The sequence below is a fragment of the Culex pipiens genome, chromosome 2, assembly GCF_016801865.2.
Source record: "Culex pipiens pallens isolate TS chromosome 2, TS_CPP_V2, whole genome shotgun sequence".
NCBI classification, from domain to species: Eukaryota; Metazoa; Arthropoda; class Insecta; order Diptera; family Culicidae; genus Culex; species Culex pipiens.
The window spans coordinates 97,298,574-97,370,662 of record NC_068938.1 but is presented as its reverse complement, the minus strand read 5'-3'; the positions used below and the strand labels follow the sequence as shown (position 1 = coordinate 97,370,662).

General features: G+C 36.3%; 1 protein-coding gene, 1 long non-coding RNA gene and 1 pseudogene across 5 annotated transcripts; 1 reads left to right on the top strand and 2 right to left on the bottom strand.

Annotated features, from left to right (window-relative positions):
* Positions 1–19,155: 19,155 nt before the first annotated feature.
* LOC120416591 (40S ribosomal protein SA-like) lies at positions 19,156–20,810 on the bottom strand (annotated as a pseudogene).
* Positions 20,811–21,772: 962 nt separating this feature from the next.
* Positions 21,773–24,606, top strand: LOC120416611 (uncharacterized). Of its 4 annotated transcripts, XR_008212084.1 has the most exons (5): positions 21,773–21,964; positions 22,672–22,783; positions 22,845–22,995; positions 23,054–23,433; positions 23,800–24,606. It is a non-coding gene; the product is annotated as an uncharacterized LOC120416611 (long non-coding RNA). The 4 variants fall into 4 exon arrangements; XR_005605359.2 differs by having other exon boundaries at positions 21,773–22,783; positions 23,254–23,433; XR_008212083.1 differs by having other exon boundaries at positions 21,773–22,783; positions 23,069–23,433.
* Positions 24,607–45,047: 20,441 nt separating this feature from the next.
* On the bottom strand, positions 45,048–57,751 carry LOC120416610 (uncharacterized). Its single transcript, XM_052706945.1, has 3 exons — positions 57,627–57,751; positions 56,664–57,174; positions 45,048–45,109 (listed from the first exon to the last, which is right to left on the bottom strand). The coding sequence occupies exons 1-3, from the start codon at positions 57,720–57,722 to the stop codon at positions 45,048–45,050; spliced, it is 669 nt and encodes a 222-aa protein (XP_052562905.1). The 5' UTR covers positions 57,723–57,751.
* Positions 57,752–72,089: the final 14,338 nt, after the last annotated feature.

Sequence of the window (72,089 nt, the reverse complement as noted above, 5' to 3'; positions counted from 1 at the left end):
AATACGGTCAAAATTCCAAATTAAGAGTAAGTTTCCCAAAAATCCTTAAAATTACACTTGAAAAAATATTTTTTTAAATGTTTATCAAAGTGCGATAGAAAGCCCTCGCGATTACCTTTCCAACGATATATAAGTTTTTGATGTTTGGTAATGTATTTTGGGAGATATCATTTCTTCAAATTAGGGCATTTTTTCGAAAAAATCCATTGTTCAAAACAAGTTTTTATTTACAGGTGGCTAACGGCTGACATTTTCATTGGTTCGAAGGTTGTTTATATGGTTTTTTGGTGCGCTGAAACGAATGAGAACTTTGCCGTAACGATTTGAGAACATGTGCATCTAGTGGGACGGTTTCAGCGAGAGTTGCTCACCTTCAAACTAGGGTGCTTATTATAAGCACCCAAAATAATGGGTTCTGGTGACAACTAAAGCACTGCACCTTTGATTTTTCGCAAAACATGGTGCCTATGTTCGTTCTCAATATTTTCAAAATTTTCAAATCAAGACTAACATTTCAAACGGGCCAAACATTCAATATTACGCCCATTTGAAATGACAGTCTTGATTTAAAATTTTTGAAAATATTTTTTTCGAAAAGATCGGAAAATTTCACAAATGTTTCATGTTTTAACATTGTAAATCGGACCTATAGTTGCTGAGATATCGATATTAGAAAATGGTGGGTTGTTCGGGTGAGACTTAAAAAACATCAATTTTCCTGTTTTCAAACCTTTGCATGCCAATATCTCAGCAACTAAGGTTCGTATTCGCAAAGTTCAAAAAAGCAAAAAATAGAATATTTTCTCAGATTTTCAAAAATATTTTTTTTTTCAAAAGTGGGCAAACATGTGAACTCATTTAAAAAAATGAAAAACTGCGACTATTTTCAAAAAAGTCACCTAAATATGGCTATAACTTGAAAACGGTGCACTTTATCAAAATTTCACTAAAGTACTTTTTGATTGCAAATTTGATTTTACATCAAAAAATGAAGTTGAAAAAATTTTGCGACCAATATTTAAATTTTTGAAAAAATCAGTATTGATTAAAAATTTATAACTCGGTCAAAGATTTTTTGCACAACCTGGAAATTTCTGAAAAGTTGGCATTATATGTCCTCCAAAACATATCAAAAAATTGAAAAAAATTAAAAATGGTGTTTTTTTGCAAATCAAGTTTTAGTGACAAAAAGATAAATAAAAAATCACAAATTTTTTTACCGTGTAACATTTTTTCCAGTGTAGTCCGTATCCATACCTACAACTTTGCCGAAGACACCAAATCGATCAAAATATTCATCCGGAAGATACAGAGATTTGAATTTTCATACATTTTTATATGGACAGCTGCCAAATTTGTATGGAAAATTGTAGGACAAACTAATGATGTAAAATAGCTTTTTTGGACATACCGAAGGCACCTCAAAAGTTTCAGTCGGATTAAAAAATACAAAAAAAACGAATGACTGAAATCTGAGAGAACTGCTCTTCAGATGGAATGACCCATATAATGTTGCTCAGATATTTTTCCCGAGAGTCTCGACCAAATTTCCCGGGAATTGAGAGGTCCAAAAACAGTCGACACCCTCTAGTTGTGTTGTACTTAGAATGAAAATAAATTTTAGGTAAATTGACTTCATTGAACTTGGTATTACTTTTATAACTAAAGTATAATTTTTAAGGTTAACATCCTTTATATTTTTTCAAAAATCATATTTTCTGGTCCAATTTTTGCTGAAGTTTAATCTTTTAACAATAATGATTTTTTTTTAAATATTGGATATAACTTATAGTCTGTTTTATTTGACTTAATTTATACCAGGGCTGTGGAGTCGGGTCATGTTTCAAACGACTCCGACTCCGACTCCGACTCCGGCTTTCTGAGATTATTCGACTCCGACTCCGACTCCGGCTCCGGCTTTCAGCTCGAACCGACTCCGACTCCGACTTCAACTCCGGCCTACAAACTCTTGCCGACTCCGACTCCGACTCCAGCTTTCAACAAATGGTTAGCTCCGACTCCGACTCCACATATTTTTAAATGTTAAAAAAGTTAGTTAACTCTTATTTTGAAAACATTGATACATAGGATTACTTAAATGCAGTCTAAATGTCCTGTTTTTCTCAAGGAAAATAAGTTCGAATCACAAAACTGAAAAAAAGTTTCAGGGTTACAAGTTTTAAACGTTATTGAAACAGAAATCAAAAATATCTCCAGTATTGAAGGCATTTTCAGAAGAACAATTCTAGAGTTTTTTTTAATTAGTTCTATAAACATATCTTGACTTTTTTTTGATAAGGTCCTATAAACAAATGTAAACATTGAGTGTATCCCGCTTACTCCGATGGACTTTGACATAAGGTGTGAAAGGGATACACTCAATGTTTACATTTGTTTATAGGACCTTATCAAAAAAAAGTCAAGATATGAAAGACAATTGTTTATAGGACCTTTTCAAAAAAAAAAAACTCTGGAATTCAGAAGTATGGAACAAAATTTTGCCGACGATTTATGATTTTTTTTGAAATAGTGATTTTTGTAAATTTTTTGACCTCATTTTTATGTAAAATCGAATTTGCAATCGAAAAGTACTTTACACATTCTTTTATAAAGTGCCCCCCTTTTAATAATATAGCCTTTCAAATTTAAATTTTGTCCGAAAAAAATCCGGTTTTTTGATTTTTTTTAAATAGTGTCCTTGATTGTCCATTTCTAAAATATTGTTTTCGAAAAGTTCAAAAAATTTCCTACTAGAAGATTGGACCACTGGTTGCTGAGATTAAACGGATAAAAGAAAAAGAAACAGGAAAATTGTTTTTTAGTCTAACCCAATCAACTCTCCATTTTCTAATGTCGATATATCAGCAATTAGTTGTCCGATTTTCAATATTGAAAAATGAAACATTCGTGAAATTTTCCGATCTTTTCGGAAAAAAATATTTTAATTTTTTTAAATTAATAATGACATTTCAAAAGGGCCAAACATGCAATATTTTAAGAAATGGACAATCATGGACACTATTTAAAAAAAATAAAAAACCGGATTTTTTCGGACAAAATTTAACTTTAAATGGATATATTTTTAAAACGGAATACTTAATCAAAAAATATGTAAAGTACTTTTCGATTCGATTTTACATAAAAAAGGTCAGAAAATGTACAAGATATAAATTTTTACATAAAAAATCATCAAAATTTTGGTACATACTTCAGAATGGCTTAAAAGATGCAAGGTTTTGTCCCCATACAAAGAAAAAAAAATCTGATAAATATATGAAAAAAATGGCGACGCAATGCATGCGACTTAAAAATAACAATTAAAAAATAAGAAGTTTTGTGAACAATAAAAAAAAACATAATTGTTGTTGAATTATAAATAACTCCGACTCCGACTCCGACTCCGGGTTATCAGAAATTTTCGGCTCCGACTCCGTCTGCAGCTCATAAAATTTAGCCGACTCCGACTCCGGATCCTACTCCAGCTGTTCGAGTTTTGACGACTCCGACTCCGACTCCGACTCCAGGTCCCCAAAATGACCCGACTCCGGCTCCGACTCCGACTCCACAGCCCTGATTTATACAGCAAATATCCAAAAAGAATCATCCTTTGACTTCTGACCACTCTTGAGTCACCAAGCTGTGGTGGCCGAGGCATATAAGTAGTTGAATTATAATGTCAAAGGTTCCTGGTTTGATTCCCGGAGAGTTTTTTTCTTTTTATTGTTTTTAAGGATGATCTTTTTTTTGGAAACGAACTCGGTGGCATAATTCTCTCGGCCATTTCGAGCACTATGGCTCGAGGCCATTATCATCCCGGACGATTGCTACTCATTTTTGGGTGTAGAATCTCTGAAAACCCTTATTTCCAACCATAAAATATTGGAATTTAAGAATGTGTCAAAAGGATTTCTGAAACTTATGCAGATTGTCTCTCTGATATTGAGTTAGTTAAATCTCTAAAATGGTTGAAGTTTGAACACACAAAGGAATACATCTCATTCCATTTAAAACTGATGCCATTCAATGCAAGGGTATTTTCAACCAACTGTCCTGAAAAATCTTTAGGTAAAATATTTATTTTGTAGAAGAAGATATAAGAATACATTTTCGATACGACTAGAATTTAACTTTTTGTGACTAGAAGTTTGTAAGGCTGATATGAAAGTCCAAAAACGATCCGATTCCGCTTCTAGATTAACGTATACTATATCCATCATATATGTACCAAAATACCTTTTCAAAGGGTCCAGTCAAACATTTTTGTAACGTGCCAACGGATCAAAATTCCACTTCCTAAAACGTATCGGATTGAGACCGGCTGTCATCAACTCTCATCAACCCATTCGCACACCGTGATGAGGATCCTGGCCAACATTCACAAATCAACGCACGAATACAAATCGCACCCCCACTACATGGAACGTGCCTTCAAGTGACAACCACGTGTGTGTGTGTGTGTGTGTTGTTGGTTGCTTTATAATTTCAGTATTCACAAACATCACATTGGGGTCGCTGGTTTTATAAATGAATTTAATTTGTGTGTAACTGAAATTGAATTCTAGTCGATGTGTAAAAAATAAACTTTTGAAAATATCATTATAAAATAAACTTGGAAAGAAATAATAATAATTACATGATACTTTGGTACATAAAATTATTTTGAATAACTTATTGAAATATCTTGATGTCTGTGCACTTAAATTGCACATTTGTAAACCACACAAACACATGTCCATGAGGGTGTGCCATTGCTGGAAAACGAACGTTGATTAAATGATTGAATTTATCAGGCAACGTTTGATCTTGTCAACAGCATCAGTGATGCCAAATAGAGCAAATAGAATAGGGATGTTTTTCTGGAGTGTAATTCCAAACAAATAATTATATTAAATTAAATATAAAAGTTTGAATTTAAAACAAACACATATACTAGAACAACTCGAATAAATTAATTAAAAGTTACCAGAACATCCCTACCACCACTCAGAATTATCCCCAATGCAGTGCCATTTTGATGATCTCCGAATGTCCTCCCACGGGTTGATTGGTCCTGTTCCCGTGCTCCCAGCTAGAATTACTGTATTCGCTTGACAGAGGAACGCGTAAAATGTTCACAAGGTTCAGCCAGGTGATGTGATTACGCACGAATTCACGCGCACAAATTCCACGGGAAATGTCCCCCTTTTCTACCCCCACCAGCTTCCCAGCGATAATGGAAAATTGAACTTTAGAACGAGCCGGGATTTATTGGAGCTAACATCGTTAATGCATTGACAGAGGTGGGTGGTGGATGGGGTTTTGGGTGACGGGGAGCAGGGGAAGGAAGGGATTAGGGTTTTTAGGGAAATTCTATTTGGAGCTTTTTGCTCCGGGCAGCACGTGACCGATCGGGGGAAGTTGATTGAATTTTGCTGTTTAGATTTGGTTAGCTTAACGGTAAATTGGATCAATGCTATAAATAAGGTTAGATCAATTAAACGTGTGATTTGGGTGTTGGCAATTTTGAATAGATTTTAGTTTATTTTATTGATTAGAAGGTAAATATATTATTTACAATGTATCGCAATTTGAGAGGGTTGTCAGGTCTTCAACATGAAATATCTGGCCTTAAGCCAAGAATTGTAAAAAGACTTAAACTGTTAGCTAATGATATTATTTACGATGTCCGATGTTGATTGTAATGATTGTGTTTAATGTTCCCAGTTGGATCGACAATATAGGCCTTACATTTATTGCTTCAGTATACCTCAATCAACTCTAAATGGTTCAATCATTAATCATGTAACAATAAAATTTTAGTATCTCACCACTTGACGATCAATTTGATGACCACCTTTTTGTATCTGTATCAATTTCCGAGCCACACCACAAGTCTCTTCATTAAGTGCAATTAATTTACCACCTTCAAACTAGCACAACCATTAAACACACCGCACCGAAAAGCTAAACAAAACAAAACGATGAACCGCTTCCGAGAATGAGTCCAATCCCTCGGCAAAACTGTCCCTCCCCCTGCTCACCTAGGGTGATTATTCTTTATCTAGTTCGCTTTATCACCCCCTGGCTTGGTTATAGTTGGTTAGCGTCCCACCCACTCATCCCACCTACTCAAAAATGAACTATTCATGGAGGAAAGCCAACGCCAATGGTTTGGTCAACGGCGAACCAACCCCGTAAACAGAATCGCCAAAGTGCCACTTAAGCAAATTGCTTCCCAAAAAACCTCCCCCGGTCCAGTCGAGGTGGTGGCTGGACTTTTGCTTAGCTGGACAATGCAGTGGCAACAATACTCACAGTGTGGATACAAAGGGCAGTGAATCTCAAAAATAAAAAAAGCAAATAAATAAATAGGAATAAAGGTAATAAGAAAATAATGCTACAAGCTGGATTCAATCGTAAGACAATAGAGATAACAAATAAATACAACAACTAAGCAAAAATGTAAAGACCACTGATCAAATCTCATAGAAAATACTGAAGAACACTCTAAAAAATTACTCGGAGCAACATGAAATCTCGCAAGTGCCATAGAAAAATGATTCAAATATTTCAAATCATGTTCGCGCTCCACTCATGAATGTTTGAATTGACCACACGTGGTCAATTGGATCCAACTTCCAGGAAACACCTTTCCAAAGCCCAACAATAGCCGAATCCGAAAGCATTCCAAAAATCACCATCCTGAGCAATTTTCCACCCACCAGAGGAAAAAGATTAAATTGTGAAATATATGACACCCCACCGATACTTCCGGTGTTGTGTGGTTTCTGCACCTGTCTTTGGTTTGGAACTGTTGGAAGAGACCACACACATTGATCGGTCAGGATATTTATGTGAGGAACGTTTTTATGGGACCATTCACTTCGGAGCGAGGACATTGTGCTCGGTTGCAGTGTCATCACCCCACACACACACATACACACAGATTTGACATCGTTTTCGCTGCGGAATTTGCAGCTGATTGAGTCGGCGAAAATCGATGAAATCGATGGAGCTTTACTGGGTTTAACGAAATTATGTGATGGATTTTCGATAGTTTCCGTACTAAAAGTATGTGTTGGTTTACAATTTATGTAGAAGCACAGAGAACAGATGTATATCATGAAACAAACAGCATTGAAAAACGTGTGTAAAAATTCAAACCAAAATACGTTGAAAAGAGCTAGGGTGTGCACCATCCGCCTAGATAGCGCCACTTCCAAAATCATGATGGCCTACAGTAGCAGAACGTTGGACCATCTAATCACTGCATAAAACATTCCGTACGAACGACATCAGACCAATGTCTGACTGTCCTTCATCAGAGGGTTGCAATTTTACGCGCCAAAGAAGGTAAACAAAACGAAATCGGACATAACATGTGTAAAGGGACTATTTTAAGTTGTCGCTTGAAAAATAATTTTTAAATGAATTTTATGTTATGTTTACGTTAATGTTAATGCATTTTTGCATTACTTTTAGTCAACTGGAATTATACAGAAGTGAATTTTATATTTAAACGAGGTTAACATTTATTTTCTTTCGAAATTATTGAGCCTTTTTCATTGTTAAGTCAAGTATTCTCAGCCGCGACGGTGGCGCCGCCAAGCGTATCCTGCACACTCTAATTTCTTTGATGCAAGATTGTATGCAACGCATTTTTTTAGTGCAACAGTGTTTACACACAAGTTAGAGCCTAGATGTACATCTGTTCTCTGTGGTAGAAGCATGCTTTTAGCAATTCCTTATTGAAACAAACCTACTTTTCCTGACAGTCAATTCTGACGGAATTGATTGCTTATCGTCACCAAAATAACAGTGCTGAAAATATCAATATAGCACCCATTTGACTGCTGAAATGTTTTTTTTAGCATCTGGTTCCGAAAAGTAATACTTTTTGCAATTTCGCTGTGAAACTATTAACTTTTCCTGACCTTCGGAAGCGACGAAACGACCTACGTCTCCATACAAAAAAAAAATGTTATTGAAAGTGTCAAAAATAAGGATTTCATGCCGTTTCAAAAAGTTACTCTTAATTATTAAATTTCGAAATTAATTGTAATGAAAATACCACTAAATTTCACAAAAAAAAACACTTTTAGTCGAACCAATAGTTTCCGAGATATCGCGAGTTAAAAAGTTATGGCTAATTAGATAAAAAGAGCAGGCTAACTAGATAACTCTGAGAAAAAATAAACATTTTTGACAAAATTTAGACAACACAACAACCAGCAGTCCAGCCAACAAAGTCAAAAAGAGCAAATTGTTAGAAAATCTCAGTTTTTCTGAGGGGTTGCTTTTCCTTCATGAAGTAATTCGAATAAAAAAAAAACTGAGAATTTTACGAAAACAAATTCCTCAAAATGTTTTATAACATTTAAAGTAAAACAATTTAAAAATGTTTTAAGTTATTTTCAATTGCAAATTTAATTTTACAGCTAAAAGTGAATTTTAAAATTTAGTTTGACAAAATTTTAGATTTTTTTTCCAAAAAAAAAATTTCGGGGAATTGTAATTCCGGATTTTTTTTCAGGATTTTTCAACATTTTTGAATACTCTAAAACATATTTAAAAAAGTCAAAAAATTGAATTGCATATTTTGGGAATTTATCTTTTTGTGAAAATGGTTGAATAAAAATAACGGGCAATTTTTTTTCCTTGTACCTATTTTTTCTGAAAGGTCCCAATTATAATCTACAACTTTGCCCAAGACACCAAATCGATCTAAAAATCCCTTCTCAAGATACAGATTTTCGAATATGCCCATATTTATGACCATCCTGCAAAATGGTATGGAAAAACTAATGGTGCAAAATGGCTTCTTTTGGTATGGGAAATGCATGGGCAAAGTTTAGAGCGTCCAATTTCCCGTCCCGGGAATTCCCGGGATTTCCAGAAAAAAAAAATTTCCCGTTTTCTGTGAAATTTACAAATTTCCCGAGAACTCCCGAAATGAAGCAATTCTTCTTTAACTTTTTGACACATTTTTTTTATTTACAAATGAAATGAAACAGCTCAATTTTATTTAATTTATTTTAATTAAGTGTTCTTATTGAACTTATCAGCTCGTCTGAAAATTTCATGTCAAGGTTTATTTCAAAGATTATAAATTGCTGAAACATTCACAGCTGGGAATAGATCTTGTTTATTTATGGAGTTTTTTTGAAACGGTCCAACAAACCCAATTTCCAGTTTTTGCTTCTTGGGTGTTTTTGAAACCGCCTTAAATCAGGAGTATTAAAAAACCAAAAAAGCAAAAACTGAAAATATGGTTTATTGAACCTTTTCAAAAAAAAAAAACTCTGGATTTGTTGGGTAACAAAAGTTATCAAAATTGAGTTATTTTAAGTTTCTGTTTACCATGATCAAATTGGATGAAAATTGAATAGCTGGATGGCCCACCTCTTACCCATACACATCTTTTGTAGTATGGAAGGATTATGAGCAGATATCTTTCGATAATTTTGGAGACAATCCTATCATCTTACTCAACTTCCGTGTATGCCCATCCTTGTCTCTCTTTTTCCATCCTCAACACTTATCAGGTTGCTTTAAACATTGGGTACTGGTAAATTAATTCCACACGCATGTCTTATATACGGCCCAACAACGTATTTTTCATTCATTCACTGAGACGTGCACCGATTAAGAGAGCAAACAAACAAACAAACAAACAAACCAATAATCCAAACATTCAAACAATTAAACCATACACTCTCTGTCACAGCCACCCTCAGTCAATGTTCTGCAGTCACTTACAACAGTGGTCTTTGCTTTACAAAAGATTTACAAAACTTTTTAAAATCACGTAGATTGTCAGAGTTTCTTGTTGCTTCAGGTAACATATTAAACAAACGGTATCCTTTGTAAAAAATTGAATTCTGCGTAGACGTCATTTTGAAGTTGAGCAACCTAATTTCTCTCGCCTGTCTAGTAAAATGTTGATGAACATCACTTCCATAAACTATTGTATCCGTCAAGTATTGTGGAGCCATTCCTTTTGTCAGTCTAAAAATAAAAACTAAAGTATTGTATTCTACACGTTGTCTAACTGACATCCATCGTAGGCAGTCAAGCATAAAACTTCTTGGTGTTAGTCTTTCACATCCTAATATCAAACGCATCACCTTGTTCTGAAGAAGTTGCATACGTTTCTGTTGTTGCTGTGTTGCGGTAAACAAAATAGAGGCACAGTAGTCGAAATGGGGAGCAATAAGTGTGTTATAGATCATCAACTTGTTATCAAAAGAAAGGTACTTGTTCAACCTGTACATGATACCCAGTTTCCTAGCGGCTTTCCTAATCGTATAGTTGATGTGCTCATCAAAGTTCAACTTGCTGTCTAACATAACACCCAGATATTTAATCACATCAACCCTTTCGACTACTTCGCCATCTATGTAAACTGTTCCGTCAGTGTCGTCTCTCCGTTGGTTAGTTATCAGCATACACTTGGTTTTCGACACGTTCAACTTGAGCTTCTTCCTTTTTAACCAGTCAGCAAACACAATCAGCTCAGCATTCAGGATTTCACAGCATTCTTCGCGACAGCTTCCAGTGACGTAAATTACAGTATCGTCGGTATCGTAGGTATCATTCATTGTCTCATAGAGGGTTGTGCATGAAAAAACAGGTTAATTTATTTAAATGTGTTCGAGAAATTACAGTTTAAAATTGAAAATTTATAGAGCACAGGAGCACAAAATATAAGAACTCTCAATCATCCTATGAAAATTTGTTAAACCGAAGTCAATTATTGAGCTGAATCATTAAAAAATTACTTCGTATTATAAAAATGATGCCCAAAAAAAAAAACATGCGTAAAAACCCGCTCCAGCTTTGAGTTGTGATTTCATACAGATGGTAGTTCAAGTTAAAACGTTACTTAATCCACCCTTAGGTGGTTGGTGCCTTCCTCACATCCAGCCTCCAAAAAGTGCATAAATAACACTTAAGTGCGTATAACTTTTGATAGGGTTGACAGATCTTCAATCTTTTGAACTCGTTGGAAAGGTCTTTCGATCACCTATCCAACGACAGATCACATGATAGATACGAACAACGTTTTCATCAAATTATCTGAGATCCGGCCTCTAAAAAGTGCATAAATAACACTTAAGTGCTTATAACTTTTGATAGGGTTGTCAGATCTTCAATCTTTTGAACTCGTTGAAAAGGTCTTTTGAATACCTTTCTAAAAATGTATAACATGACGGGGTTTCTTACAAAAACCACCCTTTTTACAATCTTCCGGACTTTTGTTAAAATCGTTTTTTAGCATAACTTTTGAAGAACTTAATTAAATTTCAAAAGCGACTTATGGGACCCCAAGACGGATCGAATGAGACCAAAACAGACAAAATCGGTTGAGCCAGTGCCGAGATAATCCAGTGCAAATTTTTTTGATCAACATCCCACCACACACACAGACATTTGCTCAGAATTTGATTCTGAGTCGATATGTATACATGAAGGTGGGTCTAGGAGGTCAAATTAAGAATTTCGTTTTTCGAGTGATTTTATAGCCTTTCCTCAGTAAGGTGAGGAAGGCAAAACAGATTTTTAAGGTAAATTCATTCAGTAGCGTGACCAGGCTATGATAGAAAGGGGGGGGGGGGGGTGTCCCACGCATGGGATTTTTTGATTGCGGTGTTTGTGAACACAAATCTTAATCAAATTTCTGTCTAAGGGGGACTCAAAGATTTGTTCTGGAAAAAAAAAATGCCAAGAAAATCATATTTTCTGTAATATGTTTTTTTTCGAGGTCACGCATTTTCCAAAAAAAGAATGTTTCAAAAATTGTATCGGTGATTTTATTTCTTTATTGGCTTATGTTTTTTTTACGAATTTTAACTGTCCGGACCTTATAAGTGGACAGGTTTCAAACGTTTAATTCAACGGCAAACTTCGGAAACTTCTCTCCTTCACAACGCGTTTTTTTTTTAATTTTTTTTTTCGTTCAGTCTTTGAAAACATATTCAACTTTTAAGAAAACTATTCTGAAGTTGGATTTTGACAGCCAACGGCCTGAAAGTTCAAATGGGTCCTAAAATCAAGCTTAAATTAGTGAAATTATAGTCCACAACGAAAAATCTTATTTTTCTGAGTACAATGGCCCACAAAGGATTTAAAATGGATTTTTAATTCAATTTTTAAAAATTAAATCGCGAGCCCTTCTTGACAGAAACCATTCTACTTTACAAAAATGGTTTTCAATCGAGTTTTTTTTTATCACTGTACATAAAAAATGAGATAGGACATCAGAACCCTATTCTGTCGATTGGAGCGTGTTCAAAATGACTAGGCTTAGTGATTTTTCATGCTCGAAAATAGCAAATTTCACGTAAACCTTAATTTCAAAACACAAAATTTCACGCAAATTTCGCGGAACGTGAAAAATGTTAAAATAACTCTAAAAATCTTATGTTAAAATCACAAAAAATACTTTTTATGCCTCATTATGTATTATTCTTCAATAAACTAAAAAAAATCACTTAATTTGATCGTGACACAAAAAAAAATCTCTCAATTTTCAAAAAAGTTTCAACCTAGTTTATGGATAGGCTCTTTTTTTTATTTTGAAAAAAAATTTAGGGTATGCGTATTCTCATTTATTGAAATGCTTTTTAAATATTTTAAATAAAGCAAAAAAGTTTTCGCTGATTTGCTTGAAATGAGAAAAATAGTTTGAATTTTCTGCAACGTTTAGCCAATTCAACATAATTTTTAAGGTTTTCATCTCTCTTTTCAAAAACTAAATTTAAAATCAATAGGCAAAAATAATATGATTTGTAACGAAATCGAAATTTTTATTCAAAATTAGAACAGAAAACAAAAAAGGTGGTATTTTTTAACTTTCACGGGAATCATCAACCCAAATAATCAAATATCGATAAAATTAAACTGAACTTCAAAAAGCTGTGAAATGAAATGTTTTTAAAAGGTGATTATTGAAAGATAAAAATATTCTTCATTTTATTTTGAATAAAACAAAGCTTGATTCTTTTAATTTCTTTTTTAAAAAGTAATAAAAGTTTTACTACAGCGAATGAAAATATTACTAAATTTAGTTATTTTCTAAAAAAAACTAAAAATCTGAACAATTCTTCAAATGGTGATATGAGCTTTTCAATTGAAGAATAATATGATCTTATTTGAAGAAAAAAAATATTAGAGGGAAATTGATAAATTTCAAGAATTTCACGAAATCGTCAAAATTCACTAACCTAATACTAGTAATTGAACAAGCTCGCTTAATTCTACAGTAGTTCTTGAGATTATTTTTATTCCTATTTTATTTTGATAAAATATTTTGAGGAAAATCGCTACAGTTTCACAAAAACATAAAATTTCACGGGATTTCGCGGAAAAAGCCAAATTTTGCAGATTTCGCGCTGTCCGCGAAATCGTGAAATTTCACTAACCCTAAAAATGACTTCCATATACCATAATTAACATTAAAAAGTACAAAAATCAAACCAATCGCGCCTAGTTCCGGCAACGTCTAAATATAAATTCAGCTCCGTGAAACTTGTTGAAAGTGCAAAGCAGAACTAACAAGCACCGGACAAATGTTGATTTTCCCCCTCCATGAAACACCACCATAGATTGGCCTATAAAGAGCAGGAACCACCGGAGGATGGTTCCAGGTTCTTGGATGGTGTCCAGCTGTGCAAACAGTTGTCGTCGTCGTCGTCAGCCGTTTGATCTTTTTCTTCCGGGTCGTCGCAGCCACGTATTGCTGCTGAATGGCGAAACGATACCGAGATATCCCATAATGTATTTAGAGCCACGTCTGCTTTTCCGGTTTCGTGGCCAAGAGTGTTGCTTTCACGAATACGGGACATAAATGTGGAAAATTGCCTCTATTGAGAGCAACAGGTTTGGTGGAATGTTGAAGCTGGATCAATTTTATATTTTTACCTAAATAAAAATTGAAGAAAACTTAAAGTTCGAACGATCACAAAAACGAGCAGTCAAATCAATTCCGGCAAAAGTTTGCAACTTCACGTCAACTGCTGGGCCAAAGCCCGCAGGTTCACACCGATTTCAATAACCATGCGGCGGCGACAAAAGTTTTTCAATCAGATTCCGGTCGTATGCAGATGTTTGAAATGAGAGAAGCTCGACGGGAGGGAAAAAACATTCTGGAACTCTCCCTGAGGGAATTTTGCACCGCTTTTCCGGAAACCACGCGGTTGACCGAACAGCGACCGGTGAAGTGACAATTGTAGTTTAGCTTGTTCGACAACTGTTGGAAATTGAAAGTGGGTTGAACTTTTTGCCTTCCTCACTTTACTGAGGAAAGGCTATAAAATCACTCGAAAAACGAACTTTTTAGTTAGACCTCCTAGACCTACCTTCATTTGGACATATCGACTCAGAATCACCAGCTGAGCAAATGTCTGTGTGTTTGGCTGTATGTAGACATGTGTACCAAATCAATGTCACTGGAATATCTTGTCACAGGCTCAACCGATTTTGGCCGGAATGGTTTTAATCGATCCGTCTTAACGTCCCCTAAGTTGCTATTTAAATTCATGCAGTTTTATCATGTATTTAAAAAGTTATGTTAAAAAAACTGTTTCATATTAAATTAAAATTACGGTAAAAAGGGTGGTTTTTTCATGAAACCCTCACATGTTATATATTTTTAGAAAGCATATGAGTAGACCTTTCTTGTGGGTTAAGAATTTTCAAGATCTGACTTCCCTATCTAGAATTACAAGCAGTTTAAAAAATGGTCTGAATTTACATAACCTCAAACGGTCCCGTCTGGTCGCCACGAAAAAGCTTTGTAGAGGGATTCCATTTTCCTGAAAGGCGGTGTCTGTATAATCTTCACAAAAGTCTGTAGGAAGTATGTTTTTTTACTCATGAGCAATTCTCTACCAAAACCGGAAATGGATTTTATTTGTATTTTTTGATTTGGCTCAAACTTTGTGGGGGCCTTCCCTATGACCAAAGAAGCCATTTTGCATCATTAGTTTGTCCATATAAATTTCCATACAAATTTGGCAGCTGTTCATACAAAAATGGTACGTAAATATTCGAAAATCTGTAACTTTTGAAGGAATTTTTTGATCAATTTGGTGTCTTCGGCAAAGTTGTAGGTATTGTTAAGGACTATTTAGAAAAAAATAGGTACACGGAAAAAAAAAATTTCCCGATTTTTTTATTAACTTTTTTTTCACAAAAACTCAAATTCCCAAAATACGTATTTTTTGATTTTCGAGATTTTTTGATATGTTTTAGGGGACAAAAATCCGCAACTTTTGAGCTATAGAGAAACATGGTCAAAAAATCTGCCGCCGAGTTATGATTTTTTGAAAAACTGGTGATTTTTGGAAAAAATCGAAATTTCATACATACAATTTTTTTGACCTCATTTTTTTATGCAAAATTGAATTTGCAATCGAAAATTACTTTACAGATTTTTTGATAAAGGGCCCCGTTTTCAAGATATAGCCACCGAAAGTTTGATTTCAGCGAAATATTTGCAGTTTTGCGATTTTTAAAAATAGTGACCATGAGTGACCATTTCTAAAAATATTTTTTTTGAAAAGTTCAGAAAATTTGCTATAATATTGTCTAAGAGACATTGAAGATTTGACCTCTGGTTGTTGAGATACAGCGGCTTAAAGAAAAAGAAACACGAAAATTGAAGTTTTCTAAGTCTCACCCAAACAGCCCACCATTTTCTAATGACGATATCTCAGCAATTAATGGTTCAATTTTCAATGTTAATACATGAAACATTCGTGAAATTTTCCGATCTTTTCGAAAAAAATATTTTGAAAAAAATTAAATCAAGACTAACATTTTAAAAGGGCCAAACATTGAATATTATGTCCATTTGAAATGTTAGACTTGATTTAATTTTTTTCAAAATATTTTTTTCGAAAAGATCGGAAAATTTCACGAATGTTTCATGTATTAACATTGAAAATTGAACCATTAATTGCTGAGATATCGTCATTAGAAAATGGTGGGCTGTTTGGGTGAGACTTAGAAAACTTCAATTTTCGTGTTTCTTTTTCTTTAAGCCGCTGTATCTCAACAACCAGAGGTCCAATCTTCAATGTCTCTTAGACAATTTTATAGCAAATTTTCTGAACTTTTCAAAAAAAATATTTTCAGAAATGGTCACTCATGGTCACTATTTTTAAAAATCGAAAAACTGCAAATATTTCGCTGAAATCAAACTTTCGGTGGCTATAACTTGAAAACGGGGCCCTTTTTCAAAAAATCTGTAAAGTAATTTTCGATTGCAAATTCAATTTTGCATAAAAAAATGAGGTCAAAAAAATTTTATGTATGAAATTTATATTTTTCCAAAAATCACCAGTTTTTCAAAAAATCATAACTCGGCGGCAGATTTTTTGACCATGTTTCTCTATAGCTCAAAAGTTGCGGATTTTTGTCCCCTAAAACATATCAAAAAATCTCGAAAATCAAAAAATACGTATTTTGGGAATTTGAGTTTTTGTGAAAAAAAAGTTAATAAAAAAATCGGGAATTTTTTTTTTCCGTGTACCTATTTTTTTCTAAATAGTCCTTAACAATACCTACAACTTTGCCGAAGACACCAAATTGATCAAAAAATTCCTTCAAAAGTTACGGATTTTCGAATATTTACGTACCATTTTTGTATGAACAGCTGCCAAATTTGTATGGAAATTTATATGGACAAACTAATGATGCAAAATGGCTTCTTTGGTCATGGGGAAGGCCCCCACAAAGTTTGAGCCAAATAAAAAAATACAAAAAATAAAAATGGTCGAAATCGGCCGGTTTTGTAGAGAATTGCTCTCATCACTTATTTTTATTAGGACCTCTTAGGTGCTGCGATCACGTTAGGGGAGATCCATAAACCATGTGGACACTTTAGGGGATTGTAATCACTCTATAAATGAGAGGAACCCGGATGAACGAGGATGATTTAGTGACCATAAAGAAACATTAAATTACTTTTTGGGAAATGTTGACGATTTGTCAAATTGTTGGTTCGAAAATATGGTGGTGATGTTTTCACAAATAGTTAGTATTTGCAAAATTGTTAATTTAAATTTTAAATGGTGCTAGAATTTGATCATATTCTTGAACATAAATTTATTATTTGACAGATTCTCTTAATTTTTTTTTCGAAAAGAATAAGTTGATGTGTTTTTAAGGGAATTTGAAAAAAAAAACTAGGAATTACATATGTTTAAGAACTTTTATTATCATTTATATATATTTTTGCCTTCCATCTTGAACCTTTTGCGAATATTTCTATACTATTTATGAAATAATTTCTTTCAATTCCTCTATTTTTCAAAAATGCTGTTTTAAGCCTTATTTTTTAATCTACGTGAAGTTTATACATAATTTTAGTTAAATACATAGTTTCATCGCACCCTATCGATACGTACTTTGACAATGTGTTGTTGATTTGAACTAGGTACAAACAATTATTCACGTCTACTTTTGCTTTCAAAAATCGTTCTTCCACAGATGGTGCAATAGGGTGTAATATCAAAATCGATTTTTCAGCACAGCATTATTTTAGTTCCTTTTGGGGTCCTAAACAACTCCCCAAAGTTTGGGAACGATTGGTTTAGTCCTCACATTGCGCAAAGCGATTCAATTTTCCATACAAATTTGTATGGGAAAACTAATTTTTTTGAATTTTGATATTTAAAAAATCCAAGTTTCACGCTGTACTAAAACCGGATTCATATTCGGATGCTCTGGAATGTGCTCTACAACTTTCCCGAAGAGAGTATGATGCTAACTTGCTCCTGAAAGAAGATACAGCGTCCTCAAAACTCGTCTAAAACGGGATTTTCGATCAAAAAACACGTTTTAGACGAGTTTTGAACACGCTGTATCTTTTGATAGGAGCAAGTTAGCACCATACTCTCTTCGGGAAAGTTGTAGAGCACATTCCAGAGCATCCGAATATGAATCCGGTTTTAGTACAGCGTGAAACTTGGATTTTTTAAATATCAAAAATCAAAAAAATGATTTTTCCCTTACAAATTTGTATGGAAAATTGAATCGCTTTGCGCAAAGAGAGGACTAAACCAATCATTCCCAAACTTTGGGGAGTTGTTTAGGACCCCAAAAGGAACTAAAATAATGCTGTGCTAGCTAAATTTGGACAACTTTATTTTTTTCCATACAACCATATTACACCCTAATGGTGCAATTGTGCAAGTTTCAACAGGTCTAAACAAAAAATAATATTTCTCACCGTCACTTAAAATTGTATGAATTCTGCCAAAAAATATTTCAAATTCCTCTTCAATACTAAAAAAACAATCATTATTCGGTCTTTTTTCATTTCGTTTTCCTGACCAAGTTGACTTAAAGAACGGTTTGAAAATAAAGTTATTAAACTTCAATCTGGACAAAACAAAAAATTCTCTAACGTTGTTATATTTGTTAATCACGGATTCGTCAATAACAAATTTTTGAGTTGTAGTTCTAGTATCAATGGAATTGATCAAGTTCACCTTTTTGCAGAATTCTGAAACTTTTGGATCGATGGACAAGTTATCATAATTCCAATACTTCTAACTTACGTAAAATTGTCCGAGGATTCCGAATATGACAAAATTGAGACCAAAAAATGACGCTAAGATGGTCTACAGGGCAAAAACTAACGTTGTAAAATGTTTGTTATAGAAAAATCGAAATACTATGAGAAAAACTGCGATTGGCCAAAAAGTTAATACCGTAGGCTTATAGTTCATGAAATTCCCTAACTTTTGACCTATGGGAGTATGGGTGTTGGAGACTGTTGCAAAAAGTTATTAAGGTTTTAAAAAAATCCATTTTTAACAGTAATTAGCAAAAGCTATGAGAAAAAGTCAAACCAATCCTGGATGTCTATAGCACATTTTGAAGGGCTTCAAAAGACCCTTCGAATGCATCTAAGAGAGTTGGAATTGATGAAGTTTTACGGAAATGCGAGCAATTTTAAGATTTTTCATGTTTTTTGGACCTCAAACTTCAATGCCCGTTTTACCCCACTTCCCTTTGTCGTAGAGGGCTCTTATTTGGCATGAGTTCATCTCATGTATAGACAAACAAACCCTGAAAGTTTCATCCAAATCGGAGCACCTCGATACGACCTGTTTCACATCGGTGAAAAACTCGCTCTTAACAGTTTTATAAAATAAGTTGTTTGAAAAGTGGAAATCATCAAAGTGGATGGAGTTAGGAGCGAGTGTTTAACCTGCCAAACATACGAGAATTTCCCTAACGAGCTATTTATCACTCAATTCCAGTTGAAAAATGATGAGATGTAATTGAATGTCAAAGTGTTGATAAGCCAACATTAGAGGCATTCTGTAGTCAGTCATCGACAAACAGCCGACCAGCTTCGGACATGGCCCTTTGCGCGTAGCAGCACCGTCGTTTCTCCTTGGAATTCACCGAGGCTCCACCCTATAGGGTGATCCGATGGTCTGGGCGTCATCCTCGTTCCAGTCATCGAATTGGATCATCTTCAGGCTAACAGCACCAGTAACGGCCGTAACAGCCGCGGCAGCAGCCAGAGCAGCTTCCTCACCCCAGTTTTCACCCTCCTCCGGATCACATTAGAAAAACAGATCTGGCTTCAGCTCCCACTTGTCGGAGATCTTTCCGCGCAGCTTCAGCTCCTCACGGGCCAACAGCCACCACATCAGACCGACCGAGTGCGACGACTTGGTGTTGCACAGGATGGCAAAGTTGACGAACTTGAGCAGCATAGGACGCCTGATCGGTCAGCGGGCCGGTTTCGATCAGCAGCTGTGGCTCACGGAACGCAGGGTGGAACTGATTCGTGAACTGGCCTGCTATGAGGGTGGCCTCGGTGTAGTGCGCGAACTTGAGCACGGCACGCTGAGTGAACTGGGCGCTGGTAAACATCTCTCCGGAGTACTCGACGTACTGGCGGAACCGGAAGTGTTTGGATCGAGTTGTTGTGCATCGCATCAAAAGCCATCCCCAGCGGAAGCTCTGCACCTCCAGTTGGCGATTTCTAGCTGGATTTGCTCAAACCTGGCTGAACTGCTTGCTCTAAGCCGTGAACCGTTCCCTCATTCGGGGACCGGATTTTCCCGTGACATCGGCCAGGCCACTGAAACAACACACGGCTGTTTTTTTCCTTCTCCTTGAATTCCTTCATAAAGAAGTAAAATTGCCCCTTTGTCGCGAGGTAGTATTTCTTCGGAAAATCTGCAACGGGAAGGGATTAATTTTTATTTTTATTACAGCGTTGTAAGCAACTTACCAATAGCGTGGGAATTCTCTTTCTTATCAAATTATATTGCCAAAAAAAGACACAATGCACAGTGCAGGAAGGATTTTTCACGAACTTGTGTTTTTTTTGAGTCCAACTTCAAAAAAATGCAGATTATCGATTAATAATTATTTTCGACAGGACTCCTCCAACTCCTCGGATACAATCTACACTGTAACTGAAAATCCACATTTTTTTTTGGTAATCAGAGTCGAACAGAAAAAAAATCGTATGAAGAAGTGCGAAAACGAACTCAGCAAAGTGCGATTTTCAGTTACAGTGTATTTTGTGATTCCTACTGTTCTCTTTTGAGAGTGTAAAATTTGTTTACATCCAAGCCATCGAGAGTCGTGGGTGGTGGGTGGTAACGTTGGGAAACGAATCTCCGGGATCTCTCAAAGAGGCCATCCCGAAATGACGTTTTACTTAGCTTGCTAAACTTTAATATCTATAGATCACTATAGTGTTTTTTTATAGTTTCTAAGGGATTCCCTAGGTCAAATAAATCTCTAGAACATTTATTTACAAGCCAAGCAATACAGATTTTTTTTTTGATATTCGGTGTTTAAAATAAGGTTTTCATAGCTACATACAATGTGCATTTAGTAATTATTGATTGTTCGTTTACATGAACGCCAGTTAAAAATCAAACCTACGTCAGCATTTCTATTTTCAAATTAAATTGTATCTAAACGTTATTTATGGACGCCCCCTGCTGTCTTCGCACTCGCAAACGTCAACAATTCAATCGTAGCAGGCAGTTGTTTTTTTCGTCGTCGCGGCCGGCTGTGTGTTTACAAGTGATAACACCGTTTTGTTTTCGTTCGCGGGAGTTTGTTTGTGTTTATTATTACAAATTTTGTATGTGAGAACAATCGTGACCAAGGGTCCTGATTTTCGGTTCAATGAACAGAAACCAATCACTCATCGCCTATCCAGTCGTCGCCTATTCTAACCCGCTAGCATTCATGAGCGAATGAGACTTGCAACCATCCAGCGAGTGGCCCGAACTGTTCACTCAGCGAACAAATACATCGTGAAAACATTTGCCTACTCCGCTGCTCGACGACACTCACACACTAACATGCTCAGCAAAGAGCCACTCTCACAAAATGCCAGCGCGGTAGTCTTTTTGTCTTCACGCCCTCAGTTTGCCATCAATTTGATTTTTTCTTAGTGGAAGTGTCTTTGAATGGTGTCTATAATGTTATGAAATCAAAATAAATGCACAATTTAATTGATAACATTGATTTTAGGCAACCCAAATGAATGAGTATAACGCAGCGCATCAGAGAAAAAATGTTTTCAGTTCAGAGTGATCGGTGACGTTCGGCCAGCCTGAGCCGTTCGGAGACAGAGCCGATCAGAGAGAGAAGGAGAGTAGAAAAGAGAGTGTTCGGGAGCGAATGGTGCGAAAGTGACAAACGGTAGGAATTCATCAGTGCAGTATCGCGTCGCCTGCTATTTGTGCTCGCGAATGGAGTGATTGATTTTGAGCAATCAGGACCCTTGATCGTGACCAAATTGGCCACCGAAGAAGCGAGGACAAAATCTGTCTAGTGTTTTGAGTGGCCTCCGGAAGCAAAACAAGTTAGCAGCAGCTGTTTTTTCCTCCTTTCTGTGGGTGACGGCCTAACAACCTCCGGAAGGCGTTTTTTCGGCAGTCCAACTCCCGGATGTGCAACCTGCGCTTGAATTAGCTGTCAAAAGGTTTGTTTTCATTGATTTTGTCTTTCGCGTTCAGATTTGTTGTGAAAGTTCAATCAAAACCATGCAAATGGCAAAGTGTTAACAAAGAGTCTGTCCTGCTCACGTTAGTTGATTAGTTATTATATTATGAACGAGCAGGATAGATTCTTTGTTTACACTTCGACATTGTGCCATTTACATTGTTTTGCGTAAAAAAGGTCCACATATTTGCAATAGCCGTTAACAGTGAAAACTGGTCGGATTTAGACGTGCGCCAGGAGAACAAATCAAGCAAAACAATGTAAATGGGCAAAAGCCAAAGTGTAAACAAAGAGTCTGTCCTGCTCGTTCCTAACGTAAACATCCATTGAATTAAGCAGGACAGACTGTTTGTTTACACTTTGGCTTTGGCCCATTTACATTATTTTGCCTGAAATATAAGCAAATCACCTGCTGGAGGGTTAAGTTTTGGCTGACGCACGAAGTGATTTGTTTACCTTTTTTTGGTACCCTCCGCAAACGTCAAAGCATACAAAATTGCTGCCAGATCTTTTCCGGGAGAGATCCGGAAAAGTTCCGGCAGCAATTTGTATTGATATGACGTTTGCTGAGGGTGCCCAAAAGTTTAGTTACGTTCAGCCTGCAAATCACTGATTCTGACGGAATAAAGTGATTATTTATCACCCCTTGGGATTTCTTCTCAAACTTTTATCGTTCTCTTTTTCCAGGTAAAAGTAAAAGACGCTTACACAAAAAATGTTTTTTCAAAACGGCTGAGTCGATTCAAGCTGCTTTTCTGTCAGCTGAAAAAATAGTCTTGCCAACCCTACCTTCCCGAAGGTAAGTTTATTTTTCAAAAGAGTTATCAATTAAAATTATAAATGTTTCCTTCTTTTTCCAGAAAGGAGCGGAGGAGGAAGTTGATTCGCCGAAGTCGGAACGTGAGCTGCAAAACCGGCGGAGATTGTGTCGTTCCCATAGGCTAGGTTGGTGAGTTGATTGGTGAACTCGATTCCGTGCAAGCACACATCAGCGGCTTCTTGCTTAAGAAGGTAATTTGAAAAAAATCCTTGAAAAATTATCTTTAAAAAAAAAAGCTTTTAACTCCAGCTTCTAACATTCCAGATCGATCAATTGTTTTCAAGGGCATGGATAGCAACATCATCAAGAAGATTCAACTAACCACGTGCCGTTGATCATAAAAAACATTCTGTGCTGAAGAATATCACCAGCAAAACCACCTTCAGATAAGTGCTTGATTTTTTTCTACAAAAGAATTAGACACTTTGTGATAATTTCCAACATTTTAGGTAGAAACTCAACTTGGACCAAAAGCAACAGAAAAGGCAGCCCTAGTTGAAAAAAAAGAAAGATGTGTGCGTCAGTAAATCAAAAGCGATCTCGGGGTTGGAGTGAACTAAGAGAGCCAGGATCAGCAAATCTTCAGACAAAGATTGACTCCAAAGAATTCGACCGTATTAAAATTTCCGGTAAGTCAAACTAAAAGTTTTCTAAGAATGTATCCCCGATTGCCAAATAAAGCTCCACCACTTTACGCTAGCCCCTTCCCTCACAGAGCGTAAAAGGGGGCTTAACAATAACGGATTTTGATCTTCTCACAATATCAAAAACTGACCTTCCCAAGTTATTTCCGTCTGCTCGGGATGATAACAAGTTGTATTCTGGAGCAACATTTGAAAGGGACGGTACGAAATTGCTCTTACGGCCTTCTTCCCATTTCAACACATGAAAAGAAAGGCCGTAAGAGCGATGTCGTACTGCTCCCTTCAAATGTTGCATGTTTATTTATTACCATTTTTTTTTTTTTTTCATTTAGTTTGTTTTCTTTTTTTCAGGTTGAACTCAAGAACAACAAGATCACCAGATGAACTCTCGGTTATCCGACGTTGCACGACTGCGCCGTTTTCCTTCAGAACAATCTTCAGAACCGGCTGCTGAAGTAACCTCTGGGACCCCTCCATCCGACCAACAATTTCCAAAGAATGACGGAGATGGAGCTGATCGTGGTGTACAGCTTTGGTCAACTCTACCACAGCGGATACCTCCCTGAACTGTGTTTTTTCTTCTGTTTAGTTTATTCTAAAAATTTTTTTGTGTTATTTTCTCTTCAGTTTAATTTGTTGCCAATTTAGAATCCCGCAAACTCTCCATCATGTTTGAATTTAAAATCCATATATCATTAGGACAATTCAGACAAAAATATAATATATATATATCAAATAAAATGAAAAAATAAATAAGCTATTTGACCAAAGCAAAATTAATGTTTTCTAGCTCAAAATTCCGAAAATCCTTGAAAAATTGATGTTCATTCGAATTGTTACAACTGTTCCCCAAAATGTAATGCTCCATGAAAAATCACTGAAATAACTATTTAAAACCATAAAAATACCATTTGAGAAATGGTGAAATCCCTAAAATATATACGCAAAAATGAACTTTCAAAAAGCACTTGACAAAGTGTCGCTAGAAGAAAAAATCAAATAGTGAATATTGCTAACAACATATATGGGGAATAGTTCACTATTTGAGAGACAGTGAGGAATTAAAAAAAATATTTACCAAATAGTTGCTATACAATTTGGTAAAAGGTTGATTGAATATTTAACAAATGATTTTCAAACGGTTTTTTTCTATGCGGGCAACCACCCGCATAAAAAAGTACCATATAAAAACTTTTTTTCATATGGTAATTGAACTTTAAACTATATTGTTACTACCATTTCCAAAAATGTTTGACTACTATTTTAAAAATGGTATTTATATGGTTGGCATGAATTTTTACTATCTCACAAATGGTTTAACCATCTGGCATAAGGGTGGTTAGCAATGGTAACCTTAAAAAACTCAGTACTATTTTCGTCAAAAAACTGTTTGTTGTATGGTAAATAAATGGTTTAAGTACTATTTGGCAAAAAGTAACCTTAAATCAAACAGTTCACAAATAGTTTAATATAGTTAAATTTTAATTTTGGGAAATTGAAAAAACGATTTCACAAATAGTTACCATTTCTCAAAGTGTCATTGTATGATCCAATATGGTAATCAAATGGTAATTTTTTATCCGGGCACCTTAAGGTGGATTAAGTTACGTTTTGCCTTCCTCACTGAGGTAAGGCTATAATCCTGCTCTAAAAATGAACTTTTTATTAAAAGCTCAAAGACCCACCTTCATGTATACATATCGACTCAGAATCGAAAACTGAACAAATGTCTGTGTGTGTGTATGTGTGTGTGTATGTGTGTGTGTATGTGTGTGTATGTATGTATGTGACCAACATTCTCACTGAGTTTTCTCAGCACTGGCTGAACCGATTTTGACCAAACCAGTTGCATTCGACTTGGTTTAGGGTCCCATACATCGCTATTGAATTGTTTGAAGTTTCGATAACTAGTTCAAAAGTTATGTATAAAAATGTGTTTTCACATATATCCGGATCTCTTTTATATGCATGTAAACGATGTCCGGATCCATCATCCGACCCATTGTTGGTTAGGTAATCGAGAGACCTTTCCAACGAGGCCACAACATTGAAGATCTGGCAACCCTGTCTCGAGTTATGACCACTTAAGTGATATTTATGTACTTTTTTGAAGCCGGATCTCACTTAAATGTATGTAAACGTTGTCCGAATCCATCATCCAACCCATCGTTGGTTAGGTAATCGAGAGACCTTTCCAACGAGTCCACAACATTGAAGATCTGGCAACCCTGTCTCGAGTTATGACCACTTAAGTGATATTTATGTACTTTTTTGAAGCCGGATCTCACTTAAATGTATGTAAACGATGTTCGGATCCATCATCCGACCCATCGTTGGTTAGGTAATCGAGAAACCTTTCCAACGAGTCCACAACATTGAAGATCTGGCAACCCTGTCTCGAGTTATGACCACTTAAGTGATATTTATGTACTTTTTTGAAGCCGGATCTCACTTAAATGTATGTAAACGATGTCCGGATCCATCATCCGACCCATCGTTGGTTAGGTAATCGAGAGACCTTTCCAACGAGTCCACAACATTGAAGATCTGGCAACCCTGTCTCGAGTTATGACCACTTGAGTTATATTTATGTACTTTTTTGAAGCCGGATCTCACTTAAATGTATGTAAACGTTGTCCGAATCCATCATCCAACCCATCGTTGGTTAGGTAATCGAGAGACCTTTCCAACGAGTCCCCAACATTGAAGATCTGGCAACCCTGTCTCGAGTTATGACCACTTAAGTGATATTTATGTATTTTTTTGAAGCCGGATCTCACTTAAATGTATGTAAACGATGTCCGGATCCATCATCCGACCCATCGTTGGTTAGGTAATCGAGAGACCTTTCCAACGAGTCCACAACATTGAAGATCTGGCAACCCTGTCTCGAGTTATGGCCACTTAAGTGATATTTATGTACTTTTTTGAAGCCGGATCTCACTTAAATGTATGTAAACGATGTTCGGATCCATCATCCGACCCATCGTTGGTTAGGTAATCGAGAGACCTTTCCAACGAGTCCACAACATTGGAGATCTGGCAACCTTGTCTCGAGTTATGACCACTTGAGTTATATTTATATACTTTTTTGAAGCCGGATCTCATTTATACGCATGTAAACGATGTCCGGATCCATCATCGAATCCATCGCTGGTTAGGTAATCGAGAGACCTTTCCAACGAGTCCACAACATTGAAGATCTGGCAACCCTGTCTCGAGTTATGACCACTTGAGTTATATTTATATACTTTTTTGAAGCCGGATCTCATTTATACGCACGTAAACGATGTCCGGATCCATCATCCGACCCATCGTTGGTTAGGTAATCGAGAGACCTTTCCAACGAGTCCACAACATTGAAGATCTGGCAACCCTGTCTCGAGTTATGACCACTTGAGTTATATTTATATACTTTTTTGAAGCCGGATCTCACTTGAATGTATGTAAACGTTGTCCGAATCCATCATCCAACCCATCGTTGGTTAGGTAATCGAGAAACCTTTCCAACGAGTCCACAACATTGAAGATCTGGCAACCCTGTCTCGAGTTATGACCACTTAAGTGATATTTATGTACTTTTTTGAAGCCGGATCTCACTTAAATGTATGTAAACGATGTTCGGATCCATCATCCGACCCATCGTTGGTTAGGTAATCGAGAAACCTTTCCAACGAGTCCACAACATTGAAGATCTGGCAACCCTGTCTCGAGTTATGACCACTTAAGTGATATTTATGTACTTTTTTGAAGCCGGATCTCACTTAAATGTATGTAAACGATGTCCGGATCCATCATCCGACCCATCGTTGGTTAGGTAATCGAGAGACCTTTCCAACGAGTCCACAACATTGAAGATCTGGCAACCCTGTCTCGAGTTATGACCACTTGAGTTATATTTATGTACTTTTTTGAAGCCGGATCTCACTTAAATGTATGTAAACGTTGTCCGAATCCATCATCCAACCCATCGTTGGTTAGGTAATCGAGAGACCTTTCCAACGAGTCCCCAACATTGAAGATCTGGCAACCCTGTCTCGAGTTATGACCACTTAAGTGATATTTATGTATTTTTTTGAAGCCGGATCTCACTTAAATGTATGTAAACGATGTCCGGATCCATCATCCGACCCATCGTTGGTTAGGTAATCGAGAGACCTTTCCAACGAGTCCACAACATTGTAGATCTGGCAACCCTGTCTCGAGTTATGACCACTTAAGTGATATTTATGTACTTTTTTGAAGCCGGATCTCACTTAAATGTATGTAAACGATGTTCGGATCCATCATCCGACCCATCGTTGGTTAGGTAATCGAGAGACCTTTCCAACGAGTCCACAACATTGGAGATCTGGCAACCTTGTCTCGAGTTATGACCACTTGAGTTATATTTATATACTTTTTTGAAGCCGGATCTCATTTATACGCATGTAAACGATGTCCGGATCCATCATCGAATCCATCGCTGGTTAGGTAATCGAGAGACCTTTCCAACGAGTCCACAACATTGAAGATCTGGCAACCCTATCTCGAGTTATGACCACTCAAGTGATATTGATGTACCCTGTCTCGAGTTATGATCACTTATCTGTGTACTTATTTTTGTGGATCTAAAAAATATCTGAAATATGTGTCCAAACCGCTCATATTATCCATTGTTGGTAAAAAGTGAGGAAGGCATCAACCACATAGGTGGATTAAGTTAGTTTTTTTAGATGAATCCATGGATTTTACGGAATTGGTATAGAAACTATTCCAGAATGGAGTTGGGATTTAAGTTAATAAGTTAATTGAGTTTAATATCAGGAACTGGATAAAATTACAAGATAACTCAAGAACCAAAAAGGTATCTTTTTGTAGCTCTCTGTCTGCTCTTCAAATTCACATTTTCCTGCATAATTTTTGAAATGCTCAAAATTAAGCACATATTTTGATAAATTTCATTCAAATTTCAACCAGTCATCCAATTGGCTGACACACATTTGACAGCACAACATCACCCAGCACGACAAAATTTTCTCTCCAAGAAGCATAGTGCCGCGCTGCTATAGCTATCACCGCCATGCAAATTGGCACAAGTTTGCTGCTCTTGTTTGCCGGAGGTTCGGTTGTGTGTCGAAAAATCTGTCGAGGCACCTGTTGCGAAATTATGCGCCCGAATCCCGCCGGACAGGGTGGCGGGAGAAGCAGGATGGAGGTTTTGGCCCCGGGGGCAGGATTAGCATCATCTTTGCGCTTTCCAGCTCAGCGGGCGGTGTGTCTGGTTTTCAAAAGTTTCGTGCTTCATGATTTTCCGCTGCACATCGACTTTTCCACATCATTGGGTCTATTTTCATCAGCTGAGAAACGGACCTCTCCATCACCAGCACCGCCCCTCCCCGTGGTGTCCCAGTGAATGACAAAAATCTTGCTTCCTGGGAAAATTTACAAAGGAAAATGTACGAGATTGCGGGGAAAGGGGAAAGAGGGGGGAAGTATTCCACACGAGACACCAGAAGAAGAAGAAGTGAGCTATTTCTTTATTACACAGTTCAGTTCGTTTCGTTGCGCACCAAGGGTGATGGGAGGTCGGTGGTCGGAGGCAAGAATGAAGGATGGGAAGGCTCGCGTCCCCGCAGAGTCTGGTCGTCGTGTGTATGTTAAAGAAACATTCATCTTTATATCGATCGACTGGCGGAACGGCAAGCACTGGAGCTTCTTGAAACAACTGAAAGCGAGCAGCAAAAATGGATTTATGGTGATTTGAATTTCGCGATTCGAAAGTCTAAACTAGATATAACTGATTAGTTTTCAAAGCTTCAAACGATTGTATGTAAGGTGGATAAATGTTATTTAAAGCATATTTAAAAATATGTTCAAGGTGAAAATGGCAACACATTTAATTTTAATGATTATTTCATGCTTTTTTTATTAAAGGGTGAAATTAAAAAACTGAAAAGTGTATGGGACCACCCTAACGAAATTCGAAAATTTAAAAAATTGCATGGAACAACATATCGTCAGCTGTGTGCTATCTTGTGACATAGACCATTTTGGTCGAAAATGAGTTAATGATGACGTTTTGCTATACTTAACAAACACTACAAGATGCTTTAACCCGATTTTGGGAACTCGCTCCCGTTTCCCGGATATCGCAATACACACTTGTGACATAGACCAATTTATCATCAAAATGATCGTGCACACTTGTGACACGTCATACATGTTGTTGGAAAATGTGGAATTTTGAAACCATTGATTTGAGCTGATTTTAGTTTGTAGGGGAATTCTGTGCACACTTGTGACACGTATTATAATTTTTCTTTCGAAACACACTTGTGACACGTGCTTTTCAGATTTTTGATCACATAATTTACTGTATCTTTTAACTGGTGTAACCAAATTAGTTGAAACTTGGAGCGTTTGTTAAACGATAGTATACGAACCGATTGGCTCCATCATTCATAGTTTTGAAAATATTTATCATCAAAGTTAAAAATCGATTTTCTCGAAAAGTACTAAATGGTCGTTGTCACAAGATAGCACACAGCTGACGATATAGTTGGACAATTTTTGAATTTCATTAGGGTGGTCCCATACACTTTTCCCTTGAAAATTAGACATTTTCAAATGACGATATCTCGAGTTTAAAGGATTTTTCCAGCGTTTATTATGCTAGATCTCCTCTTTCGAATGCAACCTGGCGCTTAAAATTTGGCCTGTGCCTTTTAGAGTTATTTGAGCATCTCGAATCTCTTTTATCTTAAAATAGCTGTAACTTTTGACCCGTAGGTCCAAATTGACTTGTCAAAAATTAAAAATGTTCGATTTTTAGAGTTCTAAAAGTGCCTCCAACATCACTTTTATCTAAAACTTTACCCTGAATTGCTACGTTCAAAAAACTGCTTTTGAAGGTATGCTCAAGGGGTTTCCAGCATCAAGGATTACTGACCAGTATAAATGGAATTACCAGGATTACTGGAAAAAAGCCACGGATTACTTTGATTTCCCAGAATAACTTGGGATTAACAGAAACCACGCAGAATTGCAAAAATTTATAAAAATAACTTGAATTATTGCCTAGCTTCCAGCATATTGAGAAAAGTCTTTGGAATTGGATCGACTGACAGCTGTCAAATGCTCAAAACCACGTGCTTGGCAATAATGCGTCCATCCCGGTAATTCCCAGCTCCAAATTGCTGGGATTTTTTTTTTCAAAAACCGGGATTTTCCGAATCCCGACAATTTTTATATTTTGAATTCCTGGAATTATACAAAAATCTAATTTTGGCCTGGAATTTACATTAGCATTACAATTTATAAGTTTAAACTTTTCTAAAATTTTACATAAATTGGTAACATTTTATTTGTTGTCATTTTTGTTTTTTAGATATTTTAAACCAATTTTTTAAGCTGTTTTAGTCAGGCCTGCAAAAAGTTTCCAACCCAGCGTACACAAGAAGCAAACCAAAATGTAAGTTCACTGCTAGCATGTGACTGTAAGCCTACTGTGTCTGTTCAACCACTGCCGCCTGACTCGTGCCGGTCGGCTGCTGGAGAATGAGACGTGAAAAAATTAGCTACTCCCACTCAATTCGTGTCATATGACTGACTCGTAAAATCCTCTTTAAACCTCTGAGGTCTTCTGGATTTTTGAACATTGCTTGAATACCAAAACTTGGTATTGCCATAGTTTTAATTTTAGGTATTCCCGCGCCCTTGGAAAGTCATATTTTGGTATTCCTGTGGTCTTCACAAACATATCACAAAAAAAATTAAATCAGCTTTAACATTTTTGGGTTTCAAGTCCTTTTAGCGCAAAATTAATTATCTCGTCAAAAATTTAAAAAAAATCCATAGTTTCAGAGAAAATTGATGAAACCTTTCAATACCAAAATAATACCAAAATGTGGCATCCTGACTTAGAAAATTTTCCACAGTTTCAAGTAATTTCTTTAGAGGGTATATCAAAAATGTTTAAAATCAAGTTTGAAATTTCCGGTTTTCAATGAAAGCATTTGCCTTGATATATCATTTTAGCGCAAAATTAATTATTTTGTCAAAATTGGTCAAAATTTTCCCATAGTTTCAGAGGAATTTGATAAAATACTGTAATACCAAAAGAATACCAAAATGTGGTGTTCGACCATTGACAAATGCTGCAATTTTGCAATATTAAAACAATACCTTAAATTGGTATGATACCATATTTTGCTCTTGCATAATCCTTAAGACAAATTTTAAAGGGTCCAGGAATACCAAAATTTGGTATCGATACCAGAGAATGGTATTATTACGCATTTCCCTTGTTATTTACCCATGCTCGGGACGTCGAATGAGCGTTGGTCGACTACTACCACGTAGTGCAGCTGCTCAGTGATCTAGGGCACTCACGACTGCGACGGGTTTGTTCATGTCACGGTTTTGCGATTCAGTGAATGGAGATGAAAAATTCGTGTCAGCGTCGCCGTTTTTCGCGTCATGACCCCTGATATTTTCAGCACTGGTTTTAGTTATGTCATATAGAAATAAATTTAAAAAAAATATTTATAAGATACTTATTTAATTTGAATTAGAAATGTGGTGCATATAAAATTCAAAGCACAACAGAGAACAACATAATTAGTTCAAGCTATCTAAAAACTGCTATCCTTGTTTAGATTATCCTTGTTTAGATAACTTTAAAACTTGAAAAACATAACAAATATAAAGAAAACATAGATTTTGTGACTTTTTCAAAAACTTTATGGATATAAATATTTTTCCCGTTTTCCGGAAAACTCAAAACCCGGGATTTTGACGTTTGAGTGCTTTTTCATTCGGATATATTTGAATTAGAGAACATCCAAATTAGCGGACATTCCGAATCCATTCTGTACTTCTTACAACCATAAAAGGCATCAAGCAAAATGCATTCTACCGACTTCCCTTTAAAGAATTACTAGTAGTTACTTGAATTAATGGGAAATACACGAATTACTGAGTAACTATGGAATTACACGAATTACTACGGAATTACTAGGTAATTTGAGAATTACAGGAATTACTGCAGAATTGCGGAGTAATACTGGAATTGCTGAATTACCTACTCAAAATCCGAATGATCCCGGACTAGCTATAACTTTGGTTTCTTACATGAAAACTAATAGGCAATAAATAGAATCATAAAAGGTTTATCGAATTCATCTATTTAACATTTATTTTTTATTATTTTTTTTTTCTGAAGTATGTTTTAACAAAAAAGAACCATGGAATTACCAGAATTACTGGGATTACTCTGGAATTACTCAGTAAATCCGGAATTACAGAATTACTTGATCTAGTTCCAAGTAATTCCGGTTTAGTGACCAGTCTGACACGATGCTGGAAACCCCTTGGGTATGCTCAGTTGCTTTCTCTAAATTTGGTCCTAGAAGGCGTAGATTTCGAGATAAAATTTTGGTATCTTGGACAAAGTTGCTTGGATTGGAGAGCCCAACAACTTTCTAGAAGAAAAATCTCAAAAATATTCATTAAAAGTTAGATTTTCAAAAATCCCCTAATCGTGAACCACCCTAATTTTGAACCAAACCAAAAGTTGCCCTTTCCCATTTGCAACAACTCTACTGAAGACACCAAAGCTCCAAAACTTAACAATTCATTGGAAAATCAATTTTCCACTTAATTTTGCGATCTGGACCACTGTGCAGTTGTGTTGGGAATGGCAAATTTAAGTGGAATAAATTGTTAACTTCTTTATTTAACGTACTAACCAAATGATGTCTTGAGAAAAGTTGTTGTACTTGATAAGGGCTATCTTTTAAAGTTATTGAAATACAGGGTGACGACTTTCCAGGGTGTCAACCAAAATCTGCATCTGTTGGATGACGTTTTATGGCTTTGGTGTCTTGGGCAAAGTTGTCGAGGAGCAATTTTTATGAAAGTTTGTCGAAGACGTCAAATTTCTAGCTCTTGATCTACTCGAAATACACGCATTTTTCAAAAATGGTCGAAAAATGCACTTTTTTTGTGAACACTCAAAAGATTAGCACTGTAATGGCCTACTATGTTCTGGAGAGTTGTTTAAAACATAAAATCACACACTTTTGCTGAAGACAGCAAAATGTTTTGAGCCTTTATTGAGGAGTTATACAGTGGCTAAGGATCTTCTCAATATCAATATTGCTCCAGCTGTCAATAAATTTTTCAGTCCCTTCAAATAGATTGCTTTGATTTTTCGTTCTATAATTTGATAACTCCCGCTCTCGACGGTCCCTTCAATATCGACAACGAGAGAGTCCACTGTAACTATTTTTCAGTGATTTTGAACCTATTTTCAAGTTGCTATGTTTTCAAAAAGGCCCAAAATCGAACAATGCACCTGAAAGTACACACTTTCCATTACATTTGCTGAAAATATCTCCATGTCTATCGGTGTCTATTTTTGGTTATCTCAATGAAGGGTTTTTTTAGTCTCCGAAATCAACGGGTTTCCCTAAAAAAGCATCAAATGCTATGAAAGCTTGATGCGCCAGCTCTAGGTACAACGAAACCATGTGGAAAAGTGTTCTCTAGACCAGACTTGACCTAGACCCTTAGGCCTGACCATACCAGAAGTTAGCGCTTGATTTTCGCAGACCTGTAGGTTTGTAGCGTTTGAACAAAAATTCAAAATTTTCCATAGTAATTCACATGTAAACTCTAACCCTGATGCGCGCAGCCAGTTCATAACCAAATGCGCTGATATTTGGTATGAGAGCCCCTATGGGCATACTTAAACTTGATCGGAAAACTTTTTGAAAAACGTACCCACCCTTTGAAAGATATTAAATGAAAAACAAGAAAACTCAAAATTGTCTAATAACACAAATTATTAAAAACAACCTTCGCTGATTAATAAAGTAGAGCAGTTCTCTACGGAATCGGTCTTTTTTCCATAATTTTAATTTTTGTATTTTTTAATCCGGCTGAAACTTTTTTGGTGCCTTCGGTATGCCCAAAGAAGCCATTTTGCATCATTAGTTTGTCCATATAATTTTCCATACAAATTTGGCAGCTGTCCATACAAAAATGATATGTAAAAATTGAAAAATCTGTATCTTTTGAAGGAATTTTTTGATCGATTTGGTGTCTTCGGCAAAGTTGTAGGTATTGATATGGACTACACTGAAAAAAAATGATACACGGTAAAAAAAATTTGGTGATTTTTAATTTAACTTTTTGTCACTAAAACTCGATTTGCAAAAAACACTATTTTTATTTTTTTTTATTTTTTGATATATTTTAGAGGACATAAAATGCCAACTTTTCAGAAATTTCCAGAATGGGCAAAAAATCTTTGACCGAGTTATGATTTTTTGAATCAATGCACATTTTTTCAAAAAATCGAAATATTGGTCGCAAAAATTTTTCAACTTCATTTTTCAATGTAAAATCAAATTTGCAATCAAAAAGTACTTTAGTGAATTTTTGATAAAGTGCACCGTTTTCAAGTTATAACCAATTTTAGGTAACTTTTTTAAAAATAGTCGCAGTTTTTCATTTTTTAAAAATAGTGGCCATGTTTGCCCACTATTTAAAAAAAATATTTTTGAGAAGCTGAGAAAATTCTCTATATTTTGCTTTTATGGACTTTGTTGATACGACCTTTAGTTGCTGAGATATTGCAATGCAAAGGTTTAAAAACAGGAAAATTGATGTTTTCTAAGTCTCACCCAAACAACCCACCATTTTCTAGTGTCGATATCTCAGCAACTATAGGTCCGATTTTCAATGTTAAAACATTAAACATTCGTTAAATTTTCCGATCTTTTCGAAAAAAATATTTTCAAAAATTTTAAATCAAGACTAACATTTCAAATGGGCGTAATATTGAATGTTTGGCCCGTTTGAAATGTTAGTCTTGATTTAAAATTTTTGAAAATATTTTTTTCGAAAAGATCGGAAAATTTCACGAAAATTTCATGTTTTAACATTGAAAATCGGACCATTAGTTGCAGAGATATTGACGATAGAAAATGGTGGGTTGTTTGGGTGAGACTTAGAAAACATCAATTTTCCTGTTTTTTTAACATTTGCATGGCAATATCTCAGCAACTAAGGGTCGTATCAACAAAGTCCAAAAAAAGCAAAATATAGAGAATTTTCTCAGCTTTTCAAAAATGTTTTTTTCAACAGTGGGCAAACATGGGCACTATTTTTAAAAAATTGAAAAACTGCGACTATTTTCAAAAAAATTACATAAATTTGGTTATAACTTGAAAACGGTGCACTTTATCAAAAATTCACTAAAGTACTTTTTGATTGCAAATTTGATTTTGCATTGAAAAATGAAGTTGAAAAATTTTTGCGACCAATATTTCGATTTTTTTAAAAAATGTGCATTGATTCAAAAAATCATAACTCGGTCAAAGATTTTTTGCCCATTCTGGAAATTTCTGAAAAGTTGGCATTTTATGTCCTCTAAAACATATCAAAAAATAAAAAAAATTAAAATTAGTGTTTTTTTGCAAATCAAGTTTTGAGTGACAAAAAGTTAAATTAAAAATCACCAATTTTTTTTTACCGTGTATCATTTTTTTTTCAGTGTAGTCCATATCCATACCTACAACTTTGCCGAAGACACCAAATTGATCAAAAAATTCCTTCAAAAGATACAGATTTTTGAATTTTCACATATCATTTTTGTATGGACAGCTGCCAAATTTGTATGGAAAAATATATGGACAAACTAATGATGCAAAATGGCTTCTTTGGGCATACCGAAGGCACCAAAAAAGTTTCAGTCGGATTAAAAAATACAAAAAAAAATCGAATGACCGAAATCTCAGAGAATTGCTTACTTAACCATCATATTTTTTCAAAACACTCTACTGTAATTCCACCGCATTTCTGGAGTTGGACACCAAGTGAGTCACACGGTAACAAAACTGTTACCCCCGCTTCAGGCCTAAAACAACCCTCAGAACGTCCTTCTTCTTGCCTCCGGCCAAAATCGGTCGAAGATAATTTATTGCCGCGTCGTAAAAGATGGTGCTTCATTGAATTTCTCACCGGCTCATGAAGCATTCGTCGCTTCAACGCGTTCTCTCCCCCCTCAGGGCTGGACGGCGGAATAATGGATGAGGTGTGGGTGGCCAGGACAATCGGGACACATATCACCGGCCGCTGCCATTTTTCGGCCATCGGTCGTCGAGTGTGAAACGAAAAGATATCAATCGGAGGGGTGGAAAAGATGAAGAAAATGACGATGGGAACGACGATGACAACGACGTAGCCGGAAGCGGTCCTTGACAGCCAGCCAGGAAGTGTGGCAATTTCCGGTGCTTGTCGTCACCTGGCATGTGATTCGTAGCCCGAGGGCTCGAGGCGGACGCACAGGCTGGTAAATTCACCATTATTAGCGCTTTGAAGAGGAGAAGTGGCTTCAAGGTGATGATAAGCAGTCTACAAAAAAGATAAGATTTTTAAAATTTGTTGTTAGAAACGTATTCTTCACCGTTTTTTAATTAAGGGAGTTCGTAAAAACGAGAATAGAGTTTAGGCCAACCATAGAGAGAAATTATTTTAAAGAGCGGAAATGATGTATTTACAAATGTCTATACTTAAACGCACTCCCAAAATACAATCCCCATCGATTGACGTTACCTTAACTACTTTCGGATAGCCTACGTTCGGCGCATCAATCATCGGTACGGTATCGCTGCCAAATGGAACTCCCTGACAGAGGCCGAGGGTAATTTTTCATTCAGTTCTTTGAAACATTGTATCGCACCGCCGTGGAGCTGACAACCGCTCGTTACGGCACGATATGGCACCGTAAACGCACCAGAATCGTTGCGTTGAACGACAAGTTCAAACGATTAGTGGACTTTTGTGCGTTTTTCTGAACAAATGTTTGTTTGGGCGGGAAAGTTAAAAAAAAACTTTAAAAAATAATGACTTAAAGATTTAAGAAAATTAGATTTTAGAACATTTTTTATACAATCTAGATAATTTTTCCACTTCTTTTTCATCAACCTTCCATCCATCGCTACATAATGACAATCTATCCTCCAAATTATAGAGCATTATCATTGAACTTGAGGCTTCTATCAACGCTTCGCTCATGTGTGCTCAACTCGTTGACGGAACACCCCGGATAAGCTCTTGAGTACACTTTGCCCGATGACGACGACGATTTTCGGTCGCGAATGAACGTGAAATTTTGGCGCAAAGTTTTCCACGGTAAATCCCACGAGGGCGGAACAACCCGTTGACAAAGTTTACCATTCGGAAGAGTTCGAGTTGAGTGAAAAGAGGTGCTGAGAAGGATGAGAGTGGTTGAGTTGAGGTTATGTTGTAAGTTGGCAGTTGTTGGAGTGGGTTGTTGTACCTGCATTAACCGTGTAAAATTAAGGGAAAACTGAGTACTGTGAATTTAAGTTGGATTTAAAAATTAAAATATTGTTGATTCTTTTTCAACCTTTTTTTTTATTTGATTTTTTTTGTTCGATTAAAAAAACTCATATAAACTCCACCCCAACTTCACCCTACCGAACATTCTCTTCACATGAGCTTCCAAACTCACCAGAGAACCCCTAATGTTCGTGCTTCGGAATGTTTAATAGAGCTCAACATGATTTGGTTCGATTTTCCGGAGCTCACATGATTTCCAAGTTGTAAAATTTTCACATATTGAACACGCGTTTACGTTCGAACGCGTTTGCTCCATGAAATTTGAACTTCGAAAGACAAGCAAACTGTGGAAATTAATGAAATTTTAAAACTCCAACACGGATTGGAAACCAATTTTGCAATCTTTCAAAAGAGCTGTTTGAGTTTCAAAGTGAGAATCGATCCAAATTCGACACGAAATATAATAAAAAGGAAAATATACTTTCTCAAAGAAATTGTGCTACCCCACGTGAAGTTTCGAAGCAACCACAAGAATTGTGCAAGTGATAAGAAAATGACGGCTGCCAGGAGGACGACCGAGTAATGTCGATGTTCTGGAAATGGAGCGCAAATCGTTACTGGAACCTTCTTCAGGGCCTAACGAGACAGACAAACTATACGGTTATGACGGGTGGCATCGTAAGACTGTGTGTGAAACGTGGAAATGATGGTCGGAATCCAATATTGATGATATTGTTATGATTATTTTGGACAATAAATTTCTGATTTGAGCAATTTAGACAAATTTCGGGGTCCTTGAACAGATTGAAGGGAGTTTGGATGACTCAATGCTGTATACCAAATACCTTCACTTTCAGTATTCATTGTTTATTTTTAAGAACATTTCAACAATCTCAATTAATATATTAATTGAAATCGTAAAAGCACTTTTGCAAATAATTTAAAAATAATCGATAGAAAAAAGTCTAAGGAACAGTTCTCTAGGATTTCGGTCATTCGATTTCTTTTGTATTTTTTAATCCGACTGAAACTTTTTTGGTGCCTTCGGTATGCCCAAAGAAGCCATTTTGCATCATTAGTTTGTCCATATAATTTTCCATACAAATTTGGCAGCAGTCCATACAAAAATGATATGTGAAAATTCAAAAATCTGTATCTTTTGAAGGAATTTTTTGATCGATTTGGTGTCTTTCGCAAAGTTGTAGGTATGGATACGGACTACACTGGAAAAAAATGATACACGGTAAAAAAAAATTGGTGATTTTTTTATTTAACTTCTTATCACTAAAACTTGATTTACAAAAAAAACTATTTTTAATTTTTTTATTTTTTGGTATGTTTTAGAGGACATAAAATGTCAACTTTTCAGAAATTTCCAGGTTGTGCAAAAAATCATTGACCGAGTTATGATTTTTTAAATCAATACTGATTTTTTCAAAAAATCGAAATTTTGGTCCCAAAAATTTTTCAACTTTATTTTTTGATGTAAAATTGAATTTGCAATCAAAAAGTACTTTAGTGAAATTTTGATAAAGTGCACCGTTTTCAATTCATAGCCATTTTTATGTAACTTTTTTCAAAATAGTCGCAGTTTTTCATTTTTTTAAATTAGTGCACATGTTTGCCCACTTTAGAAAAAAAATATTTTTGAATAGCTGAGAAAATTCTCTATATTTTGCTTCTTCGGACTTTGTTGATACGACCTTTAGTTGCTGAGATATTGCAATGCAAAGGTTTAAAAACAGGAAAATTGATGTTTTCTAAGTCTCATCCAAACAGCCCACCATTATTCAATGTCGATATCTCAGCAACTAATGGTCCAATTTTCAATGTTAAAATATGAAACATTTGTGAAATTTTCCGATCTTTTCGAAAACAATATTTTAAAAATTTTGAAATCAAGACTAACATTTCATAAAGGCCAAACATTCAATATTACGCCCTAAAACATATCAAAAAATAAAAAAAAAATAAAAATAGTGTTTTTTTGTGAATCAAGTTTTAGTGATTAAAAGTTAAATAAAAAATCACCAAATTTTTTTTACCGTGTATTATTTTTTTACAGTGTAGTCCGTATCCATACCTACAACTTTGCCGAAGACACCAAGTCGATCAAAAAATTCCTTCAAAAGATACAGATTTTTGAATTTTCATACATCATCTTTGTATGGACAGCTGCCAAATTTGTATGGAAAATTATATGGACAAACTAATGATGCAAAATGGCTTCTTTGGGCATACCGAAGGCACCAAAAAAGTTTCAGTCGGATTAAAAAATACAAAAAATAAAATTGAAGAAAAAATACCGATTTCGTAGAGAATTGCTCTAAGCCAAACATCTTTTGATTTTTTCAACCTTGAAAATCTACCAAAAATGAAAAGGCGTGACCCTAGAGAATCAATATCATAACATTAAATTAAAATTTCTACATTTCATGCTTTTTATAAAGAACCCACAAACATATGAAACACAATAGCTTAAAAAAACTCTCTTCAGATGAAGATGAGGAGTTCTCTCAGATTTCGATCATTCGATTTTTTTTTTGTATTTTTTAATTCGACTGAAACTTTTTTGGTACCTTTGGTATGCCCAAAGAAGCCATTTTGCATCATTAGTTTGTCCATATAATTTTCCATACAAATTTGTACGTATTGATAAGGACTACACTGAAAAAAAATGATACACGGTAAAAAACTTTTTGTCACTAAAACTTGATTTGCTAAAAACTAAATTTTTATTTTTTTTTATTTTTTATATGTTTTAGGGGACATAAAATGCCAACTTTTCAGAAATTTCCAGGTCGTGCAATAAATATTTGACCTAGTTATGATTTTTTTTTATCAAAATTCGAAATATTGGTCGCAAAAAAATTTCAACTTCATTTTTCGATGTAAAATCAAATTTGCAATCAAAAAGTACTTTAGTGAAATTTTGATAAAGTGCACCATTTTCAATAAAATCCATTTTTAGGTGACTTTTTTGAAAAAAGTCGCAGTTTTTCATTTTTTTTTTAATTAGTGCATATGTTTGCCCACTATTGGAAAAATATATTTTTGAAAAGCTGAGAAACTTCTCTATATTTTGTTTTTTTGAACTTTGTTGATACGACCCTTAGTTGCTGAGATATTGCCATGCAAGTGTTTAAAAACAGGAAAATTGATGTTTTCTAAGCCTCACCCAAACAACCCACCATTTTCTAATGCCGATATCTCAGCAACTAATGGTCCGATTAACAATAATAAAAAATGAAACATTCGTGAAATTTTCCGATCTTTTCGAAAAAAATATTTTCAAATCAAGACTAACATTTCAAAAGGGCCAAACATTCAATATTACGCCCTTTTAAAATGTTTGTCTTGGTTTAAAAATTTTGAAAATATTTTTTTCGAAAAGATCGGAAAATTTCACGAATGTTTCATGTTTTATTATTGTAAATCGGACCATTAGTTGCTGAGATATCGACATTAGAAAATGGTGGGTTGTTTGGGTGAGACTTAGAAAACATCAATTTTCCTGTTTTTAAACACTTGCATGGCAATATCTCAGCAACTAAGGGTCGTATCAACAAAGTTCAAAAAAGCAAAATATAGAGAATTTTCTCAGCTTTTCAAAAATATTTTTCCAATAGTGGGCAAACATGTGCACTAATTTAAAAAAATGAAAAACTGCGACTATTTTCAAAAAAGTTACTTAAAAATGGATTTAACTTGAAAACGGTGCACTTTATCAAAATTTCACTCGAATACTTTTTGATTGCAAATTTGATTTTACATCGAAAAATGAAGTTGACAAATTTTTGCGACCAATATTTCGATTTTTTGAAAAAATCAGTATTGATTAAAAAAATCATAACTCGGTCAAAGATTTTTTGCACAACCTGGAAATTTCTGAAAAGTTGGCATTTGATGTCCTCTAAAACATATCAAAAAATAAAAATAGTGTTTTTTTGCAAATCAAGTTTTAGTGACAAAAAGTTAAATAAAAAATCTCCAAAAAATTTTTTACCGTGTATCATTTTTTTCCAGTGAAGTCCATATCCATACCTACAACTTTGCCGAAGACACCAAATCGATCAAAAAATTCCTTCAAAAGATACAGATTTTTTATTTTTCATAAATCATTTTTGTATGGACAGCTGCCAAATTTGTATGGAAAATTATATGGACAAACTAATGATGCAAAATGACTTCTTTGGGCATACCGAAGGCACCAAAAAAGTTTCAGTCGGATTAAAAAATACAAAAAAATCGAATGACCGAAATCTGAGAGAACTGCTCAAGCCTGATATGGTGATGGTTTGGATATTTGGTGTAAAAGGGACTTTTATGTAAAATTGGAAGCCCGATTTGATGGCTTTCTCAGAACTCCGTAAAACACGTATTTTTCATCCAATACACTACAAAAATAGTTTCAAAAATTGTGCCATTTTTCGTAACATGATTGTAAACTTATTGGAAATTTAATTTATTTTCCAAATCTGCAATAACCCAGAAGGGTATTTTTTTCATTCAGAACAACATTATTCATTTTAAATTTCGTGATTTTAATAACTTTGCAGGGTAATTTTTTAATTGTATATAAATGTTCTACAAAGTTGTACAGCAGACAATTGCAAAACGAGTTATTGTGATTTTACGAAAAAGAAGTTCAGAAAAAGTAACCATCACCATTTCAGGCTGCTCCGAACTTTTTCTCCTCACAAATCTGGAAGAAAAAAAAAAAACATTTAGCCCATCCAGAACATGCCATTTGTTCATAAATTGAGAGGATTTCGTCTCCATTATGTCAGAGAAATAAACTTCAATTTCTATGAAAATTTTCAAGTGTTGACAGCAAATATTTCAAAAACATATTATAATACATCGTTGATGTCTACAAATCTCGAATGTTACCATCCATTCCTCTTACAACCATTTTTCAAACACAAAACGTGTGACATCATGACTGATATAAGCTCATTACTGAATCCTTTCCCAACACTCTTCCAAAATGATTTGAGACATTCCCCATCCATAAAACAATGTTTACCCCGCATCCATCAGAAAGCCTCTCATCAACCCGAAAAACATCACTCAAAAGCGCTGTAAAAAGGCCCCGGAAATGACACTTTATCTTGCAGATCTAATCTGAATCGTGCCCCGTCAAACTGGTGGTGGGGGGAACGTTCCTCACCTTCAAACCCCCCAACACGTGAGCCGTTCCGGCATCCTCGCTGACAACCCGGTAGTGGGTCTTTGGTGGTTTCGGTTTTTTTTATTCCGCGCCACATTTTCCCACGTGCCCTCAACCGCGATGCGATGACGTGGGGCCGTGACGCGAAAGCCCAGACTTGAAGAGGCTCTTTTTCGCGCCAGCAGACGCGAGAGAGCTTTAGAACGTGTTGGGAATTATTTATGGAGGTGCTGCTGGATCGCACTTGATCTAGGGTGGTGGGTGATGTGGGGTGAACTGGAACATCTGGAGAATGCTTTAGATTAAATTGCTCTCCAAAACTACCCGACTACGACCCCAAAAATGTTGAAAATAAGCCGAATCCAAATTCGACTCCGACTTAAGCTTTTGAAGATTTTGCGACGCCGACTAATACTCCGACTCTGGCTTTTTAGATGCCCCGGGGTAACAGTATAAGTGGCCACTGTTGAAATAGGTAAGAGGTTTTTAATTTTTATCATTATATTTCTGATGGATTGGTTCGGGCAAGGTATCCTGATGTTTGGACTTAAAAATATGAATTTTCTACTAGATTTTTATTAGAAACAAGCCTTACCCGACAAACTTCGTTCTGCCTTTTTTTTTCGTTTGTTGACGTTTTTAGCTCTTTTGCTTATTCAGCCTCCTGTGATCAAAATTTGATTTTACGTAACTTTTCCCATACAATCTGCAGATTTTCCGGAATCGGTTCCAGAGTGGCCAAAGTTGTAACTTTTTGGCGTAAGAACCTTCCTTGGACTTATACGAACCCAACGCAACAAAGAGCACCTCGATCCGACGCTCCGTATTGAACTGATTCGCGTTCGAACAAAACCGTCGAAATTTTTTATATATATTAGGGTGGGTCATTTTTTTTTCGAAAGTGCTCGGATCCGGCTGAAATAAAGACCATATTGTAGAGGGGACCCATAGGGACTCTCATACCAAATTTGAGCTCATTTGGTTGAAAACTGGCTTGTCGCTCGGGGGTTAAAGTTTACATGGAAATTACTATGGGAAATGCGTGATTTTTCTTAAAACGCTCCTACAAGCTAAGCGACAAACTTTAACCCACACTTACACTAGGTAGCCGTGTCGGGGGTGGTCCAAGGAACATTTTTCTCTAAGGGTTCATGGTCATCCGTTCAACCCTGAGCTTGCGCAAAGCCGAAACATCCGGTGACGCCGGAATTCTTCAAAATCTCAGGTTTAACGGTCGACGCATGCTACGAAACTATGATTGACGCATCGGAAACACGACGCCAAACGTCAACACAATTACTCACCAAAATTTACAAACCCCCCGTTGGAGCTTAATCATTGGCTAGTGGCCGCAGTGTTGACCGAGAATACTTCACATCATTGCGTGCATCCACTTCCGGTATACGTTCCGGAACAATTTGGGCTGAGACCAACGGCATGGGAAGTGTTTGTTGCGAGGAATGTCTGTGCGAGATCAGAAGTGGATAATGGCGATTGGACAAGATCCTACAGCCTTGTTCAACCCGGCAGCGGACAGTTGTACTCCTTGCAAATCACATGTCGATGCACTTCCGGCATCGCTGGGGGCAAATGTGCCGTGTGAGAATTGACGAGGAATCGACCACGAATGCCGCCATCCAAAAGGTCAAGCGAGAGCAGATGCAAGTGCTGGGGGAAGTCGAGGAAGATGTTTGAAAGACAATAAAATAAATCTCTTTTATAGAAGGTGCTCAAGAATAAACTGCTTAAGATTTATAATTTATTTCAATCAAAAAATAATAATTACATTCGTAAATTATATTCCATGTGTGACGCGAAAAAATCAAAACCTCCATCACCAGTTCACGATCCCCGTCCAGGAAGTGACTATTATCGATCCACATCCCGCACGGAGATGTTGGTGGCCATCGTTTACATCATGTAAGGCGGTTTGATCAAGTTAACTGCACGGTCCTGGCTACAGCCGGTTTGCCTCCCGGGAACGCCCTTTGAAACGGACTGCCGATGAAGCTTTCCGCGTCGGCATGGTCGCCTTCCTCCCCCTTATGGTATAATCCTCCTCGCAGACTGATCATCGTTTCCGGGAGGTTCGTAGAGTGGTGGTCTCAATAGGTTCAGAGGCCTGTTCCGTAACTGCGAAAATAAAAGTGACGGTTATTTTTAGCTTTTTATGTTTTAGGTGCATTTAATTGAACTTACCGATTGGAGACTTTCTTTTTCGCACTCTGCTTTTCTTTCCCCCAACTTGAAACTTTTTTTCGGTGGTGCTGCTAATGGTGTCTGCGGGTACGCTCTAAGATTTTTCCGTTCTGGCGTTTCTAGCTCGTCAGGTCACTCTCTTTTGCAGCACACTTCCGGACACTAACTTGCGATGTATTTGCAGCGAAATCGACGGCGAACCGTTGCACAGTGGGCGAAATGAAACCCAAAATCGGACTTAATTGAACGCGGCTGGTTCCCTGGTATGAAAAATAGTGTTTCTTATGTAAAAAAATCCGGGGAATCGATTGGCGATGATTTCATCCACCGCACAAAACGGCAAAGGGTCTATTTTGCCCCAATTCCCCATTTTTTTACATTTTTTCTTGATAATCGGTCTGTATTTAAAGTGGAGGCTTTATGCGGCCATCCAAATTTACTTAACTTATGTGAAAATGTCCCAGAAATCCAGTAAAAATAACCACTTGCACCGCAAAAATCATCTAGGGTCCATTTAACCCCAATTCCGCTATAAAAGCATTTTTGGCCGTTTTCAAATGTTAGGTCAGATTTTAAAAATCTGAAAATATTTTTATCGTAAAGATCAGACAATTTTTCATAAGAATGACGATTTGCACTTGATAGTTTTGTACGGTGGATGAAACGTTTTGTACGGTGGATGAAACCATCACCAATCGATTCCCCGGATTTTTTTACATAAGAAACACTATTTTTCATACCAGGGAACCAGCCGCGTTCAATTAAGTCCGATTTTGGGTTTCATTTCGCCCACTGTGCGTTGTTTCGTGCTTCAACTTTAGTATGTTGACGTTTGGCGTCGTGTTTCCGATGCGTCAATCATAGTTTCGTAGCATGCGTCGACCGTTAAACCTGAGATTTTGAAGAATTCCGGCGTCACCGGATGTTTCGGCTTTGCGCAAGCTCAGGGTTGAACGGATGACCATGAACCCTTAGAGAAAAATGTTCCTTGGACCACCCCCGACACGGCTACCTAGTGTAAGTGTGGGTTAAAGTTTGTCGCTTAGCTTGTAGGAGCGTTTTAAGAAAAATCACGCATTTCCCATAGTAATTTCCATGTAAACTTTAACCCCCGAGCGACAAGCCAGTTTTCAACCAAATGAGCTCAAATTTGGTATGAGAGTCCCTATGGGTCCCCTCTACAGTATGGTCTTTATTTCAGCCGGATCCGAGCACTTACGAAAAAAATGACCCACCCTAATATATATAGAAGATTAAAAAAAAAACAAATGGTAAATTCTTTGCATCACTTGATAAAAAGTCCATTTCACCCTGCTGATGCAAGATCCCCTCTCAGTCGCACAGTATCACCGTCAATGGCTCACAGAGGTCATTCCGGAGCCACCACGTGTGAAGTCCTCAGAGGCTGACACTGGATTTAGTTCCACGGTATACGCTACATGAACCAACCAGTAGCAAGTGACTCACCACGTGCAAGAGGACCGTCTTCAGGGGGAGAGGGACCACGTGGCCGTATGAAACCATTTCAATTAAATTAATGCATGAGGGCAATTTGAAAATTTTGGTTTACTACTCGTGAGTGTGTGTGCGCGCTGTGGCATGTGCTCAAATTCTAAACGTTTTATGTTGCTTGAAGGGGTCATAAAACGGTGACTTCCAGCGATGTTACAGCCCTTCCGACTCCCTTGGAGCAGCTTCCTGGCTGCCACCTTTTAAAGTGTATAGTTATTTACACACCAGGTTCTGTGTGAGTGTTTTCACCTGTATATATGACGTACGTGTATCGTAAACAGTCTTATCACCTTTTGAATCTAAAGTAATCAAACTGTTTAATGGTTGAATTATATTGGCTGGAAGTGAACTGGAATAGTTTATGAATCATATTGTTAACAACTTATGGCACATGTAGGGGAGAGTGGGGAGACTTGATCCCCGGGGACACTTGATCCCAAGCCTGTATCTCGTCAGCATGTGGGTAAAACAATTAGCTTTGTTCTATAAAGTTGTGCAAAATTAACTAAAACTCATTGTAGAAAACAAAGAAAAAAATTAAAAAATGTTTAGATTCAGTTACACACATTTTTCTAAAACGAGCTGCAAAAAACTTCCAAGAGATCTTTTTTTCTTTGTATTGATATGTATAGAAAACACTCGAAAATTATTCAAAAAAATATTTTTTATACATGAATTGTTTGATAAACTTATCAACTCCAAAACCCTTACGCATTTGATGTTAAATTTATCGTCATACTATTTTTACAATCAATTGTTTAAAAAAGTGCGTTTAGGGAGACTTGATCCCTGCATTTTTACAGTCACTGGAATCAGCCTCAAGATTAATTAATTGAGCTGGGTTTTCATACATAGTTTCCTTTAGTATAGTTGTACATAACTTACTGCAGTTTGAACCATTTTTCAAAAGTTTCGTAAACAAAAATTTCCAGCTTTTGTAAACATGCTTAATTTTGGTCTAAAAAATAATATTTTAAGTTTTTAAATATTTAACATAATAAACTTGTTATATTTTGAACACAAACGTACAGGTTTTATGTGAAATTGCTGTAACTTATAGAAAATTAAAAGTTTGGATGAATAAGAAACATTTTGCTTAAGATTTCTTCAAAATGTTGAAAGGGGGATCAAGTTACCCCTAACATTTTTAAAATGCCGGTTTAAAATATTTTTTTAAAACGCTTGGCATGATTCGAAGAGTTCATCTGATGAAATATCCTTATAAGCCAAACATAGATGAATGTTTAAGCTTTCAATTCATGCAAAAAGTTTATAGTTTTGTGAGAAATTGACAGAGTTATGTGCGATACAAAAAAAGGGGATCAAGTCTCCCCACTCTCCCCTAATAGAATCATTCTTAGTTTGCTATTTCCTAGGTTATTTTGTCACTTTTTTCCTTCCCTTGCTCAATTCGATCTCGTATGTAAACTCGTAACCCGTTTGAATTAGTATTAGTAGCTATGGGTAATTGGACTGTTGTTTTTGCCAAAACAACCCAATCATGAAATGAAATTCTGAGTTTGGTAGAAAAGTGTACGTATAACCTCAATACCTCTTCAATAACTGTATCAATACATTTTGAACTTTTAAAGTTACACAGCTAAAAAAGTAGTAATCCTGCTGCGTGTAAAAGACCTGGGTGTAAAATAAATATGGCATTATTTTATGCAATTTTATGTAATTTTACATCTGTATGTAGCCCGTTAGTATGGGAAACCTACTTGACCGAAATGTCAAGCTCATATATGCGTTTATCATTACAGATTCTGATGGCCGATTGGGCTAAGGCGCCAGTCCTTACTGTTGGTGCTGAGTTTGAATCCCGTCGGTTGCAACTTTTTTATGTTTTTGCAAAAAAATTACATGCAGTGTGTAATATTAAGTGTTTATTTTGACAAAGGTGATGTGCATGCTTTTGCATGCGATTTTACCATGGGATTTTTTGCTGTGTAGTGAAATGAAATTATGAAAATAAATATTTAATATAAGGGTCATTCCATCTGAAGCGGAACAGCATTTGAAGATTACCATCTCTAATTCTGCTCAAATTTGGCAGAGCTGTTGAGACTATCAAAACATGTAAAAATCCCGAATTTCATCCAAATCGGACCACCCCCTCCATTGTTGTACCCTCCCGAAAAATCTACTTTTTGGCGATTATTGAGGGAAACCCCTATCTTCAAACGACGATAACTCAGGAACCACAAATCTTAGAGGGTCGGTCTTAGACTCAATTTTGAAGGACCTCTATTGCGCTCAGTCGTGCTGATCAATGATCACTACCTCGTGTTTGTAAGATGAATTATTTTTATAATTTTATACGACTTTGAGATAATCAATACCTTGAACAATCTATTTTTTTGTTTAAGGAATATTTATTAGGTAATTTTTAATGCACTGTTTTTCCTGATCTCAGTGTAATTGAACCATATTAAGTAAAATTTGAACATTTTATTTTATTTGCAAGTGCTATACACAGCAAAAAAAGTAGTAATCCAGCTGCGTGTAAAAGGCCTGGGTGTAAAATTTTTACATTTAAATTTTTACAATATTACACCCTGCAATATGTAGGCCATCAGTATGGAAAACCTACTTGAACGAAATTTCAAGCTTATATATGCGTTTATCCTTTCCTCCCTTCATCGGTCAGATGGCCGAGCGGGCTAAGGCGCCAGTCCTTACTGATGGTGCTGGGTTTGAATCCCGTCGGTTGCAACTTTTTTTTGTGTTTACAAAAATTGTACATGCAGTGTGTAATATTAAGTGTCTTTTTTGACGAAGGTAATGTGCATGCTTTTGCATGCGGTTTTATCATCGGATTTTTTGCTGTGTAGAGTTTTTGCAACACAATTTTCAAAAAAATATAATTTTTTATCTATTATTTTTATATTTTTCCAAATTCCTCTTTCTTCCCACTTTATCAAATTATTTCTTTTATTTCTTATTTTATTTGAAGCAAGAACAAATGTAGAGCTGGCTGTAGTAGATGAAATAATTCTCATGGGTTCTAGAGCTTTTGCCATGTGCGGTAGCGAAAAAGTGCCATTCATCAAAAACCCCAAAATCTGCTTTATGATTTGAAAGATCATATTAAACCGATTTTTTGTATTGTGAGCCAGTTTCATCTGAATAATTGATGATTTTTTTCAATTCTGGTACAATAAATTTCAAAAACAAAACCATATACTTCTGATACATGTGGACAGCAGCTGTATCGTTTTCCAAGATTTCGAAATGATTGACAAACAAAAAAAGATTATTGTTCGGACGGTGTCGAAATCAACACAACTGAATTTGATCTTTCAGATCAGAATAATCTTTGTGATTTTCTTACATTTTTCAGTTTTATACTTTCCAGAAATCCTCCTCCTTATTCATGCTTTACGAGAGTTTTATTCATGTTAATTCATAATTTATAACAAGATAATGTATCGTACACTTTTTCTTAAGTGTTACTTACAAGATCAATTGCAATTTCCTGCTAGCTCTGCGGGAATTCCATTCTGCCCTGTATTGCGTGTCGTTCTTGCTCTGTCCTGTGGGCTAATTTGCTAATGATTATTTGGGATGAAATCTTATTTCAATAAATAACCAGGTAGCAGTTATTGATCAGCGCGCCCGAGTGCTTCTAGCAGATGCGGCGAATAAAGCTAATTTAGGTAATCTCAAATACTTAAAACTTTAAAATTCGATATCTCTGGAACGAAACATATTCCTTTCTGTCGATAAGTGATTCTTATGTAAAATTGGCCGGGGAATACGATGGTGAGGTCAAATTTAAAAAATAAATAGGGCTGTTTTGAGATACGGCCATTTAAAGTTTTCAATTGCGCAATACAGGTAGAAAACATATTTTAATCTAAATTTTGATCACGGAAATGGATTCTACGTCCAATTTCCTTCAAAATTGAGTCTAAGACCGACCCACTAAGATTTGTGGTTCCTGAGTTATCGTTTTTTTTTTGAAGATAGGGGTTTCGCTCAAAAATCACCAAAAAGTTGATTTTTTGGGGAGTACAACAATGGAGGGGGTGGTCCGATTTAGATGAAATTCGGGATTTTTGCAATTTTTGATAGTCTCAACAGCTCTGCAAAATTTGAGCAGAATTGGAGATGGTAATTTTCAAATTTTCATTTTTTCTTGCACACTTCAGGTGGAATGACCCATAAAGCGTCATGATTTTCTGAAATCGGAAAACGGACTGCATTAATCGGAAATTATTAGAGCTGGGGTGCTCAACCTTTTGGGTCTGCGAGCCAGATTTGATTTTTCAGAAGCAGTAATGAATCTATGACATTTTCCCGAAACCCATATTACCGAAGGGACATTTCCCCGAATGCCACATCCCCGAAAAGACACTTCCCCTAATAGCCATTTCCCCGTATTCCATTTACCCGAATTTTCCATTTCCCCTAATTATCCAGTTCCCCGAATGCCATTTTCCCTAATGGGCCACAATCCCGAATGTCACTTCCCCGATTAGTCATTTTCCTGAATGGCCATTTCCCTGAACGCCATTTCCCCGAACGCGGTCAAGCGGAAATGCCCGGTGCCCCGGATCACGCGCGCGCGCTCCGGGGCACCGGGCATTTCCGCTTGACCGCGTTCGGGGAAATGGCATTCTAAAAGAATGATTTGAATATATAATTTTATCAAAAATACTATTTATTAAAGGTGGGCGTGGTATTTTAGGGGGAAAGGGCACAAGAGGGATTGTGCCGATCCATACAAAAACATTACGTTTTGTATGACGAAAATGGGTATGGGGGTAAAGAATCCTCGAAAAAATGCTTACGTCATCAAAAATAATACAAAAAACTTGTTTCAGGCTTACTTTTTTATATTCTCAGAACGAATACATTTTTCTTATAAACTAATATAAAAAACAGATTAAAACATTTTCAAATCATGATTTATGCAAAAGAGCTAAAGCTACACCGAACAAAAAGTCTGACTTTTTTTGCGGATCATATGTGTTAACCAGAGCGAGAAGTTTTGCATCCTTCTCTATCTCCTTCTTTGCACGTTTTGGCGCAGGTTCAGCCTGCAGGGTTCGAAAAATTTCCGCGGAAGCAGTCCTTTCTTCGAGCTGAAACTGTCTCAGCACACAATAGAACGTAGGATTTCCTTGACTGAACACGCCTCTCCACTTGTTGTGCCACCCTTCTAGGATGTTGTTGGTACGGGGGTTGTTCTTTTGAACGTCGTCGTGAACGGACCACAACTCCGGTGGGAAAGTTGGCTTCCGCTTTCGTTGTCCCAAAGAGCCATGGACATAGTACAGCGCAACGTACTCGAAAAGTGGTTCCAACTGATCAGCATGTCTCTCTCGTAAGAGGTCAAATCCGGCAGGTATATCGTCTGGTGGCAGGAATGCAAGAGCCGTGATTTGTTTAAATAGCACCTGAGCAGTTACACTGTTACCATAATGTTGCTGAAGTCCATAAGCTTGTAGTTTTTTGTACCAGGACTGAGTTAGATGAAAGAAACAACCACTCTTTTTTTTTTTTTTTTAATTTATATTTATTCAGATATTTTTTCTTCCATGTACATTCAATCAGTTAAAATATTATTGAGTGTCCAATCACAATTGATGACTTTTCACCTCAATTTTTAATACTAGCAACTTTCATTTATTCATGAAATATTTTAGCTTTCGTTATTCAGTGATTTCAAATGTAGGAGGTCCTACATGTACAAAAGGGAAAAGGGATACCTTAAAAATAACTTATAAACTATATAAAGAGCGGATCAATGCAGCTGAAGACTGCAATGATTTTTGTCGAAATGCATCAATTATCTTATTGGACATAACATCCAAAGTGTCAACTTCGGCTAATTGATGAAGTTCACTGGTGCTGAACCAGGGAGGAAGTTTCAGAATCATTTTCAGAATTTTGTTCTGAATCCTCTGAAGTTTTTTCTTCCTGGTTAAGCAACAGCTTGTCCAGATCGGCACAGCATAAAGCATGGCAGGTCTGAAAATTTGTTTATAAATTAACAGTTTATTCTTGAGACAAAGTCTAGAATTCCTGTTTATAAGTGGATACAAACATTTAATATATTTGTTACATTTAACCTGGATACTTTCAATGTGATCCTTGTAAGTTAGGTTTTTGTCAAAAGCAAGTCCAAGATATTTCACTTGATCCTCCCACTTTAAATTTACCTCATTCATCTTTATAATGTGATGACTTTTTGGTTTAAGAAAATCAGCCCTTGGTTTGTGAGGGAAAATAATAAGTTGAGTTTTTGCAGCATTTGGAGTAATTTTCCATTCTTTCAAATAAGAATTGAAAATATCCAAGCTTTTTTGTAATCTTCTTGTGATGACACGAAGGCTTCTACCTTTGGCGGAGATGCTTGTATCATCAGCAAAAAGTGATTTCTGACATCCTGGGGGCAAACCAGGTAAGTCAGAAGTAAAAATATTGTATAAAATTGGACCCAAAATGCTTCCTTGAGGGACGCCAGCACGTACAGGTAGTTGATCAGATTTGCTGTTCTGATAACATACCTGCAGAGTACGATCCGTCAAATAATTTTGAATAATTTTCACGATATAAATCGGAAAATTAAACCTTTTTAATTTCGCAATCAAACCTTTATGCCAAACACTGTCAAATGCTTTTTCTATGTCTAGAAGAGCAGCGCCAGTAGAATAGCCCTCAGATTTGTTGCTTCGAATCAAATTTGAAACTCTCAACAGCTGATGAGTAGTTGAATGCCCAAGGCGAAATCCAAACTGCTCATCAGCGAAAATTGAATTTTCATTAATGTGTGTCATCATTCTATTAAGAATTATTCTTTCGAATAATTTACTAATAGATGAAAGCAAACTAATGGGCCGATAGCTTGAGGCTTCAGCAGGATTTTTATCCGGTTTCAAAATCGGAACTACTTTGGCATTTTTCCAACTACTGGGAAAATATGCCAAATCAAAACATTTGTTGCAAATTTTGGCCAAGCTACTTAAAGTTGCTTCAGGTAATTTTTTAATTAAAATGTAAAAAATGCCATCCTCACCAGGGGCTTTCATATTTTTAAATTTTTTGATAATAGATTTTATTTCATTCAGATCCGTATTAAAAACTTCATCTGATGAAAATTCTTGATCAACAATATTCTGAAATTCTATTGAAATTTGATCTTCAATAGGACTCAAAACATTCAAGTTGAAATTATGAGCACTCTCAAACTGCTGAGCAAGTTTTTGAGCTTTCTCCCCATTAGTTAATAGAATATTATCACCATCTTTTAAAGAAGGGATTGGTTTTTGAGGTTTCTTAAGAACCTAAGAAAGAAACCAAAAATGTTTGGAATAAGGTTTAATTTGTTCGACATCTCTTGCGAATTTTTCATTTCGCAGGAGAGTGAATCTGTGGTCAATAACCTTTTGCAAATCTTTTTGAATTCGCTTCAGTGCAGGATCACGAGAACGTTGATACTGTCTTCGGCGAACATTTTTCAGACGAATCAGAAGCTGAAGATCGTCATCAATAATGGGAGAATCAAATTTGACTTGGACTTTAGGAATAGCAATATTCCTAGCATCCAAAATTGCATTAGTTAAAGATTCCAAGGCTGAATCAATATCAGCTTTGGTTTCTAAAACAAAATCATGATTTAAATTGTTCTCAATATGATGCTGATACCTGTCCCAATTAGCTTTGTGGTAATTAAACACAGAACTATTTGGTCTGGTAACTGCTTCATGAGAAAGTGAAAAAGTTACTGGAAGGTGATCAGAATCAAAATCAGCATGAGTCACTAAAGGACCACAATACTGACTTTGATTTGTCAAAACCAAATCAATTGTTGATGGATTTCTAACAGAAGAAAAGCAAGTTGGCCCATTCGGGTATAAAACCGAATAAAGACCAGAAGTGCAATCTCTGAATAGAATTTTACCATTGGAATTTACTTTTGAATTATTCCAGGATTGGTGTTTGGCATTGAAATCACCGATGATCAAAAATCGAGATCTATGCCGAGTAAGTTTATTCAAATCCCCTTTGAAATAATTTTTATTTTCCCCAGTGCATTGGAAAGGCAAGTATGCAGCTGCAATCATAATTTTCCCAAAAGAAGTTTCAAGTTCAATGCCCAAACTTTCAATAACTTTTAACTTAAAGTCACGTAACGTGCTATAAGTCATACTACGGTGGATAACTATTGCAACTCCACCGCCATTTCGATTCATTCTGTTATTGGTTATAACTTTATAATCTGGATCACTTTTCAAATAAGTGCCAGTTTTTAAAAATGTTTCGGTTATAACAGCAACATGCACGTTATGAACTCGTAAAAAGTTGAAAAATTCATTTTCTTTCGCTTTTAAAGAGCGAGCATTAAAATTCATAATATTGATGGAATTACTTAGATCCATGATTAAACTTCAGGGTAAGAACAACATCATTTGCAAATTTTAATCCAATCTGGATTGCTTCCATCATGGATGTAGCATTACTCATTGTTTGAATCAAACCAAACAGTGAGTTTTGCAAAAAAGTCATTTTTTCAAACGTAACATCGCCGAGATCAGAAGATCCCAAAGCGTTGCCAGTAGAAAAATTTTCAAATGAAATTTGAGGTACCTGCCCAATTTGAAAATTGGTAGAGGATTTAAAATTCGTGGATGAACCCGAACCCGAAACGACGTTGGCATAAGAAATACCATTAGTGTTACCTAACTTTTCCACGGTAGGGGTATTTCTAGCATTGTTCGAGTGAGACAGCACGAACGTTTGATTTAAAGATGCAGGTACAACCTGACTTTGAAAAAATTTCGGTTTGGATTTCGGCTGATGCTTAGCACGAGAATCCAAAACCTTTTTTGGGGCAATCCCAGAAATTATATTTGTGATTTCCACCACAATTTGCACATTTAAATTGGGTGACTTTTTTCACGGGACAATTGTCCTTGTCGTGAGAAGAATCCCCGCAAACCATGCATTTTGGAACCATGGCGCAATGATCAGTACCGTGACCGAATGCCTGGCAACGCCGGCACTGGGTCAGATTCTGGCCATTACCGCCATGTTTCTTAAAATGCTCCCACTTTACCCGTACATGGAACAAAAACTGAACTTTGTCCAAAAGTTTCAAATTGTTGATTTCATTTCTGTTGAAATGAATCAGATAAAATTGTGAGGTCAAACCAAAGCGAGAAATATTCCCGTTTGATTTTTTCTTCATTGGTATTACTTGGGATGGGGCAAAGCCAAGCAACACCTTAAGTTCGTTTTTGATCTCATCCACCGGCAAGTCGTTGGAGAGACCTTTCAGGACCGCCTTGAATGGACGAGCATTCTTGGTCTCATACGTGTAGAAATTGTGTTTGTGGTTTTTCAAATAACCAACAAAAGTTTGGTGATCTTGTAAAGATTCCGTCAACAAGCGACATTCTCCTCTTCGACCAAGCTGGAACGAAACCTTCAAATTGCAAGTTTCCTTGCAATTCTTCAGTTGCGTTCGAAAGCTGGCCAAATCGGAGACGTAAGTCACTACGATTGGCGGAGCCTTTACTCATTTCTCGAGGGCAGAAGGCTCAGTACGAGGAGAAGGATCCTTGTCAACAGTTTCGGATAAAACACTGAAACTGTTTGCCAATGGAATTGGAGGATTGACCTCACTTTCAGAATCAGAATCAGACCTCGGATGAGGCTGTTTTCTTTTTCTGTTTCCGTTAGCCGGTTTAGCGTTCAAACGCTTCACCGACGTAACGACCAAATCTTCAGAAGATTTGCGTTTACCTTTGTTTTGACGCATTTTGCAAGCAAAGTTCTCTTTAAAAAGATGGCTTCGTTTGTAAAATACAACAAAATTTCAGGTGGGGTTAGTCTTGAAAAGACTGTTTAGAATTTGGGAAAATAAATAATTTTTTTTTGAAATAACTCTGAGCTTAGGTAGTAAAAAATACCGCAGCTCTAGTGTCCGTTCACCTCGAAGGTTCGCAAGACACTGAGAAACAACCACTCAGAGTTGTTTTGGTAAACACAAACCGAGAAGCGTTTAACAGCGCAAGTTCGAAGTCCGACTTAATGACGGTAGGTTCCAGCTCAAGACTCATATCAGCCGCAATTTCGGACAAGCCTTCGAACGCTGTTTTGTATGTAGCTTCATTTTTTCTGGGCAACAGCATAAAAACCAGCGGTACAAATCGACGAACGTTTCCTTCATTGATGTTGCCATGGATGGAGAAAACTTGGGCGAAGTTAGTCGGTGCAGTGACGAAAGTTCCGTCCATTAACCATATTTTGGCTAAAGACAGGTGTCGCATGTTGGATGCAGTAGAAAATATCAAAATGCGCCCATCCGGGGTGGCGATGTTCGTCTGCAAGAACTTCTCTCCACCCAGGGTCTGTTGATATCTGTCGTCTATGCTTTGGTAGTCGTCGCCATCAGTAGGTTCCCGCGGCATTTGCTTCCGCCTTCGTCTAATAATCACCTTTCTTCGGGCTCCGCGGGTTAGGGTTGATTGAATCTTAAATGAAAATAATAAAAATAATAATTTGTATACAAATATTCACAGTCATGAGAGAGATACATAAAAATCCACATTGACCAATTCAAAATGTTTTGCTTGATTCGATTATTAGATTATTATTAGACCATTAATTACCTCTGGCTCTGTGTGAGATGCTACTGACCGAATAACACTTTCGGTGCTTTCACAGGTTGTAAAAGCCCGATTCGACAAATCGGCTCGAAACTCAGATGAAGCCACTTTCAATGCGCTGGGCTCATGCGTGTGGCCGGCCGTAACCTGAACATCCAGCGTACCCCCGGCACACTCGCTAATTGCTCTCCCTTTGCATATGCCGAAAGGGCCAGGCGAACGCCGATACTGACATTCCCAGTATGTTTTAGCATCAATCTGGGCAAGATAACCATAATTTAATTGAAGTTGTAATTATTATTAAAACAAAAACATACCTTGCGATTTGCGTAGTACAAAAACCCATCCACACTGATCATTTTTTTCCTCTTGCTGGTTTGGACGAGTTTTCTGTTTTCCATTATACTGTCCATGGTTAGCTGGCACAAAAACCTTACAACTCTCCGACGCGTCACACAATAGATTCGCGCGAATAGCAGCGTTGGTCAGATAGACTTCTTTATACTGTACAGTTTGTAAAATCAGTGTGAGTGCGATCAGACCAACCGGTACGGGAACATTCTTTTAATACGTAATAAATGATAGACTGTTAACAGGTTTACCCAACTTTGGGTAGTTATATATTCTAAATCGATAATTAATTTTTTTGAAGTTTTGGCTGTAATGCATAATTTCTTACAATTATAAAATTTTGTTAAGTAACAGCATGAAGTATGCGTGTGTATGCAAATTAATTATCTATGAATTTTCAACATTGAATTGACATACGGGAAAAAGCTATTAGGAAAATATGATATTAGGGGAAGTAAAGTTTTAAGGAAAGTAAATTAAGGGAAATGAAAATTATGGGAAGTAGCTTTTCGGGAAAATGATGTTTAAGGAATATGGACACTCGGGGAAATGGAAATTCGGGGAAATGGCATTAGGGGATGTGGCCGATTAGGGGAAATGGCATTCGGGGATGTAACCAATTAGGGGAAATGGCATTCGGGGATATGAGCTAGACCCGATTGATGGACGTCGTAAGCATAACATCATGTTGAATATAGTTCAGATTTCATTGACAGCTTATTATTTTTCCATCAATGTCAGCCACAATATGAAACGTATATAATCAGCAATCAGCAAACATTGAAAGTTTAATTACCATCGTCATTTTAACGAAGCATCTATCAACTCATCAGTTAATCATTCACTCGATCGTTTAATTTTGTTGCCTCTCTCAATACAACATACCAATTTTCAAACTTCTGCCTGACCCTACCTCTCCACCAAATGAGTTTTTTTTTTTTCAAACAAAAATTTAAGTTTGATGAGATTTTTTCAAAATAACTCTGAAATGTAATATCTAAAAAATAAAATTCAACAATTTATTCCAAAAACTGCACCATCACCTTAAACTCAAACAAAGCTGACCCCGTCATCACTGCAAGGCCGATTCCGTTCGCAGATGTGAACATCGTGAAATCAATTGAAAAAGTACACATTGGCCACGCTTTCCTCGCCTCTTCTCTCCCACCATTAACATAATTAATTAAAATCCTCGTTCCAACATTAAAACTCAGCCTAGCGAAGAGATTGAGTGGCCCAAGGGGAAGGTGGGGCGAAAATAAAAATCGGTGGATACCAGCTGGTCGATTGGATTTTTATGTCCTTTGGCAAATGGAAATGGAGGAAAAATTTGTGCAATTTTAAGTAATTCCGATTTATCACGCAAACAGCGCTGATTGTGCGGTGAGATGGGGGAAATGGATGTCATTTTTAATAGTTGGATTGTTTACTTTACTGGTGTAACTTTTGAGATTTAATAATGCATTTTGTTTAAAATCGTTGCAAATATTGTTTAAAAATAATTTTAAATGTTTTATTTTAGAGGATAATACATTTACATTTACTTAAAACAAAATGGAAAAGATCTAATTATAATAACATGCCCAAACATCCAAATTTACTTGATAGAGATTTAATTCACATTTTGAATTATCAGAATTTATGCTCAATTATTCAGTCCAATTAGGTCTACAAATAAAGATGCTGTAGAAATATTTCATCCGCAAAAATCAAAACATTTTAACGATTCAATTGCTGAGAAAAAGTGATATCGGCAACATTTCATTTTTATTGCTTCCAATTTAAAGCATAACATTTGCCTCAGGTTGAACCACGCAGCTTCTTCACTTTTTGCTGAGATAATAATAAATCGTGCTTAACAGACAAGCACACACACACTCACAAGTACTATTGTGATACTACAACAAACGTGCACCCAAACATGCGCGCACACACAAACACACACACGTGCGTCCGTAATCTTCGAGCACCATAAATCTTCGCTTTCGTTTGTATTTAGGTTTTCTTTTTCCGGCCGCTTTCCCCCAGCGACCGTTTGAGACACGATTCTTCTTGCTACAACTTCTATATTTTTTTCTTTCCTTCCTCTTTCTCTCTCTCAATGTCTAGGAAACAATAGCCCGAGCTAAAAATAGAACAAGATAGAGGTCGCTGCACAAAAAAAGCAAAAAAAAAGGAAAAGACCCCAAGAGTGCGGAGGACTTGGAAGCCCTTAAACGGGTCCAACTGCACAGGGCACCCGCACACACACGCACCCGTTAACACATACTCGCGCCTGTAGTATTCACAGAAGGATAAATAGGTCGTCGCCTTTCACCCGGACGTGAAACTTTTACTCATCGTGGAGGTTGGGAAGTAGAGGAAACGCAGCCTCACCGATTTCCCTTCAAAAGGCAAAGAAGAAGAAATGTGAGCTAGAAAGTGGACAAAAATTTGAAGTTGTTTTTTTTTCATGAAAGTTAATAAGGCCGTTGCAAAGATTTTTCATAGTTTGAGTTCGCCCCAAAAAATCAAGGAACTTTCTTTTTTATTCTCGAAAAACATCAAATTAGTATGGAAATAGAAGTCTTATCAACGGAAAACAATTTGAAATGCATTTTCCTCCGTTTGAAATCATAAATAGCATGTCTGGGATCGATTTGAAATATTTTGAATTTTAGTAAAATTTCAATGTACAGCACCGCAACAAAAAATTAGGGCACATCAATATTTCGTCAATACTTAGATATTTTAGCAACTAGATTGCAAAACAACTAGGCAGGTGTAAAATGGATTTTAAAAGACTTTTTTCATTCCAATTTCAAAACCATGGCTTGTAATTTCAATTTCTATATTATATTGTTTTTATCGTATTTTATCTCAATATTTTGAATTCAAATTCTTTATTTTTGTCCTGTATAGATGTATTTGCTTTCGTATCAGACCATTTTCAGGTTGCCATTTATTTTTTCCTGTAAAAGGAACAAAAGTTAAGAATTTTAACTCAATAAATTGGACTAATTTTCACAAAAATTATTATGCTTCGAAATATTAAATAATTACTTATCACAATTTTTATCTATTCTAAGCTGGCTGAAAACTGAATCAACATGTTTCGCACTTAATTCCTTAAAAATAATCATAATTTATTTCATAATGCTAGAGCGTCCAATTTCCCGGGGTTACAAATTTTCCGGGAAGCGGGAAATTTTCAGCCAATTTCCCGGGAATTCCCGGGAAATTTGAAATTTATTGAAAATTGTTATGATGTTGGTTTAAATTAACATTATGCAACAAAATTGTATAGGACATCAACATTAATAGTTTAAATAAGTGTGAAGATCAATTAACAGCTTGACTGCATGTAAAAAATCATTCAACTACAAGAAAATGTATTTTGGTATTTTTTGATGAGAAATTTTAAACTTGCCTCTGTGACCAGCTTATTGAAATGAGAGAAAAAACATGCAGAAATTATGTTTTTCATGACCAATACTGGTTTAAGCTCTTGAACAAATGGTAAAGCTTTTTATTGTTGGTTTTACCCCAAACAACCCAATGTTTGTTTGTGTGAATATATTTTTGCATTTTTTGAGAACAATAGAAAGTAATTTTCCAATGATTTTTTTTTTGTATTATTATGCAACATGATTTAAATTATACGATAAATTAACATCATTCCACAAAAAGTCTTCTATTTTTCACATTTAACCCTCTAACCTGTAGTTGCAACATTGCTCCATAATTCTTTTAATTCAAATTGTAATTTCTGTAGTATTAGGTATTCAACCAATTGAATTAATTCTTTTTGCACAAATTCGATTTTCATCTCATTTGATCATGGTAAACAAAAACGTAAAAAAATCTCAATTTTAATTTGGAGGCAAGGAGTTAATATTGTTTTGATGAAATAACATCATCCTGTTAAGAGCTTACCTAATTGTAATAACTTAATACTCATTAAGCAAGATCTATTCCCAGTTGCTTCAAAAATTAATATTATCAGAAATAATTCTGATATCATAATTTCTAATAATCTGATTAATTATATATAAACCAAACAATACATTTAATTGAACAAAATCATGTTGAGTTTGTTTATTTATTATTTTTTCAGAGCATTTTCAAAAAATAGTTCCAAAAATTTAAGAAGATGTATACTTCCGCTTGGATTTCGGTAATTCCCGGGAAATTTACAAATTTCCCGGGAAACGGGAAATATTTTTTTTCGGGAAATCCCGGGAATTTTTTTCCGGACGGAAAATTGGACGCTCTACATAATGCTTTTAAAACGGTTCTAATATGAGAATGTCATTTTTCAAATTTGTCTATGAATTCATGAATAATTACAAATAAAATTTGTTATAAAAATTATATTTGTTTGCAAAAAAACGCTATGAAAAAGGTTCCGTAAACTGGGGTGACATTGATAGCCCGGGGTAACTTTGATAGGTTTTTCAAATGCCCGTCAAATTCATAGCTCAACATTTTTGAGAATTTTGAGTTTATTAGCACTAAAGGCTACCTTATTATCGAACATATACGCAAAAATGTGACTGTTATATTGGATGTATCTGAATTAGCGGCCAAATCAAATTTCTATCAATTTCACCGGGCTATCAATCTCATCCTAGTTTACGGTATTCTTAAGGTTTACATTGTTTTTTTTTTCAGTTTTGCCTCCTGAAATTTCGATTTTTTTCAAGGGATCATGGCAATCATTGATTCATCAGCTGAATTTGACTAAAAATAATCATATCAGGACCATCTTTACATGGCTAGTTTGGCACAAAGTTTTGTTTTTTTTTTTTTTTAATTTTTCGTACAAACATAAGAGCTTATTATCAAATATCTAAGATTTTCAAGATTTTGCATAGTATTTGTTTTTATTGGTAGTTTTAGGCTTATTCTACATCCGCTTAAGGCAATGCAAGTTTTATTGTTAAAATTCCCATGAAAAATCAGGAGGCATTACAAAGTTTATGTTGAAACAATAAAACACTTTTTTAATCGGTCTAAACACTTTAAACTATTAAGGATAAATTTATTTACGTGTCTTTTTATATTTTCAATCAAATATATTATTTTCAGCATTTCACAAATTTTGAATTTTGAGACTTTTTATCACAAATTGACACAGCTTAAGAAAATATCGAAATATTCATAGATTTATGGATATTTCATATTTGTTCACAGTAGCATGATTGTTACAAGGTATATTAAATTTTGTGAAACTTTCCGTTAAAGCAAAATTAGGCTTGAAATTTAGTTTTTCAGTGAGTAGTTTTTCGATTTTTTGAGTGTTTTTCAGTCTAAACCCGACCAAAATCTATGATAAAGCTGTCAGACCAAATCTGTAAGACTAACCCTGTCTGACCAAGGAGTAAAAAGTAAACAGAAAACTTGGTCTTTGAAGTAGGTGCACACAAATCAAGAAAAGAAAATTTGAAAATGAATTTTATTTTTTCAATTCAAAAACTGGTTTTGGGCTGCAACCTAAATGTACGCCAGGAAATGACAAAAAAAAAGCGGTGTTCTGTACATCGACAATTAAATAAGCTGTTAAGAGCATTATTCGTCTACTTTAATTTTCGATCGCGTTTCCGATTTAAACCTGAACAATCTTGAAATTATTTATGCGGATTTGTGATTCCTCTCGTTCCATCATTCCCTTGCCCAAGTAACATTTTATGGCTTTATTAAAGCTGTCACAACCTATCAGCCAAAACCAACATTAAAACCATAAAGTCGCCTCCCAGAACCCCGATAAACCTCTGTTAAAACCTAAAAGGGCCTCCGCACAAGGTTGTCACGGCCTATTTATAAAACCTATATAGGAGTTCAAGGCTTTACAACTGAATCCTAACAATATCCTCAAAGCTTTGATAAAACCTTTGTTAAAACCTAGTCAGGAGTTAAGCAAAAATGACATTTCATACGTCTTCAAACGTCTTATGCCAAATAGGTTTTATTTTGGCAAAAAATAAGTCTTTGTCTTGCCAAATGATAAAATGGAGATGGTTTGCAAAAATGGCGATGATAAATAATAGATATTGGAGGTAATCAAAATAATTTGAAAGCTTATTTCTCGCAATTGGTGGCTCAAATTCAGCTGCGGTTGAAATTTTATTGATAAATGTAGGGGAGATAGAGCCAAAAAATCAACTCGCTTCATAAAAAATCAATCAAAAACTACATCATAAAAGAGGTAATATTCAACCTTCCAAAATTACAGCTTCCAAATATACACAATTTTTTACTGTGTAAAACACCCTTGGTTTTAAAGAAGCATGCGATAAAACCGTTTGGCATGACATTGCCATTGGGTTTTCAAGACTCTCTTAAAACTTTCATAAAACCTTATTGAAAGCCATTTAGCTTTTATTGTCACAAGGTTTTATGTCCGAGGCATAAAACCCTGTTAGAACCTATTAATTAGCTCTTGCTTATTGGTTGCGGTGAATGCCCAAATAAAACTATTAAGCAATCAAGATGCTACCATAAAACCTAAATAAAACTAGGTGGTGGCTAGTTGGTTTAAAAATGTTACTTGGGTGGTGTTTTCCATATTTTCAAATATAAACTTGAATCATCAGATTTTAAGTTGCAATGAAGTGTGTCAAAACATAAAACGGAATCGACGTAACACCTTATAATGTGGCCCTCTTAAACCTTGCGGTTTCGTCAACGGATCCACAGGCGTGTATCGTTCTTTTTACGACAAGACTCCGTCTCCCGGGTCTCCTAAGTGTGAAGGTATGGCACGGGGAGAGGGCACCGAATACCTATATTAACACTTAGAATTGTTTGCGTCCGCTTCGGGATTCGAACCGGCGACCTCTGGATTGTGAGTCCAGTGCGCGGTCCGATTGATCCACACAGGCAGACGATGTCGTGTCAAAACATAAGGATGAGTTAAATCTTGTACGACAAGTTAGCACGACAGCTACGATTTGTTTTCAAGCCACAGATTTTTGAATTTGTGTGGCATTTGTTTATTGAATTTAAAATTATAAAACAAATCTTTCAGCTGCATTTGTATCAATATTAAGGTTGACGTAATAATTAGCTCAAAGAAATACATAAACTCTACTAGAACGCAAAATGTACAAACTGTAAGTTGATTTTTCAAGATTATACAAAAATCCAAAAATAATAGCCAAAAGATTTTTTTAAATTTAACTTACTTTTCTAAGCATTTTGATACAAACAATACTATTTTTCTCGCTAATAACAATTTTGAACATTGATTTACTTATGGAACCACTGTGCTTCGTTTCAAGAGTTAGTACAGCCCTTAAATGAGGTAATCTGTAGGCTCGCCAGATTCTCGGTTCCTTTCTCTTCCCAGCATCAATACACCACGGCGTCTCGTATAGTTCCGTTTGTACACGCAAATTCGAGGGAAAGGGGAAAAGTTTTGTGCGGTTCTCGTGCGGAAAACGTTGTTTTGAATGAAGATAAATGATGCCGAGGCCGGGTTTGATGGGCAAGCGGTGTAACATTGAACACCGTTTTTATTCCCCCAAATTGAATAAATCATCCGCGCTGAAAAAAGTGCAATTCATTACGCTTAATTTGGAGTTAGTGCGCCCGGAGAATTTTCAATTCTACCCTTCCTAGACCAAAAGGGGGTAGCCTCAAAACAATTCTTCCACTTTTTAGTTCCCAGCGGAAAATGCCAAACTTTTAATCAAACTTCATCACTCCCCGCTGGAAATGCCCCGGTAAAGTATAAAAATTGTGCAACTCTTCCGCCCCTCCTCAGGAGCAATAATTTTCAAATTCACATTTTTACAGCCCCGCTTCTCTTCCTGGGGCCGATGTCCCAGAGGTCCCCAAAGGGAAGCAAACTAAGATTTTCTTCCGCCCCCACCCCCACTCCAGCAACACAAAGGAAGCATTTGCCGGAAACAAAGACAAAAGTGCAACTCTAAGGAAAAGGGGATGGAAAAAAGGGAGTAGATTTTTCTCAAGTTGGGCTGGCTTGGCAACGGACACGGACACCACACACAAAGAGGACCTTGGAGAAAATGGCTTTATTGCATAAATAAATAAAGTGTCCTTATTGCTTGGGGAAGTGCCCGGTCAGGTCAAAGCCGGAAACGGAGTGTGGCCACACGCCCTTTTGGCCGCGCGGAAGTGATGGGGTGTGAAAGTGAGGTGAGATTTCTCATTAGTTATTTGCTTTGGGGATCAACGGGTTGTTCTCCAATTATGGTGAGTTTGGCCTTTTTCATGTGTTTTGAAATAATTGTGAGTGTTGCATTCGTTTTATGATTTCTCAACACTTTTTTATATATCGTCGTTGTCATGCTACCGTGTCGCACGTGCATCGTTGGCCAAATTGAAGAACGTCAATTTGTGCAGCTCGTAAGGCATTGACCTTCACAGATCCCCAAAATTCGATTTCAATCTTGAGATATTTAATAAAACCGAAAAAAAATCCTTGCATTGTTGTTACTTTTCATATGAAAGAAGTTTCGTGCTATCTTGACACACTTTGAAAATTGATGTATGTACGACAACTGGCCAAAGGGATTTCAGGTCAGAACGCGTTTGACACAGGTACAGGCCCGACTACCGTAAACATTTGTAACTATAACTCGGGACTCCAGCAACCAAATTCAACTAGACTTCGGAACAATGCACAGAATCACCAATCAAACAAAACGTGTTTGTTATTGTTTACATTACGCGCTCTATTTTTGTTTATTCAGTGTCAAACATTAAAACGCGTTTTTCTTGGAATGTCAAAAAGTGACGTGCGACGAGATAGCATGATAGCGTCGGATCAAAAATAATGTTGACATGCTATGTTTCGTAAAATAAACTCAAGATGAAAAAATCGGCAAGCCTGTTAGGGGAACTATACCCTTTCTCAGCCTATTTCTATTATCGGCCTATCAGCACTTTGATCATGAATTACAGCTTTCATACAGTGTTTTTGACTGTTCAAAAGTAATAAATAGCTCAAATAAAAATGAGCAAACAACTCTCCATTGTTGATACAACTGAAAATGTTGATTTAATAGCGGAAAAAAGCAAAACTGATGAGAATTGGTCGAACGGCTTAGAGTGATTAAAATGGGTATATTTTCCCTATTTGGCAACATGAAAGTTTCTCTTTTCTGAAATTTTGTGAGGTCAATCGGAATGATTAAAGAAAAATAAAATTTTCAAAAAAATTAAATCACCGTACACAGAAAAAAATAATGTAAATTTGGAAGCTGTAATTTTGGAAGGTTGAATATTACCTCTTTTATGATGTAATTTTACCTCAATTTAGACTGAAATGTATGAAATGTGGCAACAGTGGTGCAACATTCTCGCGTGACAGTTCCATGAAAGCAGGAGACGAGGCAAAATTTGCGCCATGTTGCCGCATTTCATGCGAACTATATAAGCTAACAGATATCCTCTGAACAATGTTAGTTTTGACTGAAAATCCGTCAGAGACGGATCGACGGTGGTAATTTTATTGCTCACACACACACATGCACACATTGAAAGACACAGGTTGTGCACCAACTTGGGAGAAATTCTGTTCTAATGAAGATTGTTAGGACGGCTACCCGCAAACCAGAATGATTTGGGACAATGGAGTTGGGACCAAACTGGTAGGATATTGGCCACACCCGGAGTGGCCATTGCCCTGAGGGAAGGTTCTACCGGGGACATATATCGAACCATACGCTTGAGGCAATATGGGTATCAAAGTTCATGGTTTTTGATACTGGTAATGATAATGGCCATTTTGGCAGGATTGGCCACACCCGGAGTGGCCATTGCCCTGAGGGAAGGTTCTACCGGGAGGACATTTACGGAACCATACAAATTTGGGCAATATGGGTATCAAAATTCATGGTTTTTGATACTGGTAATAAAAATTGCCATTTTGGCAGGATTGGCCACACCCGGAGTGGCCATTGCCCTGAGGGAAGGTTCAATTGTTTATTGTTTATTCGTCAAGCTTATGTAGACTACTTACAATTTTTTTTACATACTAGATATTATTTCTATTGTACAGATTTTTTCTTAGTTCCGGTTTAGACATGTCGAAATGTATGTACTGTGAATTTTCATTATAAAAGCGCATCATTTGATTTAATGGCGATTTTTTTAAATAATTTGTCGTGTATGCAGTTATTCTAAAAAGTGGTGAATGTCTAAGAGTACGGCTTGGTTCATGAATACTATTGCGTATTACTGAAAATAATGCTGCTGACTGTATGCGTTGAGAAATAATGTCGTTGATGAAAGAGAGCATGGCAAATTTACGACGTTCTTGTAATGATTGTATGTTTATGAGCATGCAGCGTGCTTCATACGATGGGAGAGGAAATGCAGTCCAGTTAAGTTTACGTAGTGCGTACAGTAAGAATTGTTTTTGGACAATCGTTTTTAACTAAAATTTTTAACATTTTTCTAGTTTCCTACAAACCGAGGAATAAGCATTTGTCTTTGGTGAGGTCGCCGGATTAACACTTCTTCAATCGAAATGGCCAGATTCACCGCCTGCGGTCAAAGTTCCACATTTTCCGCAGGTCAAGAATCCTACCCCGAGCGGTCCCAACAAATAGAATTCAACCTCGCTACCCGACAGCGACGAAAACAAGATGCACTACATGGATGTTTGGCTTGGCGAGGATGGCAACGACTTGGCCAGGGCCACTGAAGATGAAGAGGACACCGACCGGGTGTTGAACATAGTAGGGGGTTAGCCGGAGAGAACGAGCCAACACGAATGCAATTCGATTTCGCTGCCCTCGAGCTGAAACCTGAGCAACCACTGGGAGATTCGCCAATGTCGCCAGTCGCGTAAATGGTTAACACCGACAATCCCCCTAGTCTCCGTTACCGGAAGTAGAATTCAGCAACGATACATCCATCTCTCTGCCACTGGAGATTCGTGGCCTGATGTACTGCCTGGAATTGATGCAGATACCGGTGGAGAATTCGTTGGTCTGCACGTCCCAGGAGTGCACCAATACGCCGATCAGGATTGACGATTGCGCGGTATGGACGGTGGAGAATGAGCATCGAAAGCGGTGGCCCTGAAAAGGCAGCCCAACTTGCAGGTCGTGTCCCACTTCATGCAAACTTTCGGCAACATTGTCCAACTCGCGCCCCTTATTTCCGTGGTTCCCCAGCTACGAAGTGATCGGCCAATACTTTGGTCATTGAAGGATGACCTGTGTGAGCTGGGCCATTAAGTCGGCTTTAATTTAGCCAGCGTTCAATCTCTTGTTATAAAATGAAATGAAATAGCAACTTAACTTAGTTTTATGTTATAATTAAAATGTTATGAATTTGATGCCATTTGCAAAATGTCATGTCCAGTATCAAAAACCATGAATTTTGATACCCATATTGCCTCAAGTCAAATGGTTCGATAAAGGAGAACCTTCCCCAGGGCAATGGCCACTCCGGGTGTGGCCAATATCCTACCAGTTTGGTCCCAACTCCATTGCCCCAAATCACTCTGGTTTTCGAGTGACCGTCCTAACAATTTTTGTTAGAACAGAATTCCTCCCAAGTTGGTGCACAAACTGTGGCTTTCCATGTGTGCATGTGTGCAAATTACCACCGTCGATCCGTCTCTGACGGATTTTCAGTCAAAACTAAAATTGTTCAGAGGCTATCTGTTAGCTTATATAGTTTGCATGAAATGCGGCAACATGGCGCAAAATTTTGCCTCGTCTCCTGCTTTCTTGGAACTGTCACGCGAGAATGTTGCACCACTGTTGCCACATTTCATGCGAACTATATAATCTAACAGATATCCTCTGAACAATTTTAGTTTTGAATGAAAATCCGTCAGAGACGGATCGACGGTGGTAATTTTATTGCTCACACACACACATGCACACATTGAAAGACACAGGTTGTGCACCAACTTGGGAGGAATTCTGTTCTAATGGAGATTGTTGAGACGGCTACCCGAAAACCAGAATGATTTGGGGCAATGGAGTACCCTGAGGGAAGGTTCTACCGGGGACATATATCGAACCATACGAATTAAGGCAATATGGGTATTAAAATTCATGGTTATTGATACTGGTAATGAAAATGGCCATTTTGACAAGATTGGCCACACCCGAAGTGGTTGTCCGGTAGGAACTACTTCAGAACCTTCCCTCAGGGCAATGGCCACTCCGGGTGTGGCCAATCCTGCCAAAATGGCCATTTTTATTACCAGGATCAAAAACCATGAATTTTGATACCCATATTGCCCCAATTTGTATGGTTCCGTAAATGTCCTCCCGGTAGAACCTTCCCTCAGGGCAATGGCCACTCCGGGTGTGGCCGATATCCTACCAAATTGTTCCCAATCATTTCGGTATTCCGGTGACCGTTCTGGCAACCGTCAATAACTTCTTGGACCTCCTCTCAAGTTCGTGCACCACCTGTTTCTTTCAACGTGTGCGTGTGTGTGTGTGTGAGCAATAAAATTCCCAACGTAAGGTCCGTCTTTGATGAAAGTCTGATGGACACTAAATCGCGACGGTAACGCTACATTTTCGAAAAAAATTGCATTGACACCGCAGATAGAGCTTTAAGACAAAGTCCTTTGTCAAAAATATATTATTTTAATTTGCATTTCTTAATTTTTTTTAGACATGAATTTAAGCAGAAATTTAGCATTAATTTTAGGGCGTTTCAAATATTTTCAAAGCTTATGCCGTAGTGGGGCATAGTTTTTTTTTTAGCATGAGACTTTCAATGGAAATAGAGGATTAATTAACTGAAAACAATCTGAAAGGCGTTTTTCTCCAATCATGTTCAGTATGCTTCGGATCGTTTAAAAGTGTTATGAATTTGTTTTATCGAATTCCAATATACAGCGCCGCAAAATTTTTTTTACGCAAAAAAGATCGTCAGCTCATTTTGGTCAAATTTGGTTAAGCAAATTTGAAAGTTTTTTGACGTAGAATCCGATGATCTGATTATCCGAAATTCGACTCAAAATTTACGTGTTGCCAGATATGAAAATTTTTCGTTTGAAGTGTTTAACTAGAGCGTCCAATTTCCCGGGGCTACAAATTTCCCGGTAAACGGTAAATTTTCAACCAATTTACCGGGAATTCCAGGGAAATTTTGAATATATTGTAAGTTATTCTGAACATGGTGCTGATAAATATTATGTAATAAAATTGTATCTGACAGCCACTTTAAGGATTGACATAAGTTGTGAAGATCAATGAATTGCTTGACTGCATGTAAAAATTCATACAGCTACCAGAAAATGAATATTTATTTTCAAATTACAAAAAAAAATCAAGTACAATATATCAAAAAATAATCTCAGGTATTTTCGAATGGGAAGTATTTTTTATCAAAATGTTTAGACAGTGAGTAAAATTAATCCATACTCCAAAAACACAGTTCTTTTAAATTTCCCTTTGTGACCAGTTCGAGAGAGTGTCGTTTGACCCATACATTTCAAATAAAAAAAAATGCAGAAATTATTTTTTTCATGACAAATATCTTTTCTCATTTTTAAAGGTTTTATTATACCACATGATTTTCAGGTTTATAATTGACTTCGTTTGAAAGTTTTTTCATGGCACAAAAACATGATTCAAATTGTACGTACATCTCATTTGATCATGTTAAACAAAAAAATTTATACAAGCTGTCTATATTACTTTGGCAGTAAGGGGTTAATATATTTTTAAACAAAACAACAACAGTAATTCTATAAAATGCAAACCTTCATTGTAGTAAACCATTTTCATGATGCAACATCTTTTTCTAGTTGCTTCAGAAATTAATATCATCAGAAATAAATGATTGTATAAAAATTTCTGATAATCTAATAAATTAACTAAACAATGAACAAAATAAAGTTCAGTTTTTTGGTTTAATATTTTTTTTCAAAGCATTTTCCAAATATTGGTTTCAAAAAGTTAAGAAAATGTATGCTTCCGCTTGAAATTCGGGAATTCCCGGGAAATTTACAAATTTCCCTGGAAACGGGAAATATTTTTTTCCGGGAAATCCTGGGAATTCCCGGATTTTTTTTCCCGGGACGGGAAATTGGACGCTCTATGTTTAACTCTTTGGACGAGCACTTACGGGGAAACTTGCAAATGCATTCGATTGCTGAGTGTTTCTTACATTAAATGTAATCAAAACCTCAGGGTAAATTTGATGTTTCTTGAGGTATTATGTTTCTAAGTTGAAAAGTACTGTATTTCGTAGTGCAAATAAGATTGAGGTATTCACTGAACTGAAATTTATGCAAAACAAAAAAACAAACAAACAGTTTCAAGATCATAGCTATCTTTCATCAAGCTATCTTTGTTTTTTTTGTATAAATTCAATTTAGAACATTTAAGGTGTGCTGTGTCAGGAATATATTTTGGGAACTAAAATGAGACATCTTGATGAAAATTTAAATCTTTGTGCTGAATTAAACCAAAACTTTGGACGTATTTTTGAAG

Bases quoted from the DNA above. Each gene is read 5' to 3' on its own strand.
- LOC120416610 (XM_052706945.1), bottom strand. From the start codon at position 57,722: ATGGACAGTATAATGGAAAACAGAAAACTCGTCCAAACCAGCAAGAGG. The intron at 57,175-57,626 runs GTATGTTTTTGT...TTTTCATTTAAG, and splicing joins TGTACTACGCAAATCGCAAG to ATTCAATCAACCCTAACCCG. The intron at 45,110-56,663 runs GTTGTTTCTCAG...TTATTTTCGCAG, and splicing joins TACCAAAACAACTCTGAGTG to TTACGGAACAGGCCTCTGAA.